General features: G+C 45.1%; 3 protein-coding genes across 18 annotated transcripts in view; 1 reads left to right on the plus strand and 2 right to left on the minus strand.

Annotated features, from left to right (window-relative positions):
- Positions 1–302: 302 nt before the first annotated feature.
- Positions 303–27960, minus strand: LOC133381223 (zinc finger protein 1-like). 5 transcript variants are annotated; one of them, XM_061620011.1, is made up of 10 exons: positions 27905–27960; positions 27538–27669; positions 16395–16801; positions 15386–15497; positions 13882–13964; positions 10248–10374; positions 7839–7931; positions 5870–6028; positions 5659–5769; positions 303–5276 (listed from the first exon to the last, which is right to left on the minus strand). In XM_061620011.1, exons 3-10 carry the CDS (start codon positions 16767–16769, stop codon positions 4111–4113), a joined length of 2226 nt encoding a protein of 741 aa, XP_061475995.1. In that variant the 5' UTR covers positions 16770–16801; positions 27538–27669; positions 27905–27960; the 3' UTR covers positions 303–4110. The 5 variants fall into 5 exon arrangements, with proteins under 5 accessions (XP_061475995.1, XP_061475992.1, XP_061475994.1 ...); XM_061620008.1 differs by lacking the exons at positions 27538–27669; positions 27905–27960 and adding an exon at positions 21967–22111 and having other exon boundaries at positions 5870–6025; XM_061620007.1 differs by lacking the exons at positions 27538–27669; positions 27905–27960 and adding an exon at positions 21967–22108 and having other exon boundaries at positions 304–5276.
- LOC133381236 (zinc finger and SCAN domain-containing protein 2-like) lies at positions 27586–38079 on the plus strand. 9 transcript variants are annotated; one of them, XM_061620057.1, is made up of 5 exons: positions 27586–27770; positions 29453–29568; positions 30201–31216; positions 34377–34503; positions 36790–38079. In XM_061620057.1, exons 3-5 carry the CDS (start codon positions 30479–30481, stop codon positions 37668–37670), a joined length of 1746 nt encoding a protein of 581 aa, XP_061476041.1. In that variant the 5' UTR covers positions 27586–27770; positions 29453–29568; positions 30201–30478; the 3' UTR covers positions 37671–38079. The 9 variants fall into 9 exon arrangements, with proteins under 9 accessions (XP_061476041.1, XP_061476046.1, XP_061476042.1 ...); XM_061620058.1 differs by lacking the exon at positions 27586–27770 and adding an exon at positions 27865–27995; XM_061620056.1 differs by lacking the exon at positions 27586–27770 and adding an exon at positions 27865–27984.
- Positions 38080–47116: 9037 nt separating this feature from the next.
- LOC133381225 (zinc finger protein 879-like) overlaps positions 47117–52277 on the minus strand; it is a 15431-nt gene continuing 10270 nt past the window's right edge. For all 4 annotated transcript variants that reach the window (XM_061620015.1, XM_061620014.1, XM_061620016.1 and 1 more), the window contains 2 exons: positions 51947–52039; positions 47117–49552 (listed from right to left, as the gene is read on the minus strand). In XM_061620015.1, the coding sequence (XP_061475999.1) occupies positions 48270–49552; positions 51947–52039 (1376 nt within the window). In that variant the 3' untranslated portion in view covers positions 47117–48269. The remainder of the gene's footprint in view (positions 49553–51946; positions 52040–52277) is intronic.

Raw genomic sequence — 52277 nt, forward strand, 5'->3', positions numbered from 1 at the left:
TGTAGTCCAAATCAATAGGTGCAATAGGGCCAAGCATCACTGCTGGTTTGGGAGAGGGGCAAGGTGCAGGGGGCTCAGTGTGGTGTGGCTGCAGAGCCAATACAGTGCTCTTACTGCTATACCTGTACCCCCGACCGCTACTGATCAGGAAGACTCCAGGTTTGCAAAGCCTGTGCTAATTGATCTCTTGGTTTCCCCCACCCCCAAAACGTCTGCAACTCATTTTTTTTTTAAAGTCCCAAATTCTGAGGAACAGGTATGGACTATGCAAACTGAAAGTGTTGTGGAAAGAAACCATCATTCATTATTCTTTATTTGCAGAACATTTTGCCAATACACTAAAATATTCTTAAAGCAACCATGCATAATAAAAGCAGCCACCTACAACATCCAGCTATTTAAAAAAGCCCAAAACCACACACGTACACAATTCTCTACACAGTATGGCAAAATAGAAGGGTTAATTTGGAGAAGCCACCATTTGTTTGCGATAGTGAATATGCAGAGAGACCCTGATCAAATGATCTCAAACATGAATTTACACATAATTAACAAAGCCACAGCCCAAGGCCTTTACATGTGCAAATTCAGTTTCCTTGGAAATGTTGCTTTTTCAGAATGGAGCCCAGGTGAAGTTCTTCCCCAGCCCAGGTCCTCTTAGGGATCGTGGTGAGTTTTCCTTATTTCCCCACCTTTCATATTAATGTTATGATAACTCGTAAGGTATTCCGACTGCAGTATTTTACAGCAAAAACTATTTAAAAAACCAAATGAGAAGATTTCGACATAATACAAACAGCAATAATGTGAATGAAGTAGGATAATAATAAGAAAATCTAGGTTAAAATATTTTAAAATGCATATGATACAATTTGGAAACCTTGATAAATGTTGACTTTTGTGACAATGGTAAGGTCACAAGAGACCAGGGAGGGATCTAATAGCAATCTGAGAAAATTCTGACATTTATCAGTAAATCTTGAGCCCAACAAGATTGGTAAATGATCATATTTCTTTCTCGCTTCTATGTTTTGCAGGTAAAGAATAACTTTTAGCACTTATTTGGTTGTCAGTTTCCAAAACTGGTATCATGGCACAAATTATTTATTTATTTATTTCTTATTTTATTTATATCCCGCCCTTCCTCCCAGCAGGAGCCCAGGGCGGCATAGTCCAAAACAAAAACAACCCTTTCTAACACTGTTCAGTAAGTCTCAAGAGCAACTAGGTGCCAGCAGTAAGTGAGAATGACCTTACAAAAATGTAACATTTCCAATGGCATTCCAATTACATCTCAAGAATAACATGTACCTGGGGAAAAAACCCACACCCTCTTTCTCCGTCATTAACTGGTAAATGTCCGCATTTACTGGGGCAGACTTATTATTAATAAACTGATTTTTAGGTTACGCCCTGCTTTAACCTTAATAATTCCTGTAGATGAGGTACAGTTACAAAGCTTTTAGAAACACTATGCATTATAGCAATTTTGAAAAATTACAGGATGCTTTTGTTTTACCATTTTTATAAATTTAATATCTCAGTATTCAAAAACTTAGCCTAACTCACAATGCATTCGTGGAAGGCAATATACTCCACCCAGGCCCTTAAGTGTGCTCACCTGCCCCTCCATGCTGTTCACAAATCATCCCATGCACCCAACTACACCCCATTCCCAACTATTATTGTTGGTCTCTACCCTACATTACAATTACAACAGAATCATGTTTGTTCAGAAGTCCCATTGTGTTCAGTGGCACTCACCCCCTAAGAAGCATGTTTACGATCGCAGCCTTAGAGTACGCAAAGTGTTTGTGCCCCAACCGAAGTGAAACTGAGCTGTATCCCCCGTCCCATATATTTGATATAGTCGCAAATAGCCCATAGTCTTTTTCCTTTTTTTAAAGCCACGCCAACCAGCCACAATTGCTCACTGATTGAGAGCCAGAGCACCAGCTTTGAACTGAAGTCTTTTTAGACTTCGCTTTTTTGTTGGAATTTCGCTGTATCATTTGGAAGAATTTTGGATTCCTGCTCTGCAGTAACCCATTCACAAAAAGAAAAGAAATTTCCCTCCTTTGTTACATTTCTTTGAGCAACGGACTTCTGTGGAGGAGCGACTGTTTTGCTTCCACTAAGGAACCTTTGCTCCCTGAATTATGGATATTTCCATCTTCTTTTGTTTGACCTCTGACCAAGCCAAGAGTCTATGTCATCCTGTAAATAAGCTCACAAAAGATACTTGCCTGCAGGCCCTCTTGTCCATGGCCCACACGAAAACTCAGGCTACCAGCCTCTTAGTGAGCTGTTTAAAAAAACACCCTTCATTCTACCAAGTGGACTGGTGGATGAGGGAAAAGGATGATCTGTCCACCCTTTTCCATCAGCATGCTGCATTTCTGTGCCGTCAAGAAGAGGACTTTCTTTTCCTTATGGGTAGCATGGACCCTACAAGGCTACCAGAGGAGGAATGGAGTGAGCAGCCCTTCCACCAATCTACTCATGGAATATCCTGCATGGAATTTCCACTCCTGTGGTGACCAAGCGAGTTGTTAAAATACAGGGCTGATCTAAGTGCAGTCTTAAAATATGTTTACTTGGAAGTAAGGCCTTCTGATTTCAAGAGGATTTAAACCCTTGTCATTTTGCATAGGGTTGCAGCCTAAAAAATCTCCTTTTAAAAATTATGATTTTTGAGGCTTACATTTAAAGCACACAGAGACTTATGGAAATAAATGGGCTGTAGCATGCTGAACCCTTGCGTTGAATGGTGGCAGATATTTTTTTTTAAGAAACATCAAACATGCGAGTACATATAGGAAATGCAATTAAGATGTAGTGTACCAACATCTGGAGGGCCACAGGTTTTACAGCCCCGAATTGCACCATGGCTCACGATTTTGGCGGGCCATTTTCAGAGGCTATCTTTATCCGAAACTGAATCGATAGGAACACATTCTCAGAATGAGAGATGTTGGTGTTTCCAGATTTCAGAGGAACGCATTAACCATCATTACCCCATCTGAGCACTTCCATTGCATGCTTGAAATTCCAGAGATTATATCATTTGTAACTCAACATTTAAAAGAGCTGGATGTCCAGTTGCTTTTGTGATTTTATCATTGCAATTGCCTTCAATCAACAAAACAAAACCCCAAACAGGCTGAACTCTCTTGCAACCCAACACTGTGTGAATCTCCAACATGGTGTGTGACTCTAACCTGCGTGTTTCTGCATGCCCTCCACTGAAATGCCACTTTGAAAAGAATTTCTTTTTTAAGCATGTTAGAAGTGTGGGAAATGACATGCTTTTCTGATTATCCCCTTCCTTCCACCTTTAGATCTTTGCTATGGCAGAGCTATATAATCAGCTGACAAAAGGTGAGCCTACATTTTCATCTAACCAATACCAAGAGACAACTAACCCCTTTTAAAACATCCCCTTTAAAATTTGATGTTGGTCAGAGCAAGTCACAGAAAGGTCAGTGTCCAATTTTACTTCCCCCACCAAGTTAAATAATGAACAAGTTTGAAAGATGGGGGAAGGCAAAGGTGTTTTTAGACGACCCTGATTGTAATTTGTTCTTCCAGAGCCAGAATTTCTGTGCTGCTCATTAAGTTGCTGAATCTCATTAAATTATTATGCTTCCATCTAGTCCAGGAGTAGAGACTGATGACTTATTTTAAAGAGGAAAACAACACCTGGGTCTGAACCTATAATCGAAGGGCATCCAAAACACCATGCTGAATGATCTGTCTCTTTCTCTTTCCCAAGGCATACATCCTAAAATGTAATCTTTGAGAATCCGTTCTCTCTTCACTAATTATAGATATCTGCTGTGAGTGAAGTAGGAAGTGGGTGGAGTTGTGAAGTACAAGAGCTCTTCCCTGCATAAGTAGAGCTAACATCGCCCTTTCTAGAGATCCTTGCTTTCTTCCAGATGAAGCTGTTGCCAGTCCCTGCCATCCAATTTGATTCAGTACATCTACTCTTGGAAACATGCTCATTTTTAAGACAGTATAAAAGATCGGTATGGCTTCCTTGCATGACTGGATGATACTTCCTGATGGGTGTAGGCCCAGATGAAACTTCTTCCATGCCCTGAGCATTCACAGCGTTAAGGTCCTGTCCTCAGTTAATTCTTTCATAACTAGGATGGCTTGATCTCCGACAGAAGTCTCCTCGATAGTCCACAAGTTTGGCATGCCTCCTTCTCCTGCATTTGTGGAGGATGTGTAAGATGTAAGTGGCCAATGAAAGGTTTCTGCCGGGTGTGTGTATCCATAATAGTTCTCTTGCGTGAAGCTAATGCTCTCTGGTGTGAAACTTTGTGTGATGTCCAAAAAGATGTTGGTTCCAACCGCAGCTTTTGCCTTCCGTGAACTGCTTTTGCGGCGTTGTGTGTCATGTGTGTTCTGATGCCTGATGAGATGTGAGCTCTGGTTAAAGCTTTTCCCACACTCGGTGCATCTATACGGCTTTTCACCTGTGTGGATTTTTTGGTGTCTGAGCAGCGTGGCGAGATCATTGAAACTCTTCCCACATTCCGTGCATTTATATGGCTTTTCCCCGGTATGGATTCTCTGATGTCTAAGGAGGGTCCTGCGATCACTGAAGCTCTTTCCACATTCAGTGCATTCAAACGGCCTCTCCCCTGTGTGCACTCGCCAATGAGCCTCAAGATTTGATTTATCACAGAAGCTCTTGCTACAGCTGGAGCATTTATACGGTTTTTCGCCAGTGTGGCTTCGCCAGTGTGTCTTAAGACTATACTTGTTGTAAAAGCTCTTGCTACAGCTTGAGCAGTGAAAGGTTTTCTCTCTGGTTTCTACATGGGTTTTTTGATGTGTAATAAGATTTGTGGTCCGGTTAAAGCTCTTCCCACACTCTGGGCATTTGTATGGTTTCTCTCCTGTGTGGATTCTCTGATGTCTAAGAAAGCTGGTTTTATCACAAAATCCTTTGCTACAGACTGTGCACTTGTAGGGCTTCTCCCCCGTGTGGATTCTTTGATGTACTTTAAGGCTCGCTTTACGAGTGAAGCTCTTTCCACAAACCTTGCACTGGTTCTTCCTCTTCCCTTTGTATACTTTTTGTGGAGCTGGCATTCCACTGAAGTCGCTGCCCTGGCAATTGGGTTTATTTCGCCAGTCTCCTGTTTGGTCTTCCCCATTTCTCTCTAGTCCTTCTTGATTTCCAAAATTATCTTCGTCCTCTGTATCTTCCGATAATACTTCATATGGTTCCCATTCACTCTCGCTCTCCCAGCCATCACCTAGCAGAAGAGAGAGAAAGAAAGAAAGAGATCTATAAGAGAGGAAGGGGGATATAAAGATTCAAAGTCAGGAGTAGAACCAATTTTATTTCTATGGAGAATGAAGAGCTGAAAAATGGTTCTGCTGCCTTCAGATCCCTTGAAACAGCTTAGACTAGGGTCTTTTTGTTTAGAAAATTTCTGAGCCTATCTTCAGTAAAAACTCTCAGGGCAGCATACCATAAAATGATTTTATGTCTGCTTGCTTTTAAAGTTTGATTTTATATGAAAATTTAGTATTTTTTATGTTTAGGTGTTTTTGTTGATTAAGCAGTATACAAATCTTGTTAAATAAATACATCTTTTCCAAATTCCCCCGTTCTTGCTGTTAGTGGATACTCACTCTCTGCCACCTCAGTCATAAAAGAAATACTATCTTGGGATCCTCCTGGTTGAGCCTCGAGTGACTCTCCTGACACAAGGCCTTCCTCTTGAGAGTGCTCTGTGCTGATATCTGTGTGCAAGGGAGGGGGAGGGGGAGAAGAAGAGAGCGATTTCTAAATTTGATGGAAAGGCAAGATATGAGTCTTAAATAAGTCAATCTACGCAAGTACCTGCCAGTTCCACCTGCCATGTCTCTGTCAGCTGGTTTCCCTCCTGCATCTTTGCTCCTTTTTGACTCCCAACATTCTCCTCCGCCTCTTCGCCCTCGCTGCCTTTCGGCGCCATCTCAACCGGTCCCCCGTTGCATTCGCTTGCCCAGGCGTCACCTGCTGGAATCGGAACCAAAAAGAGGACAAGGGGAAAATGGCGCCTCAAACCAAACTCCCCGGGGAGGGGACACAGGTATCTCACATATCAGACAGTAGCTTTGTTTGCAAGGGACGCTAAGCCAAACCTTGGCTTAGAGAGACTGCACAGGCTCCAGGAGAGGACCCCGTAGCTGCTTTGTTCCTCCACAGTCTTTTTTGCTTTCCCACTGCATCAAACTAAGCCAAGGTTTGGCTTATTGTGTTCCTCAAACTGGGGCTCATGATTAAGCTCTCTCCTCGCTAACCGTAACCTGTAGCCAAGAGAGAGAGCTTAATCATAAGCCCTGGTTTAGATGGCACACTCAGCCAAACTTTGGTTTAGCTCAGAGCAACGAAAAGGAGCAGAAAGGAGCAAAGCAGAGAACCTCAGGCCCAGGGAACTCTCCCCAAGACACACCCTCCTTGAGTGCTTTTGTCTGGCTGGAATATGTTTCTGAACTGCAATAATGTCTCTTACATGCCTGGATGGAGGGTGGAAGGGTGTGTGTATGTGTGTGTAGAAACGTCTGACTTTTGCACGGTTGGAATGCGGCCTACTGTACAAAAATAAGTTCAGTGATAAATGTACCATAGGTGCCAACACAAAATGGCTGGCATGGACAGCAAACAGAACCTAAAAAAGAGGTGCCAGGACTCTTACTAGTGAGTACTGTCACACAAAAAGCCCTGAATAAGATTCATATCCATTGCTCTCCACAGTTTTTCATCTGGTCTCACCCACACTGTCATGCAGCCCCCGGAAGGTTGCCCACAAGGAAATGTGGCCCCCAGGTGGAAAAAGGTTCTGGCTCAGCTTATCATGCAAACCAGGTAGGACTCTGATGGATATTCGGCCCTTCCTTTCTACAGACACAACCATAATTTCAATTACAATCATTCTCTTATTTTATACAGTGTACGATGTTATATATTTATAATTTATACCATCCTTCAATTGAAATTGGAAGCTAGGCCTTCTTTGTGGTGGCCCTCTATGGATCTCCTTTCTCCCTGAAGGGCTCATGGGCTTTTAAGAAATCCACCTTTTTCTAACATTAAATAAGGCTTTTTCTAGAGAGCTGTGTTAAAAGAATGTTGCAGGTTAGTTCTTGTTTTGCTCCCTGTTACCTGTTTTTTTAGTACATTTGTATTATTTTTAGATTGCATGCATTCATTGTGTTTTTGATACTGCGAGCTGCTTGGGATGGGCTATGTCCCCAGAGGCAGCACAAAAAAAAAATGTAATTTTTTAAAAATGACTAGTGCAGTTTTACAGCTGGAGATAAGGGAGGAGAATTAAACAGCCTCCTCTTACCTGGCTATACCTTACAAATTCCCCACCCCCACATTTTTGTTACTTCAGAAAACATGAATCTGGACACTCAGTGTTTGCTGAGGTAAACTGTCATTTCACATAAATACTGTGAAGCTGGGAACCCCCACCTTTGCCCACTACAGCTGTCGGTTAGTCCTAGGCGGGGGAAAAGTCAACCAGCCTGTTAAGGGAATCCTACAGCTCTCAAAATTTATTTACTGATTTATTTTATTTATATCCCACCTTTCCTCCAAGGAGCCCAGGGTGGAGTACCCGGCTCTCCCCTTACTCACTGTAGCCTTGCAGCAACCCTGTGTGGGAGGTTAGGCTGAGAAACAGTGACTGGCCCAAGGTCATCCAGTCAGCTTCATGGCTGGGCAGGGGTTTGAACCCTGGCCTCCATCTGGCACTCGAAACGCTACCCTGCCCTGGCTCAAATAACAAGGAATGGTCGCAAACATGTCGGTAAGAATCTACCTGTTGCACTCTCTCCTTCAGAGCTCTGGTCAAGTATCTCTTCCTTTTCTTCCAACCAAGAGATGAGATCGGGTTTTGGAACTGGAGGTCCTTCTGGAGAAGGATACAGAAAAACCCCAGGCCATCACAAAACAACCGTCTTCTGTCAATACTGGGGAACCTGAGTTTAAACTCTCTCTGAAACTCCCCTGGTCCTCATCCCCTGCAATGGAAATTAGGGGTGCTGTGGCCTTCCAGGCACTGTTGGGGTTTCCAATTTTCCACCAGCCCCAGCCAGCATAGTCGATAGTCAGGGATGATGGGAGTTTGGAGGTAGGGTGTGGTCCAGCAACATCTGGAGGACACAGAGTTCCCCACCCAGAGGGTTAGACCAGGGGTTTCCAAATTGCTGTCCGTGGACTTCATTCAAGTGGTCTGTGGCATGTTCACCTTGTATTTTCATTGCTTCTTTTATTTCTTATATTGCATTTTATTGTGTGTCAATTTGAATTCTGTGGAATGCAGCTTGAAATACAACATATGACATAAAAAAAGCAATAGAAATGCAACTGAAAAACCATCCAGCATCTAGCACATTACAATTGCAACAACAGGCAGAAAAAGCATTTACTGGTCCACCAAGACCAGCAGCAATTTACAAGTTGTCTGTGGAGGAAAAAGTTTGGGAATCACCAGGTTAGACAAATTCACAGAAGAGAGATCTCTCAATGGCTATTAGTTATGATAACTCAATGGAGCCTCCAGAGTCAGACACAGTCTACCTCTAACTATGCATCTAGGTCCCCATCCCTGATTCCTGGGTATTGGTATGTTAGTAGTGAGGGAGCTGGCTCCTTGCGCTCTTTTGCAGTCTTGTGGCCTTTTCGTTCATGATGCTTTGATTGTAGTTACTTTTTGATTGTTGGATCCTTTCTTGTAAAAACAGAGATGGAGAACATCTGTGGCCCTCCACATGTCGCTGGACTACAACTCCCATCCTCCCTGACCATTGGCTCTGCTAGCTCCAGCAGTGTTCCCCAACACTGCTGCAAAACCACCCTGGGGCTACAACAAAACAATGATGTAAAAAACAAAATACCTATGATTAACAAAAAGATAAATGAGCTACGGGAAACACTTCTCTTGCTTATGTTAACGGCATAAGAACATAAGAAGAGCCTGCTGGATCAGGCCAGTGGCCCATCTAGTCCAGCATCCTGTTCTTGCAGGGGCCAACCAGTTGCACATGGGCAGCCCGCAAGCAGGACCTGAGTACAAGAGCACTCTCCCCTCCTGTGGTTTCCAGCAACTGGTATTTGGAAGCAGACTGCCTCAACTATGGAGGCAGAGTGTAGCCATCATGGCTAGTAGCCTTATCCTCCATGAATTTGTCTAATCTTTTAAAGCCATCCAAGTTGGTGGCCGTCACTGCCTCCTGAGGGAGCGAAGTGTGAAGAAGCGTTTTGTTTTGTCTGTCCTGAATCTTCCAACATTCTGCTTCAGTGGATGTCTACAAGTTCTTGTGTTATGGGAGAGGGAGAAAAACGTTTCTCTATCCACTTCCTCTGTGCCATGCATCATTTTATGCACTTCTGTCCTGTCTCCTCTTACTTGGTGCATTTCTTGCTGCGGATGAAGCAGACGTCCTGCAGTGCTACATGTTAAGAAATGCATTATCTATCCCTACAGATAGTTTTGTCTGGCTCGACCCAGTATGACTGGTTTTTAGCTTTATATAGGCTACAATCCAACTAGGGAGTAAGTGCCACTGCTATTGGACTGCCTTCAAGTCGATCCCGACTTATGGCGACCCTATGAATAGGGATTTCATGGTAAGCGGTATTCAGAGGGGGTTTCCCATTGCCTCCCTCTGAGGCTAGTCCTCCCCAGCTGGCTAGGGCCTGCTCAGCTTGCCACAGCTGCACAAGCCAGCCGCTTCCTTGTCCGCAAGTGCCAGCTGGGGGGCAACTGGGCTCCTTGGGCCTATGCAGCTTGCCCACGGCTACACAGGTGGCAGGGCACGTAACCCCTGAGCCACTCACTGTGGGGGTGATCTGTAGCTGGCCCTTGACACCCAGGAGACACGAGCGGGGATTTGAACTCACAGAGTCTGGACTCCATTAGCTCTTACATCCAAGTTGCATAGTATTGTGCTGCTAAAGGCCCATCTAGTTCACCCTCCCTGGAGATGCCGGGGACTGAACCTGGAACCTTCTGCACGCAAAGCAGGTGCTCTGATACTGAGCTACGGCCCCTTCCTTGCATTTGAGATGACTTCATCCAGCGCAGTGACAGGAACCCACAAAGCTGCGTCATACCGAGTCAGCCCACTGGTTCATCCAGCTCATGCAAAGCAGGTGCTCTGCCAATGAGGTCACAGGTCCTTTCCCTGTTCAGCGTCCGTCAACCAAACAGCAGAGGGATCCTTACCCAGAGAGGCTACATTCCCGTAATTCTCCACCATGACCTCCCTGTAGAGAGCTCTCTGGCCTGGGTCCAGCAGGCCCCACTCCCCCTCGGTGAAACGCACAGCCACTTCCTCAAAGGTCACAGACTCCTGAAAGAAAAGAGTGGGGGATCATCCTCACAAATAGTCCCAAGCAAGATGGAAAACATTCCCACTTCCCTCAGTCCCAGGGGTAGGGAACCTTGGGCCTCAGGGCCAAATGCAGCCCTCTAGGCCTCGCCATCTGGACCACAGGACTCCCCCCGACAGGCCACACATCCTCCTGAGTCACACCCTTCATCAGCCCTGATTCATGCCCTCCTTGAGTGCTTTTGCCTGGAGAAGTCAGATAATGCCTTTTGTTTGCTTGGATAGAGGATAAAGAGAGGGGATTGCGAGTGTGCTATTGTATTGAGCAATGGCAAAAGGTAAAGGTGTCCCCGCACTTACAGCGCGAGTTGTTTCCGACTCTTAGGGTGACGTCTTGCGGCGTTTACTAAGCAGACCGTATATATGGGGTGGGCTTGCCAGTTCCTTCCCTGGCCTTTCTTTATCCTGGTAAAATGTATTTGTTTTTCCATTTAACAAAATTTATATACTGCTTGATTGTAAAAACCTCTAAATTAAAAATTATCAATAAAACAGTTAAAAATAAGTAATTTAAAACATTCTAAAAACAATTAAAGCAGCAACTAAGTAAGAAAGATGAAAACACATCAACATCTGTGTGTCTGGATAGGCTTGCCTAAACAAAAAAGTTTAAAGTAGGTGCCAAAAGGAATACTGCAAAGGCACCTGCCAGATGTCAAGAGGCAGGGGGTTCCAAAGAGTCGGCACTCTCATGCTAAAAAAACAATTTCTTTCAAGTGCAGAGCCAATATTACGTGGCAGCTGTAGCAGGGCCTGTTCCACGGAGCGAAGTGCTCAAGTGGGCACATATGGAGTAAGGCAGTCTCGCAAGCAAACTGGCCCCAAGCTGTTAAGTGCTTTATATACCAGTCATTAACTCTTTGAACTTGGCCCAGTAACAAATCGGCAACCAGTGTGGATCTCTGAGCAGAGGTGTTATACGCTGACAGGACACCACTCCTGCCAGCAATCTGGCTGCAGCATTCTGTGCTAATGGCAGAATGTTCATGCATTGCTCTGCCCCCACTTGCCTCCGGTCCTGCCCCCCACTGGCAGGGGGCCCCTGAAACATTGCCCAGAAGGGAATATGGCCCTGAAAAGAGAAGTCGAAGAGAGGAAAAGCATGCGGGTGTGTTGTGGGTGTGTGGAGGGATTACAGCTGCACGCCCCGTTGGTAGCCTGGTTGATTTATTTACGTATTTACATACTGCTGTTGATAAAACATCCCAAGGTGGTGCACTACTATGAAAATACAACTGATGCAACAAGCTTAATAAGTGGAGTTTTTTAACCTTGTCAATATCTGAATTGGTTTGAAATTGTTTTTATATAATGCAATTGTTTCGCAAATGGCAGGAGTTCCTGCTGCTGCTGCTGCTGCTGCTGCTGCTGCTGCTGCTGCTAATAATAATAATAATAATAATAATAATAATAACAATAAGTCTTTAGCATCTCCAGTAAGGGCTGGGAGAGACCCCTGCCCAAAACCCTGGGGGCCACTGCCAATCAGTGTAGACCATGGGATTCCAATCTGGGGTCACCAGAGTTTCACGACCTTCATTCAGGGGTCCATGCCACGTTCATATTCAGTATCCATCATGATCTTATTTTATTGCTTCTTTTATTTCTTATACTGTATTTTATTGTATTACAGTATTAATTCCATGGAATGCAAATTGTAATATACAATAGAAGAATTCAAACCATTTTTAAAACATCAAACAGAGTTGCCAGAACAGGCAGAAAAATTATTAAGTAGTCTGCCAAGACCCTCGGCAAATATCAAGTGGTCCGTGGAGGAAAAGGTTTGGGAATCGCTGGCATATCGTATTGTGAAACTGCTTTGAGATGCTTCATAGGAAGTAATCTATAAATGTTTTTTTTTTATTATTATTGGTACAAAGTTTGTTAAATACATACATTGCTTGTTTAAATCTTTTTTTAAAAAGACTTGGAGCAATTTGCAACTAAAGGGGGAAAAAACACAAAAATAAAATCAGATAAACGTGACTTGAGAGAACACCTTATCCCTTATATACCCAATAGGTCACTCCATTCTACTTGAGAGTTTCTTCTTCAAGCCCCCAAGATATTAGGAGCTGTTTCCAAGGACGGACGAATACCCATAATCTATTAATCATCTGAAGACTTTAATGCCCTCGCTATGTTTGAACATGCTTTTGATAAATACCAGCTTCACTGGGGTACCTATTCGGAAATTTGGATGGCATGTCTGGCTCTGTAGCCCCATCTGCACTATACATTTAAAGCAGTATCACACCACTTTAAAGAGTCATGGCTTCCCCCCTACTGCCAAATCCTGGGACGTGAAGTTTGTTCTGGGTGCTGCAAAGTGTTAGGAGACCCCCTATTCCCCTCACAGAACTACAATTCCCAGAGTTCCCTGGGAAAGGGACTAACTGTTAAACCACTGTGAGAATCTTTAGCTGGTTTTCAAATTATTTTCAGCTGTTTCTATGGTTTGTTTGTAAATTGCCTTGAGATTAATGTAAATGGCGATTCATACAATAATAAAAATAAAATAAACATTATTAAAAACGGATTTAACCGTACAGTATCATATCATTGGCACTGCCCAAATGCCCAGGAAAACAAAAACATATTTGTCTGGTACTGAAACAAAGGCAAGGTTGGTGCCAGGCGGGCCTCCCTGGGGAGAGCATTCCATAGACCGGGGGGGGGGAGCACTACAGAAAAGGCCTGCTCTCTTGTCCTCATACTCAGGACATCCCTTGGAGGTGGCATGTAGAACAGATTCGGAAGAGGACAACAAGGATGATCAGGGGACTGATATCAAAGCCCAATGAGGAGAGACTGAAAGAACTGGGCATGTTGAGCCTTGAGAAGAGAAGACTGAGGGGAGATATGATAGCACTCTTCAAGTACTTGAAAGGTTGCCACACAGAGGAGGGCCAGGATCTCTTCTCAAACATCCCAGAGTGCAGGACACGGAATAATGGACTCAAGTTGCAGGAAGCCAGATTTCAACTGAACATCAGGAAAATCAACCAGAGTGGTACGGCAATGGAACCAATGACCTCAGGAGGTGGTGGGCTCTCCCACACTGGAGGCACTCTAGAGGCAGCTGGAAAGCCACCTGTCAGGCGTACTTTAAGTTGGATTCCTACATGAGCAGGGGTTGGACTCAATGGCCTTATAGGCCCCTTCCAACTCTATGATTTTATGATTCTATGAAAGGGCTTCAGTTGATGTTCTCAAGGTCCAGGCAGATCCATATGCAAAAAGGCAATCTTTTAAGTGTATTTACACATTTTGAAACATTAAACAGCAGTACAACACTTTAGCAATAAGGGGCCATAGCTCAGTAGTAAAGCACTTGTTTTGTATTCAGAAGTAGGTATCAGTAGATATCTTGCAGTGCCTAGAACAAAGCAAAGGAGACGGATTTTTGGGGGGTGGGGTGTTCTTTGTAACAAAAGGAAGTCCCTTTGGTGACCGCTCCCCTACCTGATCTAAATTCATAGCAGCTGTTTCTGCTTCAGCACAAAATGGAGATGACCCACAATCTGTCTCAGGATTTGTTCCTCTATCTGCAAAGGAGGCAAAAACGATAGCAAGGTGGTTATTCGCTAAATCAGGGGTACCCAAACTGTGGTCCGTGGACCACCAGTGGTCTGCGAGCTTTGTTCAGGTGCTCCGTAGCATGTCCACCTTAAATATCCACGGTGAGTTTTAATTATATTTTTGTTGTGTAGAAATGAAAGAATAAAAATACAGTTTTAAAAACCCACTCCGTATCTAGCACAGCACATTACAAATTGCTACAACAGGCAGAAAAGTCATTAAGTGGTTCACCAAGACCATCAGCAATTCTCAAGTGGTCTGTGAGGAAAAACATTTGAGAATCACTGCTCTAAATACCTTTCAAGCAGTGCAGGCTGCTCCCCTAGGGCAAACAGGGCACTGCCCCACCAACCTCAGTCTTCCACCAACCTCAGTCTTCCATCAACCTCAGTCTTCCATCAACCAGCTGCCATTCACCTGCCTGCCTTCTTACTTACAAGCAGTCCAGGGGGTTGGCAGTGCCTGTCAAATTCTTCCCCATCAAGTTTCAGCATTGCCCTCGCAGAACTCGGAAGGGAATAGGGACAAAACTAGAAGTAGCTGGCTCTGCCTGCCATTGGCTCTGCCTCAACCTCCTGTTGGCCTCCCTGCCTTCCGCCCCACCACTCCCAATGGCCACTGATTTCAGGTCTGGAGAAGACATCTTTGTTTCTGGGGGAACAACTAAAGGTGCTGGGTTTTTGCTATATGAAGAGTGGAGTTCTCATCAGTTCGCCACCCCTTCATTGTGCTATGTCAGCCTTTCCCAACCTTTGGGTCTCCAGATGTTGCTGGACTACAGTTCCCATAATTCCTGACCATTGGCCATGCTGGCTGGGGCTGATGGGGCTCATAGTTCAGCAACATCTGGGGACCCAAAGGATGGGAAAGACTGTACTATGCTATATCTACTGTACACATCTCAGCTTTCCTTAAGTGCGCTGGGAACATTTTGAACACACATTCTGTGCCCAGAGAACAACTCCCTTAGAATGGGAGTTCAAACCCGAATTCTGCCACATTTTCCAAGGTATGCCTTGGGTGTTTTTTTCCTCTCTCCAACATCTGGCATTGCCAGAACCATTGCAGAGAGACTATGGGAGAGGCTGAACGTGTGTTATATGAACAGACCTAGAACTGAAATTGAAATTATAAAACACTAGCAACTTTGTACCAGGCATTACCAGGGAATTCTAAGAAACCGAAAAATCAATGCAGTTTTGAAAGGGTTTGTCCGCCACCTTGATTCAAAATAGTGTCCAACTGTATCCAAAGAGAGATGAAAACTTTCTCCTTGTCCTCAGGAGCAATGATGCAAAATTTGGCCACAATATCTTAAGAAGTACATGACGAGCTCTCCAAAATATATAGCAGGTTCAGGGACCTTTCAGGCCCCAGAAATTCTTACCAGCGGAGTCTGTGTCGCTGTCTTGCTCAATCGCCCTGAACAGCGGCCTCAGCCAAGTGTATGATGGAGCTCTTGCCTCGGGGAAATCAACAGCCACACCCACAAATGGTGCCTGCATGTGAAACAGCAAAAGAGGACCTCACGGCTCAGGAAAACAAAGAGGACCAGTTCTTCCCAAGTGAGCCTGGCCAGTCCATTCTGTTTTTCCAACAGAGGCCCTGCTCCAGATCCAATTGCCAACAGCGATGCAGATATTGGACGTGCAGGGGCTTCTTGGTGGTGAAACCCAAAAGAACGCAAGGGATCGGAAGAAGCCGACTCAGTGTAAGGCAGATCCCCGTGCTCCTATGTACCAACACAGGCTTATCCAACAGAACATACGTGGACAGGCAACTGGAGGGCCAAAGGCCAAATCCAGAGCCCCAAAGGGTTGGGTTGGGTTAGGCTGTGGATTCAGGAGAAGGCCCATAGTTCAGTGGTAGAGCATCTGCTCTTCATGCAGAAAGCCCCAGGTTCAATCCCCGGCAGCTCCAGGTAGGGCAGGGAAAGACTCCCTCTTTGAAATACTGGACAGCCACTGCCAGCCAGTGTAGCTAATACTGAGCTAGATGGACCAGTGGTTTGACTCGCTATTAGGCAGCTTCCTGTGTTCCTACTTCAGTAGAGGACCATAGTCCAGTGGTAAGAGCATGTTTTGCATGCAGAAGGCCCCAGATTCAATCCTTGCCATCTCCAGGTAGGGCTGGGAGTCTTCCTTGTCTGAATACCCTGATAAGCCACTGCTAGTCAGTGTAGACAACACTGGGTTAGATGGAACAAGTCTGACTCCATATAAAGGCAGCTTCCTGCGTCCCTTCATGCAGAAGGTCCCAGCTTCAATTCTGAAACCCTGGCCTGGTCTCCTGCAAACCACCCACAGAGATCTACCAGTTAGATTACCGACTCGCCTTCCGCCCACCCGTGGCGTCTGCTAAGTACTTGGAAAAACACCCGGATGTAACACGCTCACCTGATCCTCTTCTTCTGGCTTCTCCGGTAGGAAATCTTTGGCCAGGTCGGTGGCTGGAGCGCAGGACTCCATGCTGCTTTCCTTCACCAAGTTCTGCATTTCTTTGGTCAGGGACTGGTCCTTTGGGGGCCAAGCCAAATTCAGCATCCGATGCTGCGGCCCATCTAAGCAGATGATATCCTCCTCACTCAGGGCAACTGTGGCTCCATTTCTTTCCCAGCATCCTCTGCTACTTCCGGCCTGGGTGGGAGGAGGGCCCATTCCTGCTGCTTCACGGCCGACCACATCATGCTCTTCTTCAGTCTTCACTTCATGCTCTAGTGTAGCCTCCAACTGCAGGCCCATGGCCAATGGATCCCCTTGGTCTGCCCTCATCCTCTCTTTTTTTTTTCCAGGGCAAAGACAGCCTGTATGTTGGGGGGGGGAGAGGAGGTCGCACGCTACGTTGTAGCCCCACAAAAGTCAACAGACTGTTGTTCTGCCCAACTACAGTATGACACAATCACCAGAAAGGCAAAACTGGGTGATCCCAGCTTGCCAGAGGGCCTTATCCTTGCAGGAAAGGAAGACAAACACAAAGAATCAGAATGACATAGAAGAGGAAGCTTTATACCATGGGTGAGGAACTTTTTTTAGTCCAAGGGCCACGTTCCTTTCGGGGCAACCTTCCAGGGGCCACATGGCAGAAGGGCCAGAGTGGGTGGATGTAAATTTAACCTTTGTGCTATAGGCTAGTTTGCCTTTTAAGTGTTTTTTTATTGATTTTTTTCCAGTAACAATTATACAGCAAAAAAGATCATAGAATCTTGGAGTTGGAAGGGGCCTGTAAGGCCATTGAGTCCAACCCCCTGCTCAATGCAGAAATCCAACTTAAATCATACCCAACAGGTGGCTGTCCAGCTGCCTCTTGAACACCTCCAGTGTTGGAGAGCCCACCACCTCCCTAGGTCATTGGTTCCATTGTTGTACCACTCCAATATTTAGGAAGTTTTTCCTGATGTTCAGTTGAAATCTGGCTTCCTGCAACTTGAGTCCATTATTCCATGATGTGTACACACAGTGCTTTTTTGTGACAGAATGCACCAGTATGGAGTACTGGCACCTGTTTTTCGGCTGCCCGTAGTGGCCATTTTGTGCTGGCACCCAAAGCACTTTTATCAAGATATGAGAACTAGCACCTCATTTTTTAAACCATAATTAAATAAATAAAGCACTGTGCAGACAGTCTATTTGTAAGTTCAGTCCATCTAAAAGCCCACCTCAAAACTGATGAGCAAAATATAAAACCAACTCCCTCCCCAGCAAAGATGAAAATAAGGACTCTTCGCCGGACAGTAGAGTTATAGTCCAAAGTAAGAGATGAGCACTGCTACACAGTTCTCAAACATCACAGAAACACACCCCAAAGACTGCAGCAGGTTGGTTTCTACATGCACTCATATGCCCCTCTCTATCCTCCAGACAGGCAATCAAGGAGCCTTGTCAGAGTTTGAGGAAACATTCCAGCCAAGCAAACACACTCAAGGAGAGTGCACAGTAGGACCACTAGGGGATGTTGCTGGGGAGAGTCCCAAGGGCCAGACAGAGAAGATGGGGGGCCTCATATGATCTCTGGGCCTGAGGTTCCCCACCCTTGCTTTATATTATATCAGATGTAGGGAACCTGCTGCAGCCCTCCAGGCATTGGCTAAATTCACACCATACATTTATCCCACTCTTAGAATCATAGAATAGTAGAGTTGGAAGGGGCCTATAAGGCCATCAAGTCCAACCCCCTGCTCAATGCAGGAATCCATACCAAAGCATTATTCCACTTTAAACTGTTCTAAATGTAAATGGACTGCCTTCAAGTCGATTCCGACTTATGGCGACCCTATGAATAGGGTTTTCATGAGGCTGAGAGGCAGTGACTGGCCCAAGGGCACCCAGGGAGCTTCATGGCTGTGTAGGGATTCGTCCAACACCTTAACCACTATACCACACTGGCTCTTAAACTGTTCTGGCTTCCCTCAAAGAATCCTGGTAAGTGTAGTTTTCTGAATGTTGCTAGGAGATTCCTATTCTCACAGAGCTACAATGTTCAGAGTGGTTTAAACAGTCAGTCCCTCCTCCCAGAGAACTCTGGGAACTCTAGTTCTGTGAGGGGAATAGGGGTCGCCTAACCACTCTCAGCACCTCTCACAAACAATATTTCCTGGGATTCACTGTTTAAAGTGGCATAAGAGTGGATAAATGCATGGTGTGAATGTGGCCATTGTGAGATTCCAAAATCATCAGCCCCAGCTAGCATAGCCAATGGTCAGGGATTGCTAGTATTAGTGTAGCAGGAATTCAGTTGCATACTGGAAATATAGATTTGCACAATTAAAGTGGATTAAAGTGCTCTGTTGCAAGAAATCCACTTTAAGGGGGAAAACTTGACTTTTTGCAGTTTAGGAAAGTTATGAGGAAATGCACTGAAAAGTGTGGGATAATGACTGATTGGCGAAAAGACATATAACCACGCTGCAAGCAAGTTGAGCTGAATGTTCATGGTTAGATAAGCTCCCTGCAAACGAATCAGAACGAATGCTTACTAAAACGCAGACATAGTCTAAACTCCATGGAAGCTTTGTGCAAGCAAATCAGGATGAATGCTCAGTGAACAGGTTGTCTTGAGGAGTCCAGAATCTAACAACATCTGGAGGGTTGCAGACAGGGCTGTGGAGTCGGCACGCCAAACCTTCGACTCCGACTTCTCTATTTTTCTACTGTCCGACTCCGACTCCACCCAAAATTGCTTCCAACTCCACAGGCCTGGAAAGGGCTGTAAATGTCTTTTAAAATTGGAAGCTCTCATAGGAGCATTTTTATCGCTGCCTGAATATGCATGCGCTGATCTTGGCATCACAGCATTTGTCTTCATCTGGGTCCTGTGTCATACACTGACACACAAAATGTTTTCCATCTGGAGTTATGATGAAATGCTCAACTACAGCTGACTTCATGGGAAGCTTCTTTGACATTTTGAATTTATATTTTAAAAAATGTGTCAATCAAAATTTATTTTGAAGCCGGAGTCCGTACATTTCTACCGACTCCGACTCCACCCAAAATTGCTTCCGACTCCAACTCTGACTCCATGACTCCACAGCCCTGGTTGCAGATCCTCCATCCCTGCTGTAAGGAGTTTGGTGCCCTGTCCACCTCGGGCATGCTGCCTCCAGGTTGCCCATAATGGAACCTGGTCCAACATCTACGAATGGTTTTCCCTCACCCCCTGGCAATAAGGCAGGGTTGCTACGGGACTATGCCGAAGGAAAAAGGTGGGTTGTGAGGCAGGATTTGAAGGACAGTCACAGGGGGTGTTCTGGGAGGGAGATTCCCAAGTATAGGTCTATTAGCCATGAAATCTAAATAGAACCTCTTTGTACAGAGGCAGTATACTATCTAAATATCTACATATGCTCTGACAGCCCCAATTTACCAGAGATGGCCTGTATTTTCTGGTACCTGTTCCCACTAAAACACTGTCCCTGTTTATTTTATTTTATTTTGCCTTTGTGGAAAGTTGTAAGTCCATTAATTTCAGTGGGACTTGAGTATGTGCATGTGCATAAGACTACAGCCATGATAACTAATCCCGGAAGGAAAGAATGACTGGATTTGCATATCACTTTATACTGAAAATATCTCAAAGCAATTTACTGTTTATATATATATATATATATATCACAACAAAACACAATAAAAACCTATTTAACAATGCACAAAAATCTATCTATCTATCTATCTATCTATCTATCTATCTATCTATCTATCTGTCTATCTATCTATCTATCTATCTATCTATCTATCTATCTATCGATCGATTGCATTTATATACCACCCCATAGCCGAAGCTCTCTGGGCAGTTTACAGCAATGCACAGTATCACCACAATAGCAATTACACACAAAAGCCAAGATTAGCAACGCTATAATTAAAGCCCCTCAGGAGCCCCTCCAGATGATCTTTTTATTGAGCATTCATCCTGATTTGCTTGCACAAAGTTATGCAGGGGTTATATGCAGGGGTTAGATCAGGTGTGAGGAATGCTCCTGGCCGTATAACCACCCCATAAATAAATCAGAACTAATTCTCAATAAAGACTGGACATAATCTAACCCTGGGGTAGGGAACCTATGGCCCTCCAGATGTGACTGAACTACAGCTCCCATCATCCCTGGCCATTGGCCATGCTTGCTAGGGGCTGATGGGAGTTGTAGTCCGGCAACATCTGGAGGATCAAAGATTCCCCACCCCTGGGTTAGATTATGTCAGTCTATTGAGAATTAGTTCCAATTGATTTACGGGGTGGTTATACAACCATGAGCATTCATCCTGCATTCATTCTGATTTGCTTGTGGGATGTTTACACATCTTCTTGTTAACCGTTTGTTCATCCCACACTTTTCAGCGCATTTCCTAACTGCAAAAAGTCTGTTTCTTTTTTCGTAAAGTGCATTTTATTGTACCAGAGCAACAGACTGCTTTAATCCACTTTAACTGCACACAACCTAAATTTCTGGTATGTGCTTAAATACTGACTGGAGTAGACCTGGGAGAATTTAAAAACCATGAGGTAAGAGCTCCTGTGTTACCAAAGGCTACAGGCATATGCTCGCCTGCTTCTGATGAAACACAGGATTAGGCTGCAACTAATCTGCAACACACACACCTTCCCACCATTTTTCCTCCCCTTCTGTAGCTGTTTTGGCTACATAAGGACCTAAGATTGCTACTCCTAAATACGATTATTATTTAATATTTATATTCCACTCACAGAGCACTAGGGGTGGTTTCCATGAGCCTTGAGGGGAAATGCATTGTAAAACTAGTCTTTCCTTTGTCTGTCCTGAATCTTCCAACATTCAGCTTCATTGGGCAGCCCGGAGAATAACACAAAAGGGAGAAAAACTCTCTATCCACTTTCTCCGCACCTTCCCTAATCTTACCTCTAGCGTGCTTTCCCTTTTCTCTAACACTCCAAAGCCCCAACGGCTGCAGCCTTTTCCTCATAGGGGAGTCGCTCCATCCCCCTTGACCATTCTGGGTGCCCTTTCTGGAACCTTTTTCCCCAGATCTGCAACATCCTTTTTTTGACGTGCAGAGACCGGAGAAACCAAGGTTTGCAACCAATGCCAGACCGACTCAGAGGAGACCCACTGCAATCGACACGGTCAACTTAGGTCCATTCATTGCCATGGGTCTACTCTGAGCAGGACGAACAATGAATTCGATCCCGACCCTGGCTGGAAATAGCCACCTCCTCGCCTTGGGGTTAAATTGGTCTGTATGGGACTCTACTCACTGCCTTTTCTTGCACCCCTCATATTTTCATAATCAACAGCTGCCCCCTTTTTTTGCTCCGCTACACTCCTCCCCCCCAGCCTGAATTAAAAGATCAGGCTTGACTCCATCTGTCCAAGTTTGGAGAACGAGGGAGAGAAAAAAATTGGCACTCGCTGCACCCCCATGTCTCAATGGAATTTCATGCCAGCCTACGAGCTGCCCCCTTTGCTCCGCCCAAAACACCCTTATAGAAACTCACCAGATCCTGCCCAGCCATGGACACCCCACATTGGGATTCCCCCCCACAGTGGGGCTGCTTAGGAGGTTTGGGGGGGGGAAAGGGAGCGATGAAAAGCAGGAAGTGACTTAAAACAGTTTGCAACCCTCCTTCCTAGAAGACAACCTAGGAATAGAGACTCGGTCAGCTTAACCCTTAAGGAGAAACTTCCCTAGCAAGGAAAAAAAAAAGGCTCCCAGAGGGCAGCTTGAAGTCTTTTGAAGTCTGTTTGCATTTCAAAGGCAAACGCAGACCCTCAAAACAAAAGCGGCTTGCGGCGCCTTAGAGACTAGTCTGATTAGAAACCGCAAAGACACACACACAGACCGCGCCACAGCAGAGCCTGGTCTGTGTTAAGGCAAACACAGGCTGCATACAGGCACCGTGCATTCAGTGCACATTTGAAGGGCATGGCTTCCCCCAGAGAATCTTGGGAACTGTAGTTTGTTGAGGGTGCTGGGAATGGTAGCTCTGTGAGGGGTAAAAGACAGTTCCCAGGATTCTTTGGGGGGGGGAGCCATGCGTTTTAAATGTGCTTTAAATGTACTGACAACACTGTTGGAGGCAGTACACTTCTGGATACCAGTTGCTAGAAGCTGCGGGAGGGAAGAGTGCTCTTGCACTCTTTGGGCTTCCCATTGGGACATCGGGTTGGCTACTGTGAGAAGAGGCTGCTGGCCTAGGTGGGCCAGTGGCCTGATCCAGGAGGCTCTTCTCATGTTCTTACAGTGTGTCCACAGCCACACACATTTAGTTTATCTGCTCCATTTTTTTTATCCCACGTTTCCTCCAAGGATCTCGAGGTGATGAACATTGTTTCTCCCCTCCTTTAACCTCACAACAACCCTGTGAGGTATGTAGTATCGGATGAGGAAACTTTATGGCTGAGTGAGGATTTGAACCTCCCAGGTACTAATTTGATATTCTAGCCCAGGAACATCTTCTCTGTGTTTACTAGTAAGAGCAAATCCAGTTTCCTGGAATCTTCTCACTCACCCACCTGCTCCCGGACCCTGGAAGAAATCAGAGAGAATCTATATAGCATGCGGGTGGGAGAATCTGTGGCCCTCCAGATGTTACTGGACTACAACGCCCATCTTCCCTGACCATTGCCCATGCTGGCTGGGCCTCAGGGAAGTGGAGTCCAACATAGGAACCTGCCTTACACCAAGTCAAGCGAATGGTCCACCTAGCCCAATATTGTTGACACTGACTGGCAGCAGCTCGCCAAGGTTTCAGGCAAGGGTCTCTTCCAGGCCTACCAGGGGATGCCGGGGATTGAACCTGGGGCCTTCTGCATGCAGATCAGGTGCTCCAGCACTAAGCCATCCAGAAGGCTACAGATCAGGGACATCCAACATGGTGCCATCCAGATGTTGGTGGACTACAACTCCCATCAGCCTCAGCCCTCATGGGACCAGTTCACTTGCAGGCCCGCCTTACCCCATCTGTGCCCAGTCGAGCAATTCAGTCTGCAGAAGTGGCACTATTACAGGTGCCACATAATACTCATTCCACATTTGTAACAAATCATTATTTTAGGGTGGCAGCACCTACTTTTTGGAACTGCCTGCCTATCAACATCAGGCAGGTGCCTTCGCTGTTTTCTTTTCGGTGCCTCCTTAAAACATTTTTGTTTAAGCAACCCTATCCGGACACGGAGATGTTATTGTGTTTTAATCTCTTTTTAGTCTATTGCTGCTTTAATAGTTTTTAAAAAATCTTTTTAATTATTTGCTTTTAACTGTTTTTTGTGGATAACTTTAATGTTTTTTGTAAAGCGCTTAGAGGTTTTCTATAATCAAGCGGTATATAAATTTTGTCAAATAAATAAATAAGGACAGGGATGATGGGAGTTGAAGTTCACCATGATCTGGAGGGTACCACATTGGCTAACCCTGGTATAGATTATCAAGGTACATGTTTACACTACAAACTCTGGGCTGTTATCTCCTGGTTCTGTATTCAGAATCTAGCATCCGTCATGACAAATATATCAAAGATAGTGTATGCCAACCACCCCAGACAAAATTGGAATTTTTCAAAAACCTATGGAAATGCTGATAATACCTTTAATAGGATTGTCAGTGTCCAGTTTTGGCTGTTACTGATTACCTTTATCATATATCATAACATACTAACATGACATCAACAAACAAATAATGTTATTTCTGTTTTGTATTTTATAAAATCTATAATTCCGTATTTTTTGAGAAACATATCTCATATATAGAAATATTTTTCTTTACATTTTTTAAGATATCTAAGCTTTTGTAAAGTGCATAAATTTTATATTTTGATTATCTTACTTAAAACTTTATATAGGTATATTTTTTTCTCTTCTGAATTTTAAAAAAAAGTTGTCAGTGTCCAGTTGTGTCAGCTATCATTGATGTTACCGATTACTTTGACCATATATCATAACGTACCAATGCAGCATCAACAAACATAAAGATTATATACATGGTCAACCAAATATATAGTTGTAAAAAGCTAGACACCTCAAGCATCAGAAAACAGAATAGTTGATTATCCTCGAAAAAATTAATAACCCTTGCACTTTGCACCAGTTATCTCTCCGCCTGGTATAGTGGTTAGAGTGTTGGACTATGACCTGGGAGACCAGGGTTCCAATCCCCACACAGCCATGAAGCTCACTGGGTGACCTTGGGTCAGTCACTGCCTCTCAGCCTCAGAAGAAGGCAATGGTAAACTACCTCTGAATACCGCTTACCATGAAAACCCTATCCATAGGATCAACATAAGTCGGAATCGACTTGAAGGCAATCCATTTCCATTTCATTCTACCCAACAGGGTTGTTGTGAAGATAAAAATAAGGTGGAGAGCTGCATATATTCTATCAATCTTTCATTGCTTGGAGGAAGGGTGGAATTAAAATACAATGAATTCTTAAGAACTAAGCATGTCAATATACACTGATTGCAATACCATTGCGTTTGCAGCCCTCCAGGTACAGTTGGACTCCAACTCCCATCAATTTCAGCTAGCATGGCCAATGGTCAGGGATGATGAGAGCTGTAGTCCAGCAACATCTGGAAGACCATAGGTTCCCCCATCCCTGGTAAAAGGAGTGAAGGGCAATGTAACAGGAACTGCTTGCGGGCTTCCCCCAGGCACCTGGTTGGCCACTGTGAGAACAAGATGCTGGACTAGATGGGCCACTGATGTTCTTATGAATATTTTCCCCTCTATTCTGTTCCCCAGAACAACCCTATGAGAAAAGGGAGGCCTAGAAACAGCCCAAGACGATGCAGGGAATTTTATTGTGGAGAAGAGATTCAAACCCAGATCACGATGGGCAAAGTCCAGCGCTACACCCTGCAAGATCTCAAGTTTATTTTATTTTTTATTCTAGCCTCTTCTAGCCCACACAAAGTACCTTGCAGAAAACCAGCCATAAACCACAAAAAGCACATCTCAATTACACACACACACCAAATAATTATTATTTAACACATTTATAACCATGTCATAGCATGAAGATATCAAAGCAGTGTACAAGATAAAAAGAATTTAAAACAGCAGCCTAAAATAACATAATATTAAACCACATAAAAACAATCTCAAATCAACAGCAGAACTATGAATCCTTTTTTAAAAGCCACCCATTTTAAAGGCTATACTGGTAAGGCGCTACACACATATCACTTGGGTGGTAGTTTCATGGGCTCCTACTGGGAGGAAGGGTCAATCAATTAATCAATTAATAACTAACTGTGGGGCCACCATCAAGAAGGCTCTGTCTGTTCCCCGCTCCCCTGGGATTCTGATTGATCTTACAATCAGGCTTCCAATCAGGGCTAGCCACAATTATTTTTATCTTTTAGTTTATTTATGAATCGGTTCCTGTGAGGCATCCCGAAGCCATTTATAAAATAACAGCATATAAACAGGTAAAACAACTCCATATAAAAAACATTTTAAAATTATAAATATAAAAAGAGTTTAAAACAACAGCACATGCATAAAACAGGTTTCTCCCTTTACTCTCTTTTTTGGCACAAAAACAGATTCAAGGCAATGGTCATCATGAACCCTCTGGGTTTTCTAAATAATATGTTGCTTTATGTTGCTATGGTTTGATTTAAAGTTGTTGAGTCATGGTCAATGTTTACTATATTCCTCCACTGTCAGAGGCAGTATTGTGGAAATCACAAGTTGGGGAGAGTAGTGCTGTTGTGCTTGGGGACTTTTCATTGGGGCATCTGGCTGGCCGCTGTGAGATCAGGACCACATTCACATTTATTCCACTATTATTCTACTTTAAACAGTCATGACTTCCCCCAAAGAATCCTGGGAAGTGTAGTTTGTGAAAGGTGCTGAGAGCGGTTAGGAGACCTCAGTTCTCCCTATAGAGCTACAATTCTCAGAGTTCCCTGGGAAGAGAAGGACTGACTGCTAAACCACTCTGAGAATTGTGCCTCTGTGACGGGGAACAGGGGTTTCCTAACAATTCTCAGCACCTTCACAAACTACCCTTCCCAGGATTCTTTGGGGTAAGCCATGACTCTTTAAAGTGGAATCATAAATAAAATGAACTGCCTTCAAGTCAATTCCGACTTATGGCAACCCTATGAATAGGGTTTTCATGGTAAGCAGTATTCAGAGGGGGTTTACCATTGCCTTCTTCTGAGGCTCAGAGGTAGTGACTGGCCCAAGGTCACCCAGTGAACTTCATGGCTGTGTGGGGATTCGAACCCTGGTCTCACAGGTCGTAGTCCAACACCTTAACCACTACACCACACTGGAATCATAGTGGAATAAATATACTGTGCGGACGTGGCCCAGGATGCAGGATGAGATGGGCCTTTGGCCTGATCCAGCAGCCAGGCTTTTCTTATGTTCTGGGTTTCCCATACTGATCTCAAGACCCAGGCAGGTCTGTACATATGAATGTCATCTTTCACAGAGAACAGCCAGATGCAGAAGAGGGCAGGGCTCTTCCACCTGTAATAATTGTGTAAAGGAGGGAATACCAACCAGAGCCTTTTGCCTGTCAAGCTATGCCTCTTCCACACAACTGTGAACAGTTCAGAAGATCTATCTATCTATCTATCTATCTATCTATCTATCTATCTATCTATCTATCTATCTATCTATCTATCTATCTATCTATCTATCTATCTATCTATCTATCTGTCTGTCTGTCTGTCTGTCTGTCTGTCTGCATCTGGCCACCCATAACCTTCAAATAAGTTAGGCAGCAATCCTACATCTCAGAGGTCAAAAAACCTGTTGCCTGCCAGGTCTTGATGGACTCCAAATCCCAACATCCCTGACCCCATTGGCCATGCTGGATGGGCTGATGGGAACTGAAGTCCTATCAAAACTGGAGGGGCCCCAGGGTTGCCCAACACTGCAACACACAAGGGATGGTGGCACCTGTGTGGCCCTCCAGATGTTGGTGGACGTCAACTCCCATCAGCCCCAGCCAGCATGACCAATATATCTGGGGGCCACAGGTTTCCCAAACCCTGCTGGATGCACTAACCTGGGCGTAAGTCCCACTGAACTCATCTCGTCTTACTTACCCCTCCTCTCAGAAGGAAAGCCAGATGAGGGACTCCTCCAAATGTCCCTGGAGAATCGAACTAGATTCTCTACTCCTTCCTTCCTTTCTTCCCTTCTCACTTCATCTTCTTCTGCCCAGCCACCTCCTTCTTCTGGATAAGAAAAACAGCGGATGCAATAATCAGGAGCCAAAAACAGTCAGCCTGTGTGCATGTATTTTGATATCGAATCTGCTATTAAGAAATCCAAATAGGTAAGAAGCACAATCTTTTGCAAGCTTTTTGCCCCGAATGGTTAAAGTGACAGAGCTCCCGTTCCTAGAGAGGCTGGAAGTAGAGGGCCAGGGAAGGGGGATGTCAATAGTGGAGGCACCTTCCTGACTTTTACCTGCTGCCAAACTGAGTTTTTGGATTCCCGGGGGTGCGGGGGGAGAAGCTGGAGGCTGGTTGCATTTTTAGGGGGAGCCTGTAAGTAGCAGGTGAATTTGGCTGGAGGGGGAACAAGGGGTGGGTTTGGGGAGAGAAACAGGAAATTGCAGTTTGAGGAGCTAGCAAAAGGTAGAGAAGCACGTGTAGGCATAGCGGAATCGTATCAGGACAAGCCGTTGGTCCATCCAGCCCAGGGCTACCTGCTGTGACTGGCAGTGGGTCTCCAAGGTTTCTCAACCCTGGTATCTGAGAGCCTTCTAATTTGAGATTTTGCCTGGGATCTTTGGCATGCAATGTGTTTGATGCCTCAGAACATAGGAAGCTGCTCTATTCTGAGTCAAACCCTTGATCCATCTAGCTCAATATTGTTTACACTGACTGGCAGCAGCTCTCTACAGTTTCAGGAAGGGAGTCTTTCCCAGCCCTACTCGGAGATGCCAGGGATTGAACCTGGGACTTTCTGCATGCAAAACATATGTTCTACTACTGAACTGGCCCTTCCCTAAAATTAAAGTATGATTCTAGCTCTCTGTGAGAGAAGGGTCCAGAGGCTGCAGCTAGCGTAGGCTGTGGCTGCTAGGCTGGTAAGAAGGGCAACCCTATGGGACCATGTGTTACTGGTCCTGAAAGTGCTACACTGGTGGCGAGTGAAGTACTGGTCCAATTCAAGGTGTTACATACAAAGCTCTAAATGGCTTGGGGACCAAGTACCTAAAAGAGCGCCTTCCCCAGTATCAACCATCTCAGACCCTCAGATCAGCAGGTAAGGCCTTGTTGGTGGTACTGCCACCAAGGGCTGTCCCAGTTGGCGTTCTCATGGCAGGGCCTTGTCAATGGTGGCTCCCCGCTTGTGGAATGGCTTCCTCAGTGCGGTGTGTCTTGTCGCCCATCATTATTGACTTGAGGACAACATACCTGCTTACCCAGCCGTTTGATGGCTGAGGGAGACTGTTCCTGGCAACCCTGAGCTCACTGGATGGAAGAATGCTTTTAACTGTCTTTAGAATGCGTTTAACTGTAACTGATTTTAGAGTGTATTGACTGTTTTTAGAATGCTTGTTGTTGTTGTTCCTTTGTGAGGAAGGGCAGGATATAAATTCAGTAATTAATAATTACAGTCCTGAATAAAGGCCTAATGAAATAGCACAGGAAGCTGCTTTGTGCTCTACCACCTCTTGCTTTCTTTAAGAATTTCTCCATCTGGAGACCGACCTGTGTTTCTAGAAAGAATGGTGCTGTAAGGAAAGGGCATACTGCTAAGGCAGGAACATAGGAAGCTCCCTTATACTGTGTTGGTCCATCTAGCTCAGTATTATCTACACTGACTGGCAACAGCTCTCCCACGGTTCAGGAAGGGGGTCTCTCCCAGCCTTACCTGGAGATGCTGGGGACTGAACCTGGGGCTTTCTGCATGCAAAACATGTTCTGCTGCTGAACTGGCCCTTCCTCAATGCAGGGAAGGGCATATTTTGGTTCTGTAGGATCTACTTTATATTTTGTTTACTAGAACTCAGATCCACAACATGGAGCCTGGTGCACAAGACAAAATTAAAAGAACAGGTTGCCGCTGAGCATCTGTTGAACACAGGGGGTTTTGAATGCCAGAACTGGATCCTTCATCAGGTAGGACGCTGCCTTATACGGAGTCAGACTGTTGTCCATATAGCTCAGTATCCACACTGACTGGCAGTGGCTTTCCTGGGTTTCAGGCAGGTTGTCCTCCCGGCCCTATCTGGAGATGCTGGGAATTGAACCTGGGACCTTTTGCATGCAAGGTAGGGGCTCTACCACTGAGCTAAGGCTCTTCCCCAAAATATGAGAGGTAGAGGCTGCTTCTCCAGTTCCCTGTTGGCAGTTTCTAGTTCCTGATTCCGTTTGGAGCTGCAGGTGCGGCCTGGATGAGGAACTGGATGCTGGCGAGTTCTGGCTCCCTAGATAGCCAAAGTGGGCAGAGCAACGAATGCCAATTTTATCTGTGTAAAGCATGCACCCTCCTCTGTCCTCCTTCCAGGCAAGCAAGAAGCACTATCCAAGTTCAAGGGGACCTTCCAGGCAGGCAAAAACACTCAACGAGAGCATGAAGCAGGGCTAGTGAGGGGCGTGGCCTGGCCAGGTGGGGTGTGGCCTGGGGAGAGTTCTGGGGGCCAGACAGAGAGGCCTGGAGGGCCACATGTGGGCCTGAGGTTCCCCAATCCTAATATATATGATACACCTTGCCAGGACCCACTATTCCTTCCACTATCTCCTTCCTCCAGGGGCAAGGTTCTCAATCACCAAATTGCCAGCTTCTGACTGGAGACCCAGATGATAAGAAGTGTTGCTGAGAAAGGCTCCACACACACACACCCGGCCTTCCTTGTGTGCCAGCACAACTCCTTGCTCAGCACTAAAGGCCAGTCACTTCCCCACTTTTCTGTGCAGCGATGGAGGATCCAAAATAAGCTGGCCTCAGGTCCTGCAGGCTCAACAGGAACCCTCCTCTGCCCCCCCCCAAGTTTCCAGTTTCAGGGGTGTGAAGCCAGAGTGGGGAAGAATGGAGAGGGGAGAGCCTGCTGTTTCCAAGCTGGAGATTAGACCAGAGGAAGGCCCAGGAGATTCCTTCCATATTGTTCAAGTGGAGACAGTCGGGCAGTTTCCAAAATGGCCGTCACTGAAATGCATTAAGGAGGAACCAGAGGAGGGTCTGTTATCACAGAGCTGGGATGCCCAGTGGAAAGACTTCCTCAAGGTGGTTCAGCCCCCCCACTCCAGCATGGAAAGCCCACAGCTGCTGGAGGCTGTCTCATGGCGGGGGAATACTAAAGTGTCTGTCATCCCCGTTGAGGGACCCACAGCTACCAGCGAGGAGGCCAGAGGTGATGAGCAAATGGCCCAGGTTACACAAAGCCTTCGTCGGCCAGCTAAGCAGAAGTATGGCTTGCCGGATCCCAGAGACAGGGAGGATTATGGGAAAGTGAAGGAAGAGCGCGAACGTGCCCTTAGCACAGACAGAGAGCGCTGTCTCTTCCGGCAGTTCTCCTACGGGGAGGCAGAAGGGCCCCGCGAGGTGTATAGGCAGCTGCACACACTTTGTCATCGGTGGCTCAAGCCAGAGAAGCGCACAAAGGAGCAGATCCTGGAAGTGCTGATCCTGGAGCAGTTCTTGGCTGTCCTGCCCCAGGAAATGCAGAAGTGGGTGAAGGAGAGCTGCCCAGAGACCTCCAGCCAGGGGGTGGCCCTCGCAGAGGATTTCCTGTTGAGGCAGCAAGAGGCCGAGAGGCAGGAAGAGGAGGTGAGAAGCGCTGCATGCAGATATCTCCATACTTCTGGTCACCACTCTTCCCACATGGATCGAGGCTGGTCCATTAGGGCAGGTGGGACACTGCCCCACCAACTTCAGTTGGCCCTTAACCAACCCCGCCCACCTGCCTGATTTACATACCATTCAGAGAATGGCCTTGGCTGTCAGCTTCCTCCTCCTCAGTCTCAGTTTTGCCCTTGTAGAACTCAGCAGGGAGGAGGGACAGGACAGAAAGACAATTGGTTGGCTCTGCCTGCCGTTGGCTCCGGCTTCACATGCTGAGGGCCTTTCTGTCTTCTGCTCCACCAGTCCCAAAGGGCGCCAGGCCCCACTGGTTGAACCAGAAGGGACCCTTTTCATCCTTCCACCCCAAAAGTGTGGAAGGGTGAGAATTACCTGTACTTATAGGAATTCTCTTCTCTGAACGCAGGCAATTTATTTATTAAATTCTGTTAAAATGACACTGTTAAATATACACAATTAATTTCAAGTAACATCTTCTAGCATGTAAGTGCCCAAAATAAAGAAAACATTTTAACATCAAGTGATGTTGTTGAATATTTATATGATTAAGTATATAAATATCGAATGATAATTAAACTATTTTTTAAAAAACGATTGTTTTAACTTTTGGGGGTTTTGGCTTCTTTGGGAGGAAGAGTGGGATAGAAGTTTAATAAATAAACAAAGAAAGTTTCGTTTTAATTTACTGAATTAATTAAGATCATCAATCCCCAAGAGATCAATTAGACAAAATTATTTGATTTTAAATTTGATTTTTAATATTATTTACATTTTAATTTTTTACACACACACCCTCCCCAGGAGCTCAGGGGAGGATATGCTTGTCTTTCCCTTGTATTTTATCGTCACAACAATCCTGTGAGGTAGGGTAGGCTGATAGGTAGAGCATGTGGGCTCCTGCTAGGAGGAATATAAATCAAACAACAACAACAATAATAATAATACAGTAGGGCCCCACTCATATGGCGGGTTACATTCCGGACCCCCGCTGAAAAGCGAAACTCATTGAATAGAATGGCGTGAATGCCCGAAAACCACCGTAAAAGCGGAACAAGCGCCGTATGAGTGGGGCTTTAGTCTAATTGAGACAGTCGCATTAGCGAAGTGCTGTAAAGCTAAGCGCTGTAAAGCGGGGCCCTACTGTAATGTGCAGAGGAGGGTGACCAGGAAGGGTGAGGAACGGTTGCAGGAGCTGGACATGTTTTAGGCCCGACAGGACAGCTGTCTTCAAATATCCGATGGGCTGCCCTGCAGAAGATGGAGTGGACTCTTTCTCTGTTGCTCCAGAGGGCAGGACTAGAACCAGTGGGTGCAAATTGCAGGGAAGATGCACATTTTGGCTAAAAATTAGGATCAGGCTAGGAAACCTTTGGCCCTCCAGGTGTTGTTGCACTATGCTTCCCATCATTCCTGATCGTTAGCAATGCTGGCTGGGGCTGATGGGAGCTCAGCAACAACAACATCCAGAGACCCACAGCAGGTTCCCCATCCCTGATTTAGGCCATATTCACACCATACATTTAAAGTACCATTATACAACTCTAGCAGCCGTGGCTTCATCCCCCAAATCCCGGGAACTGTAGTTTGTTAAGGGTGTTGAGAGTTGTTAGGAGAGACCTATTCCTCTCACAGAGCTACAATTCCCAGAGTTCCCTGGGAAGAGGGATTGACTGTTAAACCACTATGGGAATTGTAGTTCTGTGAGGGGAACTGGGGTGTCTCCTAACAACTCTCAACAACCTTAAACTACAGTTCCCAGGATTCTTGGGGTGGGTGGGTAGGGAAATGTGCTTTAAATTGATGGTGTGCATGTAGACATAGGCATTCACTGCTTCCACAAGGTAGTTTATTGTGGACTTGGTGCTGCTGCACCAACACAACATTGTACTCATCAACAAGCACTGAGTTTGTTTTGTTTTGTAGTGTTGATTTTGTGGTTTTATTATTGACTAGGGGGGCCCTGCTCACCCCCCTCACCCTTGCCACCCCCCAACACCCCTGCCACCCTCCAGGCACCCCCACTCCCCTTGCCAACCCACTCGCCTCACCAATTATGTTGTGATTTGGTTTGTAATTTGATTCATAATTTGGAATGATATGACTTGTGTGTTAGCAGTGACATGACTTACTTATCTGTATGTATATCTTTTAGAGTGCGTTTAATGTTTTTGTTTGCCACCCTGGGCTCCTTCTGGGAGGAAGAGTGGGATATAAATTTAATATATCATCATCATCATCATAAATGTAAACTGCTTTGAGATCACTTGTGACAAAAGCAGTATATGAGCTTAAATAAACAAATGACCTGTCCCATATTATCTTCCCATTTAATTTGGCTTTACAATTTCTGCTGAAAATCTGATAAAAAGAAAGGGAAAGAAACCTTGAGAAATGGTAAATCCTCATTAAATGGGGAAAATATGGGATGGCATTTTTGAAGGGTGATGTTTGTGGACATTGATCCCATCTGCTCTATGCATTTAGGGTAGTATGCCCCTTTGAACAGTTGTGGCTTCCCCCTAAGCATCCTGGGAACTGTAGTTTGTTAAGGGTGCTGCGAGTTGTTAGGAACCCTCAATCCCCCTCACAGAGCTACAGTTCCCAGAGTGGTTTAACAATCAATTCCTCTTTCCTGGGAACTCTGCGAACTGTAGCCCTGTGACTGAAATAAGCACTTGTGTTGCAGTTTGGAATTTTGGAATTTGCAGCCCTTTGAAATTATTATTATTATTATTAAATTATACCCCGCCTTTCGGCCGAAGGCCCTCAAGGCGGCTTACAAAGAAAAATAAACACAGGTATAAAAATACAATAAAAGCAGTGCAATTTACAAAAATTAAATAAAATAACAAATAACGTTATCATTATCGGCACCGCCAAGAAAGAGGAGGTGGTGTTAGCGGGGGCAGCAGCTCCCAAGAAGCAGAAGGGCGACAGGCGTTTGTTACAGCGGAGCTGTTTGCTGGCTCAACGTTCTCTTCCTCTCCACATCCTCGGGGTCGCTCAGCTGCTGCTCCCCGGGCATTTTAAAGTGGATATTTGGACATTCTAAATTGGGGTGAGAAATGTTGTTCTTTTATTGAAAAAAAGAGGAAGGGACAAAAAAAAATGTCTGCCACTCTTTCAGGTGGTGAGTTTGATCCAAGGGGTGGCCGTGAGCTTCCCGGATGCCGAGCGAGCTTCATCGGAAACTGCTCAGAGGTGGCTCATCAGAGAGATCAAGAAGGGGAGGGGAAAAGACGCCAAACTGCCAGGTGAGGATTCAGGACAGACAAAAGAAAGGAGTTCTTTACACAGCGCATAGTTAAACCGTGGAATTGGCTCCCACGAGAGGCAGCGGTGACCATCAACTTGGATGGCTTTAAGAGAGGTTTAGATAAATGCATGGAGAATAATGGTATTAATGGCTACTAGCCAGGATGTCTGTGCTCTGCCTCTCTTCCATAGGTGGAGGCGGCATGCTTCTGAATACCAGTTGCTGGAAACTGCAGGAGGGGAGAGTGCTCTTTGCTCTCAGGTCCTGCTTATGGGCATCTGGTTGACCACTGTGAGAAGAGGATGCTGGAGCAGATGGACCACTGGCCTGATCCAGCAGGGGGCCGTCTTATGTTCATGACTTGCTGTGTTTGAACGATTCCAAAGCAGATCTTCTGACAGTTCACCAGCAATAAAAGAAACATGCTTGTTGGAATCCTTTTATTTAGTTTTTACTGATACAACTATTCTAACCATTCTTATAATTCTTGCAAATACTAATACAAATGATTCTAATTTGATAATTAAATTGAACTGCACATACCGTCCAAAAACCTGATGTTATGTTACAGTATCAGTAAAAATAACATAAACCCTAACCTTATTTATGTTTATATGAGATTTTTAAACCTTTCATTAATATCCCCAAAAAGTTTTAAATGGAATATTTTAACATTCCATTAATGTCTTCAGGAAATGTTTAAATAGAAGTTTACATCCTTAAAAAGTCTTACTATGATCATCTGAAATCTACTAAATTTCTAAAATCTCTGTATTCAGTATTTCCTTTTTTTATATCTTTTTTTTATACCAGCAATAATCAGTGCCACAATTCAGCCCCACCTGCCAATCATTTCACACCTTTCTTTGCAAGAGCCTGCCCACCCCTGATTTAAAATCTGATTTTAAAAGCTATTGGGGTATTTGTTCCTTGGATTATTTATTTATTTCAGCATTTGAACTGTAAAATTCACCAAAACATAATCTAAAACTACAATCTATACTTATTTTATTTACTTACAAGTTGCAAGTATGCTTAATCAAAAAACCTTTAAGTGGTTTATATAAAACAATACAACAGTTATTGACCTGGATGAGGGTCAATCAGCTGAGCTCAAAACCTGGAAAGACAGAAGCCTGCTGGGTAGGTGGGAGGTTCTCATGTCCAGGAGACAGGTCAATTGCCTGTTCTGGATGGAGTTGCACTCCTTCTGAAGGAGCAGGTACTTATTCTAGGGTACTCCTTGATCCATCTCTGTCACTACAGTCTCAGGTGAACTCTGTGGGCAGGAGTGCTTTCTACCAGCTCTGGCTGGTATACCAGCTGCAACTGTTCCTCGACCACGGCAGCCTGACCACAGTGGTCCATGCACTGTTAACCTCAAGACTTGATTAGTGTAACATGCTATATGTGGGGCTGCCCTCGCACCTGGTCTGGAAGCTGCAGTTAGTGCAGAATGTAGCAGCCAGACTGCTCACAGCAGCAGATTACTGCCAACATGTTACTCTGCTGCTGAAAGACCTGCACTGGTTGCCAATTTGCTACTGGGCCAGGTTCAAGGTACTTGCATTAAATCACAAAGCCCCAACTAACTTGGGTCCAAAGTACCTTAAGGACTGTCCAATCCCTTATGCTCCACCTCAGTCACTGAGATCCTCTGATTGGGCACTTCTGGGGGTTCCCCAAGCCCCCGAGATTCAGTCAGTGTCCACCAAGGACCTTTAGTGTGGCAGATCCTGCCCTGTGGAACTCCCTGCCAGGAGAGGTTCTGCAGAAGCCATCTCTCTCTCCTTTCAACATCTTTTGAAAATTGTTTAGCTTAGACAGGCCTTTGCAATTTGAATTTTCTCTTCTCCACCAATTTGTATGTACTGATGTTTTTGTGGATGTTTTAAGTGATGCTTTTCCTGATTTTCAATTATAACTTTGTATATTGTTTGCCACCTTGATAGACTTCTATGAAAGTGTGGATTATAAATACTTTTTATACAAAAACAATAAAGTATTTATAAACATACTGATAAGATCAAGCTTTAAATAAGTAGACGAAATAAAATTTATGAAATTTATCAAAATATAGATAAAAGCATCAGTTTGAAAAACAAATATACATAATAAAATTATATGACTCAGTATGTTTGCCTAAACAAATGTTTTTTTCTAAGGAAAGTCTATCAGTCAAGTAGGAGGTGTCATCCTGTGACAGTAGTCAATATAGATATTCACTCTTTTGAGTTCCCATTTTTCCTCTTCTGTTCTTACCATCAATTTCATTTTCTTTCAGCAGATGGGTGGATGAGCGACAGTGACAGGGAGCTGCAAGGGATGTTGGCAAAAAGAACCCAGAGTCTAGAGAGTTTTTTTAATGAAGATGAATCGAAGAGAGATGAAGGAAGGGAAGACGGGAGGGGAAAATCCACCATTGGCCAAGAAAGCTCAGTCTGCAAAATAACACTCCAAGAAAGGATACACAAAGGAAAGGGAAGGAGTTTGTGTACTTTGTGTGGGAAAAGCTTCAGTACTAAATCAAGTTTTAACAGACACCAGAGGATCCACACGGGAGAGAAACCATATGAATGTCCAGACTGCAGTGAAAGCTTTCTTGCTAGATCCAACCTCATTAGGCATCAGAGAATCCACACGGGGGAGAAACCGTACAAATGCTCAGACTGTGGGAAGAGGTTTAGTCGGAGCGCAAACCTCATTACACATCAGAGGAGCCACACAGGAGAGAAGCCGTATAAATGCTTGGGCTGTGGAAAGATGTTTAATCAGAGTGCGCATCTCATGAGACACCAGAGAACCCATGTGAGAGAAAAGCCATATGAATGTGCCGATTGTGGGAAGGGATTTACTCAGGACACAGCTCTTACTGGACATCAGAGAATCCACACTGGAGAGAAGCCATATGAGTGCTCAGACTGTAGCATGAAATTTCGTGATAAATCGAGCCTTAATAGACATCAGAGACTTCATACAGGGGAAAAACCATACAAGTGCTCAGAGTGCTGGAAAGCATTCAGTAGTCGTTCAGTACTTATTCGGCATCAGAGAACCCACATGACAGAGAAACCAAGTAAAGGCTCAGAATGCAGCCAAACCTTTCTTACCATATCAGACCTTGTCACACATCAGCGTACCCACACAGGGGAGGAAATTGTATAAATACTCAAGATTTGTGGGAAAGAGATTGTGTCAGAACAGTGCACCTTACTAGAAATCAGGGAATTCAAATGGGACAAGAGCCATAAGCCTAGTTCATGCAATAGCGTGTGAATGAGCATCGGTCAGGGGTCGCCACCATCATGTCACCACATGGCAGTGTGCCTGCCAATATTTTCTATGATGTCTGCAAAAGCTCTCACTAAATATCCACTGAAAAGCCCGCAATACACAAGAGACTGTTTATTTATCCTGCTCATTTCCTGTTTACACTGGCCTGGCCTATTCTATATTGAGCATCTCACTCTTAAGCATGCCCACATTTATTTATTTATTATTTCATTTATATCCCGCCCTTCCTCCCAGTAGGAGCCCAGGAGTAAAAAAAAAAACCCACTGAAACCCCTTTAAAACATCATAAAAAAGACTTTAAAATATATTAAAACAAAACATCTTTAAAAATATACTTTTGAAAAGCTTTAAAAACATCTTTTTAAAAAAAGGTTTAAAACATATTAAAAACCAATTCCAGCACAGACGCAGATTGGGATAAGGTCTCTACTTAAAAGGCTTGTTGAAAGAGGAAGGTCTTCAGTAGGCGCCAAAAAGATAACAGAGATGGCTCCTGTCTAATATTTAAGGTGAGGGAATTCCAAAGGTTAGGTGCCACTACACTAAAGGTCCATTTCCTATGTCGTACAGAACAGACCTCCTGATAAGATGGTATCTGCAGGAGGCCCTCACATGCAGAGTGCAGTGATCAACTGGATATATAAGGGATAAGACAGTCTTTCAGGTATTCTGGTTCCAAGCTTTGTACACGAAAACTAGAACCTTGAACTTGGCCTGGTAGCTAAAGGGCAGCCAATGTAATTCTTTCAACAGCGGGGTGGCATGTTGGTGATACCCTGCCCCAGTGAGCAGTCTCGTGCGGCATTTTGCACCAGCTGCAGCTTCTGGACCAACTTCAAGGGCAGCCCCACATAGAGCACATTACAGTAATCCAGCCTGGAGGTTCCCAGTGCATGGACAGTGGTCAGGCTATCCCAGTCCAGAAATGGCTGCAGTTGTCTTACCAGCCAGAGCTGGTAAAAGGCACTCCTGGCCACTGAGGTCACCTGGGCCTCTAGCGACAAAGATGGATCTAGGAGCACCCCCAGACTACAGACTTGCTCTTTCAGAGGGAGTACAACCCCATCCAAAGCAGGTAACTGACCAATTATCTGAACTCAGGAACCACCAACCCACAGCGCCTCCGTCTTGCTAGGATTCAGACTCGGTTATTGGCCCTCATCCAGCCCACCACTGAGTCCAGGCAGCAGTCCAGGTCTTGAATGGCCTCTCCCGATTCAGATGTTACAAAGAAATAGAGCTGGGTATTGTCAGAATACTGCTGATACCTTGCCTCAGATCTCCTGATGACCCCTCCCAAGGGCTTCATGTAGCTTGAGGGACAAGATGGTCCCCTGCGGCACCCCACAGCACAACTGCCAGGGGGCCAAAAAACAATCACCCAATGCTATTCTCTGAAAATGACCCTGGGGATAGGATCGGAATCACTGTAAAACAGTGCCTCCAATACCCATTTCACCAAGTCAGCCCAGAAGGATACCAAGGGGGTATTTGCAACCAGTTGGTGGTTGTTGCAAACTAATGGGTCCAAGGTGGGTGTTTTCAGGAATGGTCAGATCACCACCTCTTTCAGGGTGGCTGGAACCACTCCCTCCCGCAACGATGCGTTGACCACCCCCTGGATCGGTCAACCCCCCTCGGCAAGCTTTAATAAGCCAAGAAGGGTAAGGGTTGAGAGGACATGTTGCTGGCCACATCGTCACAAGCACCTTGTCCACGTCATCAGGCTGCATCAACTGAAACCGGTCCCAAGAAGCTGCAGCAGACATTGCACTGGACACCTCACTGGGGACTACAGTAGATGTGGATGGGGCATCAAGATTGCTAAGGAGGTGAGCAACTTTACCCTCAAACTGCCTTGCAAACAATTCATAATGGGCCTCCAAAGAGTCTAAAATTCCATTTCCTGGAATTGATGTCAACAGACCCCTGACAATATGGAAAAGCTCCACTAGATGGCTACTTGAAGATGCAATGGTGGCAGAGAAGTGGGCCTTCTTCACCGCCCTCACTGCCACACAGTAGTCACAGTTATGATGTTTTACTTGTGCCCGATCAGCCTCACAGCACGCCTTTTGCCACTTGCGCTGTAGCCATCGTCCAGCCTGTTTTATTGTCCTTAGCTCACTGGTGTACCAGGGTGCAAACTGGGCTCCACAGTGCCAGAGAGGGCACCCAGGGGCAACCGTATAAAGAGGCTGATGCGCCTCACTGTTCCACAGCATGACAAGAGCTTCAACAGGGTCACCTGCTCTATCTACTGGGAACTCCCCCCAGGGCATTCAGGAATCCTGTGGATTCCATTAGGCTTCCAGGGCAGACCATCTTAATCTGCCCACCACCCCTGTAGGGGAGGATTGAAGCCATACATCTAAACTTCACGAGGAAGTGGTCTGACCATGACAATGAGGTGACATCCACCCCCACCCCCAAATCTTCAGACCACCCCTTTCTCCATCTGGAGCAAAAACCAAGTCGAGGGTGTGCCCTGCCTTATACGTTGGGCCAGTGGCAACTTGAGACAGCCCCATCATGGAGGCCCGAGCTGGAACACTAGAGGCAGCCTCAGCATGGACATTGAAATCACCCAGGACTATCATTCTGGGCTCCTCCAATACCACAGCCAAGATGGCCTCCACAGCTTGGTCAGAGAAGCTGCTGGGCAGCAGGGTGGATGGTACACCAGCAGCATCCGTAGTTTATTGTTTCCTCGATCCGACATCAGGTGCAGGCCATCACAGCCAGCTCCAAGACAGAGTGGTTTCCTGGTGACAGAGATGGAAGTTCTGTAGCGCACAGCAACTCCTCCCCCCCCCAGCCTGTGCTGGGGTTGCACCAAGTATCCAGGTGTGCAAAGCTGGGTCAGATCAACTCCCAGCTCACCCACCCAGGTCTTGGTGATGCACATCAAATCAGCACCTTCATCCATTATCAAATCATGGATGAGTGTGGTCTTATTGTGTACCAATCATCTATTTCATTCAATGCCCACCTTCCCTTCCATTCTGAACACAGGAGAGGTGCAAAGAGCTCTCTGTGAGCAAGCACAGCAGTGGTTGATGTAGGTGCCTTTTTTCTCATTGATGGGGGGTGTTTTCTGCTCTTTCATGTGGCAGCCATTTTGTGTTACGCCACTATTCCACAACATCCATTTTGAGTAATGTCACGCACCCCATGGCAGTCATTTTGTGATTGGCGCCCAAGGCACTTTCTCAAAATTCCAAATGTGCCCACTGGCCCAAAAAGGTTGGGGACCCCTGATGGCATGATCAGAAATGTCTAGAAACCTGTAGCAGATACCAGTTCTGAGAGCTACTGTAGGCACCTGTGGAGACCCCTGTTAAATCCTTGCCAATACTCCAGGAAGGAAATTATGCAAAGATTCTACAGAAATATTGGACCACAGGGAAACAGATTTAGGTGCCATGCTGCTATGGACTGTGCCCCCGCCACAACAGCCATTTATTTATTTATTTATTGCACTTGTATACCGCCCCATAGCCGAAGCTCTCTGGGTCGTTTACAGCAATCAAAAACATTAAAACAAATATACAGTTTAAAACACACATTTTAAAAACAATTTAAAACACAATTTTAACATTTAAAAATGATATAAAAACAATTTATATTAGATCGCGTTCACATTTGAAGGTGAATTTACAAAATTTGCACTTTCCAAAACAATGCACAACCAAAGCCCAGGGTAGCAAAGAAAAACACCAAAGGCACTCTAAAACATCTTTAAAAAACATATTAAAAGGCAATTCCAACACAGAGGCAGATTGGGATAAGGTCTCTACTTAAAAGGTTTGTTGGAAGAGGAAGGTCTTCAGTAGGTGCCGAAAAGATAACAGAGATGGCTCCTGTCTAATATTTAAGGTGAGGGAATTCCAAAGGTTAGATGCCACTACACTAAAGGTCTGCTTCCTATGTTGTGTGCAATGGACCTCCTGATAAGATATTAATAAAAATAACAAACAAACATGCATTATATTGGGAGGGGGGATGTTGCAAGAATGTGTATGTTGCTCAAAACTGCACACAAGAATGTATTTATTAGAAAATTGTACTAAAAATGCTGAAGAATTAAATGATTTTAAAAAATGCAAATTGCTTCAGAAATGTGGAGAACCAAAGTTAAGGTAGGAAAAATAAGAAACAGAACCAAAATTGGCAGGTCCTTCCAAGTAAGTCCCTTTGAACTCAAGGAATCACCATGATCATAATCTAATAAAGCACCTATAATTTTCCAGGTGCTGATGGCTGTTGCTCAGTTGGCACCCATCTGCAACAGGTTCTTCTTGGTGGTGGCTCCCCATTTGTGGAATGGTCTCCCTGGTGAAGTACGCCTGTCTCTCTCATTCTCAACATTCAGGAGAAATTTTAAAACATTCCTATTCAACCGGGTATTTGATGGCTGAAAGATACTGTGCCCAGCAACCTTGAAATGAATTAGCTGTGATTGGTTTTAGATATTTTAATTGCTTTTAAATGTTTTAAATATGTACGTATTTTATATTGTTTTAACATTCTGGTGTTTGCTGTCCTGGGCTCCTTTTGGAGGGTGGATGGGATAGAAATTGAATTATTAAATAAATGCATACATTTTAAAAGATAAGACATTCTCTACCCACAAGCTCACAATCTAATAGTCATGATACAAAAGGCAAAAGGACTGGGGAGGGAAGAGGAAAGCATGCACTATCACAGCTGCTCCACACCAACTGACAGATGGAACTAGATTGGTCTCCCCCTTGACATGCCGTTCTTCCTGGAAGTAGATGTGTGTAGGATTGCACTGCTAATATATTTGCACAGCCAATATATTGTAGCAGACGCTTTTGAGGGACAGAGTCCATTTCTTCAGAGGTCTCTGAAGTTGGTAGGTATTATATAAAGCAGAGGATGGGGAACCTGGAGCCCTCCAGAAGTTGTGGGACTTCAATGCCCATCAGCCCCAACCAGCAAGACCAATAGTTAGGGACAATTTAATTTCATTTATGAATCATATCCCACAAAAACATCCTGAAGCACTTAACAATAAAACATATATAAAAGCAATTTCAAATCCAATACAGACTATGTTAAGAATCTCCACTTAAAAAGGCTTGTTGGAAAATGAAGGTCTTCAATATGTGCTGAAAACACAGCAGCCTGCCCAATTCATAAGGGGAGGGAATTCATTTGGATAGGTGTGGCCACACTAAGGGCCCGATTCCCCCATTGTACAGAACAGACCCCTGATGAGATGATATCTGCAGGAAGCTCAGCTGGGTATATAAACAGTGCAGAGCTTGGAAGTAACTAGCTACAAGTGACGAATTACTTGTAATTCATTACTTTTTTGAGTAACGAGTGGGTAATTCCTTTACATTTTGATTGTAATAGAACTAGGAGTAACTTTACTACTTTTGTGGAGTAATTGTAACGTTTCCAGAATTACTTTTGGGCATTACTTGGGGAGGGGAGCAGGGGAAGTCTTCTGCTCCTCTGATTTGTGGATGAAAATCATGTGCCTCAAACTGGGCTTCTGTGCAGTGTCGCTCTTCCCTCATGCTCTGTGGATGGGTAGGAGGCGACGAGGGAGGAGGCAGAGAGTGAGATGGGGTGGAGTAGAGAAAACAATTATTTTAAAAAATGATAGCGGTGGTGAAGAATGGAGTGGAGGGAAAAAGGATCCAGAGGTCAACAACATGGATACAGGAGAAGGTGGCAGCAGCAGAATGGAGAGAAAGAACTGTGGAGGTGAAAGATGACGTGTGTGTGTGAATACTGTGTTTGCGCTTGGCACACAAAGTGGCCTCCACCACCCTCTCTGGCTACTGTGCTGCATTTGCAGTATTTTAACTTTTTTGCATCTCAGGGGAAAATGTTTGCTTGAGTGAGTGTCCCTTAGTTGGTGGCAGGGCAGGGTCTGGGAGGTGGTTGAGTGAGAGATATTATGCTTGCTGGCTGGGGGGGGGTTGCACTTGGTTTGACGTGCAAAGATCTGAGTAGTGGCCTCAGCCTCCCTCCCCACCATCCTTACCAGTGGAGAGACCACCATTGCTATCTTATGAATAAAAATAACTATTCTACTACCTCTGTGTTTGTTTATTTTTAATGTTGTTTTAGGCTACTTAGATGTGCAGCAGCCAAGGCCAGCACCTTGTAGGCGGTTTTTTTAAAGTAACTGAAATGTAATTGTAGTGATTACTTTGGAGAAGTAATCAGTTACTTTCAGAGCAATTGTAACTGTAACAGCAATTACTACTTTTTTGGGCCATGTAACTGTAATTTATTACTTTTTAAAAGTAATCTTCCAAGCTCTGAAACAGTGAGACAATCTTTCTGGTATCGTGGTCCGAAGCTGCACTGGGACATTGTACACCAGTGCCAGAATCTTGAATTGAGCCCAGTAGCTAACTGGCAACCAGTTCTTTCAGCAGCAGCGGAACGTGATGGCAAAATCCAGTAATTAATTAATTTAAAAGTGTGTATAAGCCTCTTAATATTTTAAAAATCTCTTAAGAAGTATTCGGGGGCCCAGCGAGCCGTCGAGGCTCTGCATTTTGCACTAGCTGATGGGAGGACCAGTTTCCCCCTCCCTGATATGAAGGAACATTATTTCCCCCTTCTTTTTAAGGAAAGCTGTATACATGGAGGTTCTTTTGGCATTCTTTTAACAGAGTGAATTTTATCATTCTGAACGTTTTAGCGTCTTCTGTGTGCTCGGCTACATCAACATTCCCCACAGGCACCGAGCCACTTATGAGCGATTTAAATTTTAGAGCTTGGAAAAGTTACTTCTTTGAACTACAACTCCCATCAGCCCAATCCAGTGGCCATGCTTGCTGGGGCTGACGGGAGTTGTAGTTCAAAAAAGTAACTTTTCCAAGCTCTGCCGCAGTTCCACGGCCTGCCTCATAGAACAGATCCTGTTTCCATCCCTCCGTTGTGAAATCCAACAGTTGGTTCCTCTGCTCTGCTTCCTGTTCTTTAAGCGGCTCACCAGGACACCTCACAGCTGCAAGGGCTTCCTGAAGACTTTTGACATATGGCCCAGCTTTTTACCAGGGACATTGACCATTTACAGGCAGGCATCCCTGGTAAAACATAAGTCCCGTGTTTGCCTCAGTGGGGATTCCTTGTTATGGGGCAATCCAGGAGCAGGGAACATCTGTGGGCCTCCAGATGTTGTAGGACTCCAGCTCACACGCAGCTCTTCCCAACCTTTTGGTCTGCAGACGTTGCTGGACTACAATTCCCATCATTCCTGACCATTGGCCATGATGGCTGGGGCTGACGGGAGTTGTAGTCCAATGGTGGGGACCCAAAGATTGGGACCCATCCTACCTGGAGATGCCAGGGATTGAACTTGGAACCTCCTGCATGCAAGGCAGATGCTCTCCCACTGAGCTATGCCCCTTCCCAAGCCAGCATGACCAATGGTCAGGGATGATGGGTGCTCTAGTCCAGCAACATTTGGAGGGCCACATGGCCCCCAGCCCTGGTGTAATCCAAGACATATCTACTCAACAGTAGGTCCCACTGAGTTCACTAGGGCTTACTCCAAAGTCAGTGTGCGTAATGGGTGGTGAACCTGTGGCTCCCCAAGGGTCACTGGCTTCCCAGCTCCCACTAGTCACCAACCAGCATGCCCATAATATCAGAAATGGCTTTAAAATGATGTTTTGACTTGTTGTACACCACTTAGAGTTTTATTTAAATATATAAAAAAATGGAAATGGACTGCCTTCAAGTCAATCCCGACTTACGGCGACCCTATGAATAGGGATTTCATGGTAAGCAGTATTCAGAGGGGGTTTACCATTGCTTTCCTCTGAGGCTAGTCCTCCCCAGCTGGCTAGGCCTGCTCAGCTTGCCACAGCTGTACAAGCCAGCCCCTTCCTTGTCCGCAACTGCCAGCTGGGGGGCAACTGGGCTCCTTGGGACTGTGCAGCTTGCCCACGGCTGCACAGGTGGCAGGGCACATAACCCCTGAGCCACTCCCTGTGGGGGTGATCTTTAGCTGGCCCTTGACACCCAGGAGACACAAGAGGGGATTTGAACTCATAGACTCTGGATTCCCAGCCAGGCTCTCCTCCCCACTATGCTATACCAGCTGTCTAATACGACAATCCTGAGTGGGGCAGAGTGGGCTTTTCCACTTTAGTCCACAAGTAAGAAACGTAAGTAGTGATGCCTCCCATAATATCTACTACACTATGACCTCTCTTATTTACCTCTAACCCCTTCTCAAAACTCATATTCTCCAGGAAGCATTTGGCACAACCCCCTAGTTTCCATGCCCGACTGCAGCCTTCCCCAACCTGGTGCCCCTCCAGATGTTGCAGTTATATGATGGGGGATACTTGGCTCAGCATACTACATTCGAAAAGGATCTTGGGATTGTTGTTGATCACAAACTGAATATGAGCCAACAGTGTGATGTGGCTGCAAAAAAGGCAAATGCTATTTTAGGCTGCATTAACAGAAGTATAGTTTCCAAATCATGTGAAGTACTAGTTCCCCTCTATTTGGCACTGGTTAGGCCTCATCTTGAGTACTGCATCCAGTTCTGGACATTGCACTTCAAGGAGAATGTGGACAAACTGGAACAGGTTCATTGGAGGGCAACGAGGATGATCAGAGGACTGGAAACAAAGCCCTAAGAGGGGAGACTGAAACTACTGGGCATGTTTATCCTTGAGAAGAGAAGACAGAGGGGAGAAATGTTGGCACTCCTCATGCACTTGAAAGGTTATCACACAGAGGAGGCCAGGATCTCTTCTCGATTGTCCCAGAGTACAGGACATGGAACAATGGGCTCAAGATACAGGAAATCAGATTTCAGTTAAACAGCGGGGAAAACTTCCTAATGTTTAGAATGGTAAGACAATGGAACCAATGACCTCGGGAGGTGGTGGGCTTTCCATCACTGGAGGCCTTCAAGAGGCAGCTGGACAGTCACCTGTCGAGTATGCTTTAACTTGGTTTCCTGCACTCAGCAAGGGGTTGGACTCAATGGCCTTATAGGCCCCTTCCAACACTACTATTCTATGATTCTATGTGCCATGCAAGTAGAAGCCTTTGCACCCTGTGCTGTGTGCGCAGGGCCCAGGGGTTGGATTGTGCTTCGTGTCTTAACCAAAGGGTTACTATGATGAGGACCAGCCCAATGCAATTTGTGCTTTTTAATACTCCCATCATGCAATCTAACAAAGCAGGTAGGTCTAACCGTCACAACAACCTTCCAAGCTCTACAAACTTTACAAAAGTCAGATCCTCCGGTTACAGTGTCTTGCTGTTTGGATTCTCTTTGCAGGAAAATTCCTTCTCTGAGAACTGTGCTTGACAGATCAGCCCAGGTACAGAACAAAAGGTCCTTTTTCTCAGAAGGACACCAACGCCTGCTCCGCACAGCATCTACTGGGACAAGAGAACACCACCCAGAGATGTGAGAGGGATCCGACACACTCTCTGGCTGCAGACATACAACTACTCCGGAGCCTCCACAATCATCCCCAGGACCCCAAGAGCAAAGACGGGACGAGTCTGAAGTTCAGACTGGAAGGCACAGATTATATTTAGCAGCAGGGGAACCTTCCTGTCTCTGAGCCCTTCTTGTCTTCTGGATCATGGTCCCGCTGAAGCTCCAGGAAGGGACTGGGCACTAGGGTTTCCTTTCTTAAACCTTTCACTTGCCCCCTAGCTGTTGCTGGATTGACATCTCCTTTTGACCAGCTGCTAGTCTTGTGCTCTAGTTCAGCCGCCTTGCACCTGCTGCACATCTGGGAAAATGGGGAATCCAAGCCGAGCAGCCATGGCAGAGAGAACATGACACTAAACTAACTTTCACCATTGATCTTGTAAGAAATTCATACTTCTTTGTGCAGCTAGGGAGAGGGGAAATGGGCTGCCTTCAAGTCAATCTTGACTTATGGCAACCCTACGAATAGGGTTTTCATGGTAAGCGGTGTTCAGAGGGGGTTTACCATTGCCTTCCTCTGAGGCTGAGAGGCAGTGACTGGCCCAAGGTCACCCAGTGAGCTTCATGGCTGCGTGGGGATTCGAACCCTGGTCTCCCAGGTTGTAGTCCAGCACTCCAACCACTATGCCATGGAAAGATCTTATTTTCAACAAGAAATAAACGTATTAAACAGAAACTGGTACAAACGTTCTAAAAAGGGCCATCTAGTCTGGCTCTTCTTATCTCTTTAGGCACTATGTTGATCTTTTTTAAAAAAAGAAAACTCAGAACATTTCATGCTTCCAGCTCTACACTCTACCTTTCTTATACTATTAAGATGGGACTGCAGTGTCCAGAGGAAAAACCTGAGGGATCTAGTAAAACGTTGCATGCACATGAAATCATTCTGCAGCATGACCATATCTATCACCTCTAATCTGTGTGATCTCTTGGCTTATCTAAAGTGTCTTTCTCTTGTGCTCTGACCGACGCTCTTTCACACAGTCAAAAACTCATTGCTATGTGTTTTCTCTAGCATGGATTTTCCAGTGCCTGATGAGATTTGGACTCTGAGTGAAGCTTTTTCCACATTCTGAACATTTGTACGGTTTCTCTCCTGTGTGAAGCCTCTGATGTCTGATAAGATGCGAGCTCTGATTAAAGCTTTTCCCACATTCTAAACATTTGTACGGTTTTTCTCCTGTGTGAATTCTCTGGTGGGTAAAAAGGTTTGTGCTCTGATTAAAGCTTTTCTCACAAATAAAGCATTTATATAGTTTCTCTCCTGTGTGGATTCTCTGGTGCCGAATAAGACTCGATTTGTCGCAAAAGCTTTCGCTGCAGTCCAAGCATTTATACGGTTTCTCTCCTTTGTGGTATCTTTGATGTGTAATGAGGCTCCAGTTTCGACTGAAGCTCTTTTCACACACTGAGCATTTAAATGTTTTTTCTCCTGAGTGAATACCTTGATGTGCCATAAGGTTGGATTTGTCTGAAAAGCCATCGCTACAGAAGTTATATGGTTTATCTTCTAAGTGAATTCTCTGATGTGTAAAAAGGTTTGAGCTCTTACTAAAGTTTTCCCCACAGTCGAAACATTTATAAAGATCTTCTTCTGCATAGATTTCTGGATGTCCAATAAGACTTGAATCAATCAAGGAACTGCACAGATCCTCCTCTCCTGTATGAATTCTCTCCTGTGAAATATGCTTAGACTGAACAGAAGAGCTCTTGCTACCTTTTGAGTGATTACGGGGTTTTGGTCTTGTATGAATTTTCTGGTGAGCAATAAGGTTTGAGCTACGGCTGAAGCTTTTCCCACAGTTCAAGCATTTATAGGGTCTCTCTCCTGTGTGGATTCTCTGATGGGCATTAAGGCTTGATTTTTCACAAAAGCTCTTGCTACAGTCTGAACAGTTATACAGTTTCTCCCCTGTGTGCAGCCTTCGATGTGAAGTCAGTCGTGTTCTTCGGTTGAAGCTCTTTCCACACTCTGTGCATTTATACGGTCTCTCACCTGTGTGAATTCTCTGATGAGTAACAAGACTCGATTTGTGAGTGAAGATCTGTCCACACAGAGTGCACTCATTCCTTCTCCTTCCTTTGCATTCTTCCTTTTGGAATGAGATTTCATGAAGTTGCATATCCTGCGAATAAAGGAATGCATCCTTCCACTTCACTGTTGGTTTTTCAACTTGCAGCTTCTGGTCATCTTCGTTCACAAAAATCTCTTTCACATCTTGACTCTCAGTTCTCTCTGCAAAATCCTCAAAAATTTCAAGCTCATTCTCTCCTTTCCATCCTGAAAGAAAGATACCTGATTAGGATTAGTTTGTTAACTGCCTCTCCATCACATTCACGAGGATTCTTGAGAACCTAAGAAAAGCCCTATTGGATAAGACCAAAGGGCTGTCTAACCAGCATCTTGTTCCACACAGCGGCCAACCACATGCCTCTGGGAAGCCCTCAAAGCAGGCACTCTCCTCCTCATGATCCCCAGCAACTGACATTCAGAGGTATGCTGTTTCTGATCCTGAAGCGGTTGCATGCTATTATGACCAATAGCTATGGATAGCCTTCTCCATGAATTTGTCGCATCCCCTTTTATAGCCATCCAAGTTGGTAGCCATCATCACATCCCAGGGCAGCATATCCATAGGTTAACCATGGGCTGCGCAAGGAAGTACTTCCATCTGTCTGTCCTAAATGTCCTACTATTCAGCTTCAGGATGACCCCAAGTTCTAGTATTTTGAGAGAGGGAGAAAAATGTATTCTCTTACCCACTTTTTCCACACCAATTTTATATTCCTATTTCATGTACCCTGACTTGCCTTTTTTCTAAACTAACCTCATCTCTTCCCCAAAGCTGTATCCTTTCCTTAGAATTACCAGGGACACAACAGTAGTCCCTGATCCAATTGCCCTTCAGTAAATTAGTGGATGGTGTTCTCTGATGGGTCTCTTGAAGGAGTCCTGGATTCTCTTTTTTTCAGTGCTAATCCGGCTCTGGTCCTTTTTATTACCGAACCTAAACCTTTTACGTATGAAGAATTCTGATTAGAAATGTTTTCAAGGTGGTTTGCAAACAGAGAAAGAAGTCTTTCTTAAGAATATTAGTTTTGAGAAAGGAGGAGAGTCCTATACAGTTGCAGAAAAAAAAGAGGAAACACTTCTCAGCTGACTGAAACAGAAGCAAGATCTTGCATGGACAGTCCCAAACTGCATGGAGGGAATGAATTTATTTATTTATTGCATTTATATACTGCCTCATAGCTGAAACTCTCTGGGCAGTTTACAACGATTAAAAACATTAAAAACAAGTATACAAATTTAAAACCATACCAAATTAAAACCCATAAAAACCAATAGGCAAATTAAAAACACATGCTGTTCAAATGCTGTTAAAAAAAACGAAAGCATTTCAACCATCGGAACTCCTCCATGAGCAAGGGTGGGGGACCTGTTGCCCTCTAGGTGTTGTTGTTTATTTGATTTGTATCCCACCCTTCCTCCCAGCAGGAGCCCAGGGCGGCAAAGAAAAGCACTAAAAACACTTCAAAATGTCATAAAAACAGACCTTAAAATAACCAAAACAAAACAACTTTAAAAACATTTTTAAAAAAGCTTTAAAAACATCTTTAAAAATTGTTGTTGGAACTCCAACTCCCATCAGCCGCGGCCAGCATGGCCTACAGTCAGGGATGATGGGAGCTGCAGTCCAGCAACATCTGGAGGGCCACAGATTGCCCAATGATTGCTGGCCAGGCTGATCTTCCCTTGCTAGTGTTTTTGCCTCAGTAGTGGGTGGTCAATGCAATCTTGCTCTAAAAAGAAACGTCATACCTAACAGTGGTCTCTTAATAGGGCCAGTCCTACCATTAGGCAGAGTGAGGTGGCTGCCGCAGGAGGCAGATGCGTGGTGAGAGAACAGAGCTCGGTGGGCCACATGTGCCCTGTGCTGTGGCCCCTAAGCTAGCTGCTGGCATCAACTATGACAGAGGACGCTGTCCTGAGGCCAGTGTTGAAGTCAAGGTTCAGCTGCCAGCTTGGCTGGCTTCCATACATGAAACCTGGAGGGGGGCCACCTTGTCCTCTGCCTCAGCCACAAAATGCCTGTGGTCAGCCCTGCCTCTAAATCAGGAGAGGGGAACTTGTGGCCCTCCGGGTGTTGTTGGAACTCCAACTCCCATCAGCCCGAGCCAGCCCAGTCAGCGGTCAGGGATGGGGGCAGCTGTAGTCCAGCAACATTTGTGGGAGGACGCCACAAGTTGCCCACTGCTGCACTAAAGGATAACAGGAGGAGGAGAATGAGATGGGTTTGCGGGACCCACGTGCCAAGAGAACTCAAAGAATACCCAGCTGATCAGTCTCATCATCACAGAAGGTATTTAAGCAGAGGTTGGGGTGTTATTTCTTGGGGATGTTGGAGTTCCAAGATCCCTGCCCTGAACAGGGGGCTTGATTAGATGACCTCCCAAGTCCCATCTGACTCCGAAATTCTATGCTTCTTCCATCAAGGGATCCCATCAATTAACAGCCACACACAAAAAAAGGGTCTAACCACCACCAACTCCCTTCTAGGTAGCTATTTTATTTACTTCCTTCCTTGCACAATTGATACACTGCTTAACACCATTGTTCCTAAGCAGCGTACCATGAGGCTGCAGAACAGCTCAGAGGGTCTGTTGTCCCTACCTGCCAGGGTCTCCCCTTCCTCTGTGCACCTATCACTGAGCTCTTCCTCCTCCAACCAGCAGATGAGATCAGGTTTGGGAATCAGCAGGGATTCTAGGAAAACAAAACACAACAACAAAACAGCTGGTTCCTTCTGGGCAACAAGGGAGCTCACTGGCTCTTTCTCTCGAGGAGGGACTGTGGGTCAGTGGCAGAGCATCTGCTTTGCGTGCAGAAGGCCCCAGGTCCAAGCGCCGGCACTTCCAGGCAGCCCTGGGTAAGGTTTCTGTCTCAAACCCTGGAGAGCTGCTGTCAGTCAGTGCAGAAAACCAATATGTTCCGATTAAATCAG

This window comes from Rhineura floridana, chromosome 3 (genome assembly GCF_030035675.1).
Source record: "Rhineura floridana isolate rRhiFlo1 chromosome 3, rRhiFlo1.hap2, whole genome shotgun sequence".
Classification (NCBI taxonomy): Eukaryota; Metazoa; Chordata; class Lepidosauria; order Squamata; family Rhineuridae; genus Rhineura; species Rhineura floridana.

Bases quoted from the DNA above. Each gene is read 5' to 3' on its own strand.
- LOC133381223 (XM_061620007.1), bottom strand. From the start codon at position 21,997: ATGTGGGGTGTCCATGGCTGGGCAGGATCTG. The intron at 13,965-15,385 runs GTAAGAATTTCT...CCTCCTTTGCAG, and splicing joins CAGCGACACAGACTCCGCTG to ATAGAGGAACAAATCCTGAG. The intron at 7,932-10,247 runs GTAAGGATCCCT...ATCCTTCTCCAG, and splicing joins CGGGAATGTAGCCTCTCTGG to AAGGACCTCCAGTTCCAAAA.
- LOC133381236 (XM_061620057.1), top strand. From the start codon at position 30,479: ATGGAGAGGGGAGAGCCTGCTGTTTCCAAGCTGGAGATTAGACCAGAG. The intron at 31,217-34,376 runs GTGAGAAGCGCT...CCACTCTTTCAG, and splicing joins CCGAGAGGCAGGAAGAGGAG to GTGGTGAGTTTGATCCAAGG. The intron at 34,504-36,789 runs GTGAGGATTCAG...ATTTTCTTTCAG, and splicing joins AAAAGACGCCAAACTGCCAG to CAGATGGGTGGATGAGCGAC.